This window comes from Vanessa tameamea, chromosome 18 (assembly GCF_037043105.1).
Source record: "Vanessa tameamea isolate UH-Manoa-2023 chromosome 18, ilVanTame1 primary haplotype, whole genome shotgun sequence".
NCBI classification, from domain to species: domain Eukaryota; kingdom Metazoa; phylum Arthropoda; class Insecta; order Lepidoptera; family Nymphalidae; genus Vanessa; species Vanessa tameamea.
The window spans coordinates 9,911,976-9,984,064 of record NC_087326.1 but is presented as its reverse complement, the minus strand read 5'-3'; the positions used below and the strand labels follow the sequence as shown (position 1 = coordinate 9,984,064).

Sequence of the window (72,089 nt, the reverse complement as noted above, 5' to 3'; positions counted from 1 at the left end):
TTATAAAGATGTGCAGAAATCATTCCATTCTCAGTACCTGTTCTACTGGCACTTGACCTGAACTTGCATAACTTACTGTAACGTAGACGTGCTAATCGTAACGCAACTACTATTAAAACTTTTTGGAATTGATTAAATGCTTTTATGTAATTAATATGTAATTTGTAATTTAATAAGATATTACAAAGTATGTAATTACATGTATGATTATTTGATCATTTATCTTTTTAATTTTTAATGTATTTAGTTTGTTAAAAGTGCCACTGTTGGTCATAAATGAAGGTTCTTCCAAGGTTTTAGTAGTAATTGGTACTTTTTTTTGCTTAGCATGACAAAGGATAAATATAATAAAATACTTGTCTACTAATCCACTGATAATAATAATAATAACAATCTATACCAATATAATAAGATGCGAAAGTAACTCTGTCTGTCTGTTGCTCTTTCACAACTGAAGCGAATTTGATGAAATGAAATGCAATTGGTATGAAGCAAGCTTGAACTTCAAGGACAAAATAGTCTATATTTTGTATGCCGAACACCTAACGACTAAATTCTAAAACACGAGCAAAGCCACGGACGATAACTCGTAATAATATATAATTATTTTATACAAAAGTCAACGAAAAATTAAAAATTGACAGTATACATTTTAACCTTAAAAATATATTACAATATAGTCTACATTTTGAAACAATAATCACTTTATGGTAATCACTATTTCGCTGATTTTCTTTCGCCGTTTACTTTCAAGCCACGTTGTCTTCTATGCCGAACCTGTGTTAGTTTTTTTATTAGCTTTTAATCAATAAGCAAGCGTAAATCTTCTTTGTTGAATAGACGGTGGTAGTACTTTGTGCATCGTCTGGGTAGGTTCCGCCCACTCATCAGATATTCAACCGCCAAGCAATATTTGGTATTGTTGTGTTCCGGATGCAAGGGTGAGTTAGATAGTGTAACTACAGGTACGAGGGACATAACATCGTAGTTCACGAGGTTGGTTTGGAGAAGTAGCTGATGGTTAATTTTTCTAACAGCACCGATGTCTATGAGCGGTGGTGACCAATTAAATTCAGGTTTTTTTTTTTTTTTATAGTAGATGTGGCAAACGAGCAGGAGGCTCACCTGATGGAAAGTGACTACCACCGCCCATGGACATCTGCAACGCCAGGGGGCTTGCAGGTGCGTTGCCGGCCTTTCAGGAAAGAGTACGCTCTTTTCTTGAAGGTTCCCAAGTCGTATCGGTTCGGAAAAACCGCCGGCGAAAACTGGTTCCACAGAGTGGTTGTGCGAGGTAGAAAGTGTCTTAAAACCGCGCTGTTGTGGATATATACCAATTAATATACCAATTTAGGTTAGTGGAATGTCTTTATAAATGTTAGTAGCATTTTCTCGCAATTCTGATCCTGTCCAACAACAATAATAATCTAAGTTGCTTCACCAGTCTCTCATAAAATGGTATGAATTTTTTCAATCATATAAAATATCACAAATATCGAATTTCATTTGATAAAAAAATATGATTAATATTAATTGAAAATATACCCTTATCAGTTCCCAGTTTATTTATGAGTTCAAGGGAAATCAATTAAGCAATTTACACTTATGTGCACTTATAGGTTATGAGATACATTGAAACGGATTTTCGATCATCGTAACATATTAACAATTAATCCAGTCCCTTCTATCAATTTTTTGCCATGACTTCCAATTGCAAGGTCTGTGCAACATACTGTGCAGGAGATATTGCACTCAAACTCCGCTGCTTCTGATAATTCTACACCAAGAATCTCAATTACTTTTTTATGGGTCGACCCGCAATTTATATCGACGATTCTGTGATCTGCCTTCTAAACTAACTACTATGAGAGCATAAACAATTAAAATATGACACAATTTACCCTTTTTAATGCTATTAAAAAAATCTACGCTAATTTTTCGCATATCATCTGCCTGAGGAAGTCTTCTCTCACGTTTGCTAAGATGTGACATCCAAGAACTTACTAGGATTTTTTAACAGAAAAATTGACCATCTGAGAGCCAGTTAGTGTATAAATCGCATCGACTATGCGTTGTTAGAATTATAGTTTAATTCAGTTACGTCCCTTGTAATGAAAATCAAGAATCTAAATTATTTATGTGATTATTTAAATAATCAAATTCGGATGTCCTCCTTAAAGTGCAACTGCGTGTAGTTTGCATATTTAAATATATATACATCATAAGTTTTGATGCGTTTTTAATACGGAACCGTAATATAAAATGATAGAAGTCTGAATTATATTTCATAACATTCTCGTGTTAGTTGTTCCCACGAACGTTAGGCGTCCATTAATATTTAACCGCATGTTATTAATATAACAACGCTTTACTTATTCATAATATTAATATTGGTAATATTCAAAATCATAATATGAACTAATTTCAGTTTCTTGATCAACTTTTAAACGAATCTGAGTGCTATGACGTCACAACACAGGAGATAACCATCTTGAGAATCAGTTATAAATTGTGTTTTAAATATTGTACTTTATTCATTATATTATAAGTACTAAGTGGTCTCTCTGTTCTGCCTAGTCTGTCTGTAACAGATTCTGATATATCTCTTAAGGAATCTCATAAAGGTACCTGTACCATTAAATATATCTGATAATATTTTATAAGGTAATTCATCAACAAATACTTTTTGAATGACCGCTCCTAACTACGGAACCTGCATTCCGAGATAATTGTCATATTTGGAAAAAAAATTATGCCTTCAAAAGATATGTATTCTATATTCGTATATTTTTACACTATAATCGTGAGCGTACAGTACTTTGCTATACTTTTAAATGACACGATCACAAATGCACGTGGCACAAAGAATTCGATCACTCGTCTCGCCCTTGATCACTACGAGATAGCGATCACCTTCGACGCGTCTTTAACCGTAATAGGGTACAAGTATGTTGAATTAAAGTGCACATTACGCCATTAAATATTTCCTTAATGTTAAACTTTATAATGTTGGTATTCAATTTTAAATTTCGAAGCCTGTAATTTAGAATAATAATTTTATTGGACTATTGATTATTTTTTAAATCGTCTTTTTTTGTTTCTATCTATCTTATATCTAATAATATAAATGTGAATGTGTGTTTGTTTGTTTGTTTGTTAAGCTTTTACGTCTTAACTATTCAACCGATCAAGAAATTTTGCGAATATGTTGTCAGGAGTATAGAAAAAAACTCTAAGAATCTATTTTTGGATATTTGTCATTTAATCGCGCTCGAATGGCTTGTCCTTTTTTGTTTAATGAAATTTATAAACGTTTTTCAATACATATAATAAAATCGTAGCTGTTCGAAATCTGTACATGGAAGATATTTGAGAAAAAATTGTACCGGCTATTAATATAAACATTCTTAACAATATACAGTTATAGCAGCAATGCTTAGTATGGCTATTTATCGTGTATTGTTTGAAAATTTTGGTTTTAATTTAATTTATATTAACCAATTTCTCAAATCAACACACAACGTCTAAAAGGCAAATGTCTGTTCTTTAATCGAGGAGGAGATTTGAAGCTTATACGCTACTGTCCTCAAATGATGATATTTTGTTGAATGACTTCGGATGCGGCGGTCAAACTCTAGGTTAGCCAACTACGCAGTACTACTAGTGCAAAAGTGTTTGCACAATCACAATTTAACGACCTCCGTGGTCGAGTAGTGTGTACACCGGTTTTCATGGGTACGCCACTCCGAGGTCCCGGGTTCGATTCCCGGCCGAATCGATGTAGAAAAAGTTCATTAGTTTTCTATGTTGTGGTACTGGGTGTTTGTGGTACCGTCATTACTTCTGATCTTCCATAACACAATTGCTTTAGCTACTTACATTGGGATCAGAGTAATATATGTGATGTTGTCCAATATAAATAATAAAATCTATTTCATCTCTCCAATAGTCCGATTGATCGGCAGATCTGACATGACTGGGAAGATGTTAGGCGCAGGACAAAAGTTGCCAACGTTTCGGAAAGTAGCTTATATTGAAAAGAACCGGCAAGAAGAACCTTCGAGAAAAGAGCGTACTCTTTCCTGAAAGGCCGGCAACGCACCTGCAAGCCCCCCGGTGTTGCAGATGTCCATGGGCGGTGGTAGTCACTTTCCATCAAGTGAGCCTCCTGCTCGTTTGCCACCTCTAACATAAAAAAAAAAAAAAAAAGAAACTCAGTAGTTACTCTTTTCCACGATTGTATTTACAGAGTATGTCAATAAAGTATAATTTAATTTATTTATATCCTGCCTAGAAATCGTAAAATACTAAGTCCACACCATTTTATCATAAAAATAATCTTGTATTGAGTAATCTGTCTTATCTATCAATGTTCTTACGACATCAGATTTGTAATAGGTCATGTTAAAAATAACTCAGTACTCTTATTAGAAGGATATATTAACTTTGCGAAGTCCGATAGTACTGTACGTCAGCTGTTTTCGCCGAGACTCCCAAATAACTGTTGATCTGTCCGACCTGTGGTTTAAACCCAAGTCCAAGGGTTTTATCTAGCCACTATACCAATCAGATGCTGGACACACTTGGCAGAATTTTGTGCGACACATACAGGCCTACTCGCGATATTTTGCTTGATAGCTGAGTACAAAATTAATTATAGATTTGAACCTACAATCTTCGTTTAAAACTTACCACTCGTTCACATGGGTTGAATTTTAATTTTAATTATTCTAATTTATGTTCTAGTGGTTCACTTTAGTTCCAATTTATTTTATTCTTAGTTGTTATAATGGAGTTTCAAAACATTAACGGACGTCTTTAGAAATAAATTTATATAAACTTTACAGTATTCCCTTTGAAGCGATCTCTTTAATTTAAGATGTTCCGTATAGACAAGAGAAGTGTACATTAAGCGTATATCTGATATTGCATTACAAATATTTACCTGCGATTTCGCTAGCAATATATTCTTAATTTGTATTTTTATATAACATATGAAATTATACTTGTCATGATGGGAGGGTTTGATGCTTATAGACATAAGAATATTATTTAACGAGTTTGCGGTCAAATACTATCATTAAGATTATTGCTGCATGGAAATAAAAATATGCAGGCACATCAAAAATATATATTATTAGTTAGTATAATTCTGTATGTTACAATTATATATGGCGCTGATTGAAAATATAATATTCCTGAATCGCACTGTCTAGATATAGTCCATTCATACGTAATACGAAAACCGGGGTTAAAACTATTAATACATAAGTACAGAATATGTAAATAATATAAATCAAATTATCATGTACATTATTATACAACGGCGTTAGCAGATAGACAGAGCAGAGATGGCCCAGTGGTTAGAACGCGTGCACCTTATCCGATGATTGCGGGTTCAAACCCAGCCTAGCACTACTGAATTTTCATGTGCTTAATTTGTGTTTATAATTCATCTCGTGCTTGGCGGTGAAGGAAAACATCGCGAGGAAACCTGCATGTGTCCAAATTCAATCTATCCACCAATCCGCATTGAAGCAGCATGGTGGAATATGCCCCAAACCTTCTCCTCAAAGGTAGAAGAGGCCTTAGCCCAGCATTGGGAAAATTTACAGGCTGTTAATATTAGCAGACATGGGAGGTTATTAATATTAAAACAAAAACCCGTCAAGCAGTTTTTACGTGCTCATAATTTATTAATATAAATTGATTTAATTAAATTCCGTACATATACCCACCAAGCCGCACTAAAGCACCACGGTGGCAACCTCTAAACCTTTACCTTTCGTAAACAGACGGATATTATTATATTCATCATATTATTGCATTCATTATTATTAGAATAAATATTTAACATACCTACGGACGGAGCCTCATCAAAATCTTATTATATATTGATGTAATATTCTAATATTGAGTGGCTCGCGGCGAGAAATGGGCAACTTCGAATTGAACTTAGATATAGCCTTAAGCATAAACATGAGTTACAACCGTGGCGGATCCGAATATGAATAAACACTAGTCGTTATATCTGGTGTTACTTAGAATTATTTTCATATAGTTTTTTTTATAGCACATTTTATAGGTTAACGAATAAATTTTCCACCTGATAGTAACTTTGTGAGCTAAGATGTCCCTTGTTACTGTAGTTGCACTGGTTCATAGGATTTTGAGCCTTATTGTCTAGCCACTAGATTAACGAGTCTAGCAATTGCAGTTAAGTGCTTTAAATTAAAACCCGTGTGACATTGCCCGTTGCAGATGTGTAAAAACACAAAAATATTTACCTTTATACTATTAGTAGAGAAAATCTATACTTAAAATATAAATGATTTACTAATAATGATTGCTAACTTTACATTGGCGTTATCTTACAAATATACAAAAGTAGTTAATATTGTGCATCACATATTACATATATGTAATTATATATAAGTATTATAATATATATATATAATGAATATACTATTAAAAGCTCATTAAATATATTTAGATTGTATTGATAAACATATAATAAAACGATAAGATTAAATATATTAACTAAATTATAATTGCGATGTGATTTTGTTTATTTGTGTTTTCCTTACGCTTTTACATTTTAAATATTAAACCGATTATTGTGATTTGCATACAATATGTTGTAAGAAAAAAATTCTGTTCTCCTACAAAGTTAAATACCTCAAGACAAGATGTACCTAATACCTGATTAGCTCTCAAACGTGTTCGAAGCTGTTGGTAGAGACTAGATGTATATAACATCAAATATATATTTTTTTGTTAAATGTAAAGTAATTCTGCAATAGTTTTCGAAACTATCTCAATGCATAGCTATCTGTGTGTGAACGTAGATACACTAACTCAGATACACACTTTTGACACACTCGTAGTCCGATAAGTCAACAGTCGCTCTCGTTGAAAGAGTTCAGGCGTTGGACTAACTTTACGTGATTTTTATTGCTTGACAGCGTATCGCTGACAACTTCCTATCTTCCATTTATTAATAATCTTTTGACAGAATAACAATTTTTTTTTGGACCAGAGTGTCAGTTCGAGATTTGGCAACATATAGCATAAGTTAGCCTCTAGATTAATTCGACAGATTTCGTTTTAATACTGATTTAATGTTTAGTTTTAAATAAACGATGATTTTTTTCTTTTATTTTAATCAATATGTTATTTATCTTATTGCTTGAAAAATTGAAGCACAGTATTAAAATACGGAAATTCAAGACATTTATAGGGAATTGTCTCGACAAAATGAAACGCGGCTTAAAATTTTACAAAGCGGATTAATCTTGGATATTTGACTGACAAAATATGAAGGTAAAATTAATTCCTATACAATAGCCCTGTGGTTACATTGCATGCATAAATATTTTACAACTTACTAAGAGACTTAATGCTTAGTATTTTAAATCTTAACAATAAATATAAATAGGAATTATATTTTTATAGTTACTTGCTCAAAGCTATGCGGCTTTATAATCTGTAGAGTATTTGACCGAGGATTATTATAAAAATACAATTATAGTTGAATACTTTTTATAACACCGATCTAGATGTGATACCTACTAAAATAAAAATATATACTGCAATATAAAATTCCATACTCAAGGTTTTGCAGGTTTTAAAGTCTAAATTTGCATACGCATTTATATATATGCATTTATATGATATCGATAATCTGTATAATTCAATATAAATTTTAAACAATAATTTCCTGTATTAATTACTAATACAATTTAAGTAACTATAAGTTCTTTTTTAATTCAAAAAATGAAGGTGAACCGGCGAATTGGCAACCTGAAATTGAACAGAGAGGCCATCTCTGTTCAAAGACAAATTCAATATTAAGAATTAATAAAAATATAATATTAATAGGTATTTCAACAATCTTACGGAGATATAATGCTTCTACCGCTATTGATAAAAAAAATTACCATTTCGGAAAGAAAATCAGTATTTTGGAGAACAGACGAATGAAATTTAGGACGTATATTTGATTAATTATTGGAATTTCGAATTCTAGGCACCGATTTACGGACGTGTCTATTGTATGCACTATAATATTAAGAGTAAGTACTGTTCAAACTGAAACACAAAGAGTTCATATTTGGGGTCACAGTTCAGTCCAACATTTAAATTACCTAAAATGCAACTATTAAAATAGTGATGTGGCAGATTTTCATCTGACAATAGCAGATTTTCAATTTGCAATCATCGCTGGGCTTTGTCACCTCGGTTCAGTATTTGGGGGTAGACTAACAGTACCTATACATTATATACCTTAAAGATTAATATTATTTTATTTATAATTACTGCACAACCCTTCGCATGTTATACGAGCTATCCTAGCCTACACCAGGCAACCAACGTGCCTGGAAGAGATCGCTATGTAGCGATAATGTCGCCAGAATTGTACGCCTCTTCAATTTAGGCTGTATCCATGTTGCATTTATTTTCTCTTTATGGTGTACAATAAAGTATAATGTTAAGTATACCGAGATGGCCCAGTGGTTAGAACGCGTGCATCTTAACCGATGATTTCGGGTTCAAACCCAGGCAGGCACCACTGAATTATCATGTACTTAATTTGTGTTTATAATTCATCTCGTGCTCGGCGGTGAAGGAAAACATCGTGAGGAAACCTGCATGTGTCTAATTTCAACGAAATTCTGCCACATGTGTATTCCACCAACCCGCATTGGAGCAGCGTGGTGGAATATGCTCCATACCTTCTCCTCAACGGGAGAGGAGGCCTTAGCCCAGCAGTGGGAAATTTACAGGCTGATTATGTTATTTATGTTTTTTATGTTAAGTATACAGAATTTGGGTTCATATAAAACCCTGACACTTATAAACCTGTGCTTAGAAGTGGGCGCGACAATAGTCCAAATGGTCAGGACTGCTTCAACTCCTTTCACATTTTTAAGCGGCTCAAATACCTTTGATCTATTGAGGAATTACATTGAACACCTAACACGTTCAGGAAATGTTCTTGTATATAATTGTTAACAAAATGTATTAATAACAATATTTAATTAATTCCATAGATCGCCATTGGTATTTCAAGTTAATATCACGATGTAAAGAGGTTATTTTCTTTTAGCAATCCAATTAAATTAGAAGGGGTAACAGGATTATCCCAAGCGCACCCTTCATCTTTCCAAAATGTGCTGAGCTACTGTAATCATCGGAACTGGTAATTACCTCTCCAGATAATTATGTGTTTCGTACAAATATGTTTCAATAATATTGGCCAATAAGTCAGAAACATTAATCACTCTTTTGGGATGGGAAGTATAAATAAAATTATTATTTATATCTTAACGACTGTCATACTCTTTGTGTCATATATGCAAAATGATTTTGCATATATCGTTGCGGGGGTACAGTTAAATACATAGGGTATTTCACATCTGACTGCCCATAAGCAAGCAGGTGATGCAGCGGCAACTACTATAAATATAATCATGACTATACTTTACTTAGAGCGGATAATAGTATCATATGCTTGATAAGGCTCTCAGTGATGACGTCAGTTCTTACACGAATAAATCTGACCAAAAAAGATATGATGCTCTCAGAAAACCCTTTTATATCCTGTTTGAAAAAAGAACACAGTCAATTGTGAGAATTCCTTTTTTATCAATTAATGTTTTTTTTTTTAATCTAGTCAGGTCAAAGACAGGAACATCATTGGTCAAAAAAACAAGACGATCGTTCGATCGATCACGGACTTGTAAGTTTTTTTTTTCAACCACATACATAATAATATGTACGAATTAATTGGAATTTCCTATAACGTTATCTTAATACATTATAATGTACGGATGACGTCACTCATTAAAATTTCTGTTTCCAAATACGAAAAAAATGTGTCTTATTTCAAGAATTATAGTAATTGTTATATGTATTCAGTACAAAAGATATACAAACACAAGATACCTAATAAACTGTTTGCAGTACCCTAATCACTTAAGTTTTTGTTAAAATAATTAACATCCTACTTATATTTTTTATTTTAATAACATAACATTATAATACTGAAATTATCGTTAGATTATGTCACGTAAATACAAGTACGGCGCGTGAGCAACGTCCGGGTTACTTTTTTAAGTCTATTATAATATAATTATCTTATATATTTTCATTTGTAATAAATACTTATACTAATAGATCATTTGTGAAGTCAAGAGCCCAGTTCCATACAATCTTAACCAATGATTACAGATTCAAATCCAAGTTTACATTAGTTTATTGTATATAAAGTTTTCTTATTCTTAATCTGCCTAACACAGGTTATTGAATTAGCCTAGCTAGGATAGCCTGTACCTGATCTATATTTCGTTTGATGACTATGTTATTATACTGAGATCTATATTGTCCTAGATCAACTAAGTAATTATTCATAAAGATGTTTTTTTTTTTTTATGGAATAATATATTATTATTTAAAACATCATGAAGGACACACGTGTTGGATGAAAATCTGTGACACGTATATCCAACGCGTATTGGAATAGCGTGATGGAATTACTACCAAACTGCTGCCTTAAAAAAATATATATCTTTGACCAGTAGTTAATAATTTAAAGACTGTTAATTGCATTTCTATATGAGATTAAATTGACATTCAATTGGATTTAAAAGTGCCTGAAAATCATCTCAGAGATTCCATTTTAAAGCTGCATTACAATCGCTTCAGTATCTAAGAAGCGTTTATGCTATATGCTATTCCAATGGAAGTTGGAATAAAGATAAACAAACCTTAGATTTATATATTTCATGGTATTTGCTAATAACTCAGCTATATTTTGAACTACTAAGAGTTTATGATTAATATATCTTTATTTATAATACAACCAAATTTAACACGCCAAAATTTCGATAACAGTTCGACGTTCAAAACGCCATTTATTCGCATACCCATAGATTAATCAACCAATGACGTCTCGTCAATTTGCTGTAAAATGTTGTTTATTTGGCTTTTATCCTTTTTTTTATGATATCGGTAGGCGGACGAGCAAATGGGCCACCTGATGGTAAGTGGTCGCCACCGCCCATAGACAATGGCGTTGTAAGAAATATTAACCATTCCTTACATCACCAATGCGCTACCAACCTTGGGAACTAAGATGTTATGTCCCTTGTGCCTGTAGTTACACTGGTTCACTTACCCTTCAAATCGGAACACAACAATACTGAGCACTGCTGTTTGGCGGTAGAATATCTGATGAGTGGTACCTACCCAGACGGGCTTGCACAAAGCCCTACCACCAAGTAAATCCTGTTATGATTGGAAAAGTATATATAAGTTACAATAACAAAAACAATTACTAATTCATAATGGTTTGTTATAAAGTATATTTTTCAACATAGTATATATGAATACAATTTTGCAGATATTAATACAATAACAAGAATTTCATTACAAATCACCGTCAATATAACCATTATATTTATAATAAACTAACCATTTTACTTACACGTAAAGTAATTCACGAATAACTATAAGTAGAAAAGCATAGAAAATATTTCAAAATATTTCACGATTCTCACGAATAAGAGACATACGAGATGAAAGCTCGCCGAGCGATTTTTGTAAACCGCTCACTTGCCTTGGAAATTAAAATGGTACCGAGGTGGTGACCGAAAAAGTTTTGTTTTGCCTTTAAATCTTCATGTCGCAATAAATATATTTTTTATGACAAATATTTTTTTTTCTCACAATTATAAAGTGGTTTAGTTGTTAAATAATATAGGAACGTATGAAATTTCGATGATTAATGAAAATAACTTTACTCAAGAACCAAATGACATAACATAGATTAATTGTTTGTATTATTAAAAGTAGTTTTTTTTAATATGCTCTGTACTAATATTATAAGTGCGAAAGTAATATTAACTGTATGTCTGTCTGTTGCTCATTTACGGCCAAATCACTGAACCGAAATTGATGGAATTTGGTAGATGCAAGCTCAAACCAAAAAGGGACATAGGATATATTTTTATACGTAATACCTGACGACCAACGACTATAATACGAGCAAAGCCGAGCGTCCACTATTGTTCTATGAAACTGTATGAAGTCTGAACTGAGTTCTTAAACAATTTGAAGACTTTATTTTATTTTCCTCAATTGAAATAAATATTAGTTCGAGAAATACTTCATTAGTATATGAGCGTGAATTCTGCACAACTATTTAACTAAAAAAAACTACTCGACCGATTTCAAAATATTCATAAATTTTCAACAATTATCAGCAATTTGACCTATCTCATCATATATGTTTGTCTTTACTAATATAAAGGAAAGGATTTATTATTCAAAAGTGTCATACAAACGCACTAAAATGAGGAAAATTGTGTCACAGAATAGGTACTAATATTTTTAATAGTTATTAAATAAACATTATATCTACGGCTTATATCAAGTTTTATTTACTAAATCTTTGATTGTTCAAATTATAATATTTTTATTTATGTATGTGTTAATGTTTGGTGCGGTTGAATATCGCGCCGTATGTTTTCACAGTGAGAATCCGTAATTACTGTCATCAGAATAATATAAACCGCGTCTCCGCTGTTTCTTAACGTGAACTACTGATTGTTATGAATTTATCTAAATTCACCTGGGAATGAATCAATGAGATTCTAAATCACCGGTATTATAAGTTAGGTAAATTTAAATGGAGTTCGAGACTGGTTTGTTAAGCACTATCCTGAGATTATTTACATATATATCTGGATAGACTGTCGCACTGTAAAAGATCATATGAGATAATAACTTAATTGTCTTGGTGTGCGTGAGAGCTACGTTTAACGCTCGCGAAACGTCATATTTCTTTAGTGTGTGCGTGTGTTCTATACTTTGACAATCTATCTAGACATACTATATAAAACCTATCCCAATTCCTCTATTACGAATTTATATCACATATTTTTTACAATGTCATATCGTAGATCAAGATATAATTGCAGCTTAAAATGAGACGGTATTCTAATCACTCGCTTATTGCAAATACGTCTGGTAATTGGACCATCTAATGCGCCACAAACCTTGGGAACTAAGATATTATGACCCTTGTACTAGTAGTTACACTGGCTCTCTCATCCTTCAAACTGGAACACAACACACACAAAAAATACTAAGTATTGCTGTTTGGTATTGAATGTGGTAAGGGGTAAGGGGTACCCAGACGCTCTGACACAGGTCACTAACATTAAAATTAATTTTGAAAACTTAACTTAGAAAAGTACGTTTCTATTTTTATATGTACACATTGCGACCCGCAATATAATCTTGGTATATCGACTGATAAACGTAATAATCAAAGTTATGAAAGAATAAAGATTCAAATATATAGTACTCATAAATAAAACTAGTTTTGCGAAAACGGTTTCAAACAAACGGTTAGACTTTTATTATCGATAAAATTTTAGTATCAATTTATTAACAATGATTTCGCTGTCGAAAATTCTAACTCGATACAAAGTCAAAATTTCACGTTACCAAATTCATACAATTATGAATAAGCAACAAGCTCAGGCGGTTCAGTGAATAGAATATGTGAACTTCAACCGAAGATTATGGGTTCAAATCTGGACAAGAAATCTTCATATGCTTAATTTGAGATACTTAATTACATGCTATGGAAAGTAAGGCATCTGTATTAAACTTGCTTGTGTCGCATAAAATTTTAAAATATGTGTATCCACAAACTCGCATCGTAGTAGCGTGGTAGAATAAACTCCAAGGCATCTTTGGAAAGAGAGGAGGCTTGGTATATTTAAAGACAGTTATATAGTTAGCCTATAAAATATACATATTCAACGAATGCTCAGCTAATGACAATTGTTAATAATAAGATAAAACACAGTAACATAAATATAAATTACATTAAATTATACGAGTCCGGCGCCACCAGCAGTACCTACGTTGACGGTAAGTCAGAAACCACGCAAGTGTAATATAACAACTTTACAGTGTTTTATCAATCAGCAACAATCCTGACCGCGTTTATAACAGAAACGTACATTAATTTTCATATATACGATTTGTTTTTTTTTTGAATAATTACTAAATAGCAACATTTTTGTACAAAACAGAATTGAACCCTGTATCCCTTGTGACTCATGAGTGACTAAGTCGTTTCATCTGTGAGACATTCAAGTTCAAGTTATGTTGAGCGTTCTCGCAGTTTTCGATATTACGATTTTGTAATATAAATATTATTTGTCTCATTTAAATAAATACTTATATGAGAATTAACCAACATTATATATGTAAATCTAATTGCAATATTATATTCATCGTATCATATCGTATTGATCGATGTTTTGCAATGCCTACTTAAGCTTATAGCGAAGCTTAAAACGAAACTTTCAAGTACAATCAAAAGTTTCATTGAAATAAATTTCAGTCATAATTACTGAATGTACATTTCACAATTATATCTCAAAAACTAATACTTTAAAATAATTAAACATTTTTAATATATACTAATTTAAAATCAAAAGCATTCAAATATAAGTTTAAAACTTTCGCTACCATAAATAAAGATTGAGTAAATTAAAACAAAAGAAAAAAAAAATGTATAAATATTTACACAACAATTAAATAAAGAACGCTAAATAAAAATTAGCAATAATTAAAATTTTTTACTACCAAAATGTGTAACATACGGCAGAATTCGTCCCTTACTCGCACAATCTATAAGGGAGACCTCACCGCCGTGATGCGTTATGTATGGCCGTGATACCATTTTCATCAAGCATTCTAAGCCAAGGAGGTATATAACCATCAGATCATCAAAGCAGAGCACAGTTCATCGCAAACCATCCAAGACGCATCATTGAAAATAATAATATTTCAATATGAAACTGGTGAGTTTAAGATAATATTAATTTCTTTGTAACGAGGTATATGCTCTATATGGATTCCCTTGTTCGAAGGTTGGGTGTCCGTTTTTCGCAATATTCCAAATATTTATTTTATTATATTATTATATGGGATTCTAATTTTTATTATGTTCCTGAGGGAATATAATAATTCGAATATTCTTATTACAATTTTTTAAAAGAATGCTTAAATTTTAATTCATAATTAACGTACAAAACCATAAGTAACAGTACCCCTCCCCCCCTTTAAAAATTATATCTTTAAATATCCTTAAATTATTTTACTATGTTATCCTTCGTAGCGATTCCTTGCATATCTGAGTTCTTCATATATTTTTATTAAAGGTTTTCATAAATATATATGTTTTCCATCGCCATTTTCACAGTAATTATTCTAGTTGTAATTACAAATTTTAGAGAGGATTTTTCTAATCGTCGTTAAAATTTCATTTGATTTTGGTTTGGCTTGTAGTTCTTACAAATTTACGAAGGCTTAAGTCAGAGCCTTAAATATAGTCAATATCTGTAAATTAAAAAAAAAACTTTGTTGACAATTAATTTCCTAAATATTGACTGTTCACGAAATTATTGTCTAGGATGTAATTCCTATTTTACGAAGTATGAACAATACAAATGCTTACGGGCCTAACATTTAAGTTTGTTGACATTTATGGACCTCGACCTTTCATAGAAAATGGCTTAGATTCGTTATATAACTTTTACCATAGATATAAAACGATAAATCTACAGTATAAACTCATTTTCTTTTATTGGTGTATATATTTTATTAAATATCCAACTTGTCCAATTTTAAAGATTAAATAAAAAATTCGTAACAGAAAGTATGTATGAAATTCAGCTCAAATTTGGTAAAAAATATTTTCTTAAATTGCAGTTAGTAGTTGCTGCTATCCTCGGTGCCTGCTCAGCAGCCCGCCTTGACAATGCCTACCTCCCTCCTAGAGGAGGCGCAGGTGCAGGATATGGTGCAGGATCTGGAGCGGGAGCTGGTGGTTTTGGTAGAGGCGGAGCAGGCGGTGCCGGATTTGGTGGTGCCGGTGCCGGAGCTTACGGCGGAGCTGGCGCCGGTGGTTTTGGAAATGGTGCTGGTTTCGGGGCTGGAGGAGCAGGCGCAGGAGCTGGTGCTGGCTCTTACCAAGGTGGTTTTGGAGGCAGGAGTAACTCAGCTGATGCTAACGCCCAAATTCTGAGATTGAACAACGAAGTCACAGCCGAAGGATTCTCCTATGATTTTGAAACTTCCAATGGTATCAGAGCTGATGCGTCTGGAGTTGCAACCAATGGTGTTCAATCTCAAGGTAGCTTCGCTTATAAGGGCGATGATGGCCAAGACTACAGCATCACTTACACAGCCGATGAGAACGGCTACCAGCCACGTGGTGCCCATCTGCCAACCCCTCCTCCCATCCCTGAGGCTATCTTGAAATCCCTGGAGCAGAACGCCCGTGATGAGGCTGCTGGCATCGTCGATGATGGTAAGTCCTTCAACATTTACAATATATTACCTTAAAGTCTTACGATCATTTAAAATGAAGATACTTTACAAGTGCATTAACTTTCCGCACCGCTTTACTTGCCAGAAATTTATACTTCAACGAGCCGACAAAAAGTAGCAATAGTATGAACATCCGTGATTTAAAACTTCTTACAAATATCGCCTCACCTAGAGTATTTGGCACCCAAAACAAAGTCGGAAAGCCACTTTCATGATAATTATATTTAAGAAATATTAAAGTCATAGATTTTTTGTTCTAAGGATCTTGTTAATAAGTTAGGTAATATTAATAGCGTTGTATGATAACGACTTTGTGTTCGATCATTATATAATTTATTAGGTCAATAATTATGAAATAAAACGTACATAGGTTTTTGCTTGGCCCACAAAAAGCGCTCACTTGTCTGATGATACAAAAAAATAAAACGAGCTGTCATTTTGGTACACATTAAACTCCTCGGTTTTTCTGTTGTATTATCTAAAAACACTAAGTCGACTACTGGTATAAAAAAGATCGGAGTAATTTCAACCAAATATGGTGAATAATCTCATAACCTTGCGTTGCCTGTTGCCTTTAGTAATTTGTAAAGTGACAATGATTTTTAATCAGATGAGACTAAATAATTCTTAATTATGTACGGAATCATTTTGGCATTTTGTTTAATCTCTAGTGTCTGAAATAAGAATTTTTTTACATGATGTTTCAAGTGCCATTACATTCTTGATGTATTTTATTTTATCGTTTATTGTGGAAAAAATTAGGAAACTGCTACAAGAGTCCAGAAATAATAAAACAAAAAAATGATTTTTTATTCATATTATGATGTGAATATATTTTTAAAATGTGTTTAAAAAATAAGGTCACCCTACTGATATAATATGTAATGGAAGACACTTCCAGTTGCAACAGTTCGCGTGATCGTTAGGAACCAATCTGGGGCAGATGGTGGTGCAGAGGTCGACCTTTAATTGTCATACCGCAACTGGTAATCATTATGACAGCTTTAGATATTCTAATTTAGCTTCGAAACATCTATGTAGAAACATTTAACGGTATCCATTTTCAATTTTTTTAGTCTATATATATTTTGTAACGGTCTGATATAAGTTTAAGTTAAAACTTAAAATTCTCCAAGATTAACTAGTTATGAATATCGTGAATATTACGTCAGTCATTCATATCACAAATCGTTCGAATGTTGGCGTCGTGACCACTATCCGTGTTCAAGGCGTGGCGAACAGCACCGATGTGCTCACATCCTTTAAAAAGGTTATCCCTTAAAGTGAAGGTATGGGAGCGTTAGCGGACGATCTATTTACCGATCTAAATAATATACAAAATCGTGACGTGAATGAGTGAGTTCCGAATATCACAGAATACGTTCATCGCAATTTTCTAATTATTTCTCAAACACATAAATAACGTTACGAAAATTCAGTTTCGGTAGAAATAATTAGACGTAAACAACACGAAACTGTTCGAGTTAAAATTTTATATCTATCATAACATTATACAAAGTATGACAGTTAAATGGCGTGCTTACTGGAGATGCGACGTTATTAGAAGTTATAATGTAACATTACTTCATCTTAAACGGGATCTCAGAGCTGACTAAACAACCATTACTTTCATATAACTATTTATGACGATCACGTTATTGGTGATTGAGCTTCGATTAAATCATATTGACTAATATGATGAAATATATCTAATATTGTTTGCAGTATTTCTTTAGATAAATATTTCGTCTATACCACATGAGCAGTAGAAATAGTAGCAACAATATTGTATTTCACAATGAATGCGTTTGAAAATTAAGGGCTGGTACAGTAATTCTAACTCTTGCATGAGAATTCGCATTATAACCGTTTGCGAAATAAGATGCACTGCCTTATTTTGTAACGCCATATTTACTTGATAGTTCTACAAAAGGAAAAACGAATGGCTTACGTGATGTACTATAATATTATTCATAAAATAAATGCGCTTAAAGTCATTTTCAAATGTAAGGAATATTAGTGGTCCAAATATTGACCCTGCGGTTTTCAGTTATAAATTTTATTTTGATATTATCGAGTTAATTCATCGTCACGAAATAATTGTAACTATTAATTCACAATTAAGCTGAAACGATTTCGACACGTCCGTTTATTTAACCCTAAGATGCAATCGTCTCGTGACAAAGTTGTTTAACGTAACAAGGAACGTATGGGAACCGTTAACAAAGACGATAAAGGGGTTATCTTGTGCGTCATGTGTTAAATCGTTCACTTAGAATATTTCTCACATTTGTTCAGAAATGATCATTGCGAGTTCAACTTTTTCTGAAGAAATATTCTTAATGACCAAATGGTTATTTGAAATATTGGATTTCAAATTGTTATCGATGTTTTACGATTTAAAACGAGGTTAATTTAACTATTAATGTGACGCTGTCTTTGTGTTAAAATTTGCGAATATCGTTACAAATATAAATACTATCAGAGGTGAAATAAGTTTTCGATTTTATTATATAAAATAAAAATAATTGCATTAAATTTTTTCAGTAGTAGGTCTCTTTTAAGGATATTTTTAGAGCTTATTCCACAATGTAAAATGAGAACATAGTGTACTTATTTTAGTCCATGATATTCAGTTGGTATGTATGCTCTCCATGGCTCATCTCGCCTTCTCTTTCCTAGACAATATTTAAGTCAATTCGACAATTTTTTTTACATCTTTTTCTAACATAATACAAATCTCTCATACATGTACTATGTTCACGTTATTATACAATCAATTCAAAATTTTAATCTCCTTTAATATAAACGTAGTCAAGCTTTGCGAGAATGTCTTATAATTTTTAACCGGGTCAAATCCTTTATGTAAGCTCCCATCCATAATAATCTCCCGCAATTGCATAATTAAGATTGTATAATATTTAATTGAAACATTACGCTGGGAAAGTTTTGTAACATTTTTTTTTTAAATCAATTAAATTCCGTACAGAACAATGAGATGGACCAATTGTTAACAATACGTAAACATCTACGGAAGATTACGGATTAAAACAAACACTACCAAAATTTCATTTGCTTATAATTTTTTTTTGTATTCGATGTAAATCTCCAATATAAAGATGCATACGTCCAACAAAAATCCACGACATTTGTGTGAAAACTGCGCCTGATACTCGCTAAACTTCATTTTATGCTACTAGTGTGCGTGTACTTAGTGACCAATACTCCTTTTTTTGTGACTAGTTCTCAGCTTTGACAGTCAGTAAATAGCTGATGTGTGATTGAATTTAAAAATAGTCTAAAATGTATTATCGAAGAGAAAAAATATTTTGCAAGATTTATAGTAGCAACGTATACCTGTAAAATCTACCTAATTTTATTGAGTAGTTTTATGATTACGCGTCGAAATAAGGAAGACGTTGCCCAGGTATTATTTCGACATATTTTAATGTAAATAACATTCGTGTCAACCGCAAGCTGGTAGGGTCAGATATTCCGTCTTTCATCGTTGTTTGTTAAACCTTTAAATATGTAAAATATTTAAGCTATTTAAGCTTATATTTATATATTTCAACAGTTGCAATGAAACGAATTCATTTTTATCGTTTTAGCATTCGTTTTAAAAAACATCGGTAATGAATACCATGTTAAGTTTCATGTCAAAGATCTTTGTAAAGTATTTATATTTGCCTATAGCTAAATGTTGAATAAGAAATATTATACAGTTCAGAAATACTTACATAATAGAAGAGCTTGGAGTTAAATTTGTTTTGAAATTGAATAGCTACAGATTTTCTTGTCGATCATTCTCGGTAGAAACTACATTGCGAACCGGAGATAGCTTAATATTAAAATACTTCATAAATTGACGTTTCAAAAATTCTTGAATAAAATATATTTTAACGGTATAAAACATAAGGTTGCTCTAGTTAAGTAAAAGGTGTGAATCTTGTAAAGGTCAGGTCAAAACTTGTAAGTCGGAATTGTTACCGATCAAAACCTTGAATCGCTTTCGGAAGAGACTGTCCCGTGAGGCCAGTAAACGGTCGGCTGAAGTTACATATTAACAACGATCAAATATTTAACGAGAGGGTTTGACATTTATTAATTAGCTATTATTATTATACTTTTTATAATCTGAGAGCTCGAGATTTCCTTCGGAATTTTTTAATCAAAACTAAGTAAAGTAAAGTTTAGGTTTACTAAATATAATATTACTGGTGGCATCACAATATACTTACAATATGATGTATAATTATAATAATATTGATTATGCAATCATTGTTTTCATATGATATGTAGGCTATGTACCTAATTATATTATATATGGTGCAGTACTTGTTGGTTTGTTTCCTATATTCATAATAAATACTAAATAAAACTGACAACGGTACGTATTGATGTATAGATGTGTGTCCTATAAGTATTAGCAAAGATTAGAAATCTTAATTTTTTATATTTTATTTCATTTCGGACACTAAATTAATAAATCGAATAGTTCTTCGTATTCAAAACTTATAATCTCATTTGAATTCCTGTAAACATTACTAATGTATGTAACATTAGCAGCCTGTAAACTTCCCACTGCTGGGCCAAGGCCTCCTCTCCCTTTGAGGAGAAGGTTTGGAGCATATTCCACCACGCTGCTCCAATACGGGTTGGTGGAATACACATGTGGCAGAATTTCGTTGATATTAGACACATGCAGGTTTCCACACGATGTTTTCCTTCACCGCCGAGTACGAAATGAATTATAAACCCAAATTAAGCACATGAAAATTCAGTGGTGCTTGCCTGGGTTTGAACCCGAGATCATCGGTTAAGATGCACGCGTTTTAACCATTGGGCCATCTCGGCTCTCTACATTTTAATATTAACAGTGTTTTGTATAAACTCGTTTATCGACAGTTTAGGGGCTCAACAGTAATAATCGTAGCAATTTAGAATACATGTGCGTGTCATACATTGTAAATGAAATATACGTTTTGTAATTTAAAATAATTTAAACTTGCTATCAACTAGTTAAAAGGTATATTTATAATAAGTAGGTGTCGTACATTAGTCGAAATTCGACCTTAATGCTTAGCAAATAAAAATGACACTTGAAATAATAGAAGTATAATATACACTGTTTAAACTTCAATTCTATATGACTTTTTTCTGAGCAGTTATTTTTCAATAATTAAAAATCAGACTGAGCTATTCTTCAGCTGACAAACTCAAGGAAATGTCACAAATATTAAAATTGGCAGTGTAGACGTAAACAATATATGTTTTATTCGATTAAATATATAATATATTCGTAACATATTATACAAAGATTGGAGCTTTCTGCGCTCCATATCGCAAAATATTTTACTCCTAATCCACGATGATTCCGTGTACCATACTTTTTACATATTAATATAAAGATTTTTACATATTAAGATATTTATATGAGAACTTAAAACAATTATGATTATAATTAATGTGATATTCGTTTGTTACTTATTAGGTTTAAATTATTCGTCGAATCGATTAGTAACCAAAAGTGATTTTAAATGTAATGCTTTCCTTTCTAGGCTCATACCGCGGCGAAGGCGCTGGCAACGGCGCTGGTTCTTACTCTGGTCAAGGAGGTTACTCATCCCCATCAAGCCAATATGGTGCTCCTTCTCGCGGCTTCGGTGGCGGTGCTGGTGGTTCCTCCGGTTTCGGTGGCTCTTCTGGTAGCTCAGGTTTCGGTGGCTCCACCGGTGGCTCAAGTTTCGGTGGCTCTTCCGCTTTCAACGGCGCTGCATCTCGCCAATACCTTGCTCCCAACGCTGGATCCAGAGGCTCTGGCAACGGCAACTTCAACTCCCAAACCGGATACCGTTACTAAATGAGGGACGAGGAAATATATTAGCTCAGTTTTTCTAATACGAATCAATATTTTTGTTAATATCTGAAAAACCATCGAATTTGCGCAATTGACAACGTGAATTATAACATCGTGTTTCGTGATGTTCGTAACAAAAACTTGGCTAGTAACTTTACGTGAAGATAAATTGTTATTTTATTTTTAGCGCCCTCTGTTGACAATGAAAAACAACGAATTATGCTGTGAACGGTTTATGTTATGCCCTGTATAAATGCTAGGCAGAATCAAAGAACTTGGCTTTGCACTGCCGTGCACCGACTCAATACTCAATCGTCTATTTACAGAGTCTTTCTTATATTTCATCTTCATTAATGATCTCAAATAACATTCTGCGTCCTTACATTTCACTCCTTGTTAAATAATTTTACAAATAAGTTCTAGATTTTAAAAGGCTACGTAAATGGACAGTTCTAGACGTAAGTTGAAAAAAATGTATAAAAAAAAGTAATAAACATTAGTTTATAACGATTGTAAATATGATACGTAATGAATTAAAGTTATAGAGCAAATTTATTTTATTTTATTTTACACACACAATAATTACACAAATTATAATTAAATTAAACTATGCACTATAAATAAAAACGAATTTAAATATAAAATCTATTTAAAAAACATTCGAGATTTAAAAATGCAATATCTCAGCTATGACATAATTATTTTTTTTTATATTTTGACGCAAAGAAAGAAACATTCATCCATAAATATAATATACATATATTAATATTTCTTTATCTTATAAAACTATGCCCTCCAGATAAAAAACCTTATACAAAAATACATAAGCATATATTGTGATAACACTGAGTCATATAATATCAAGCAGTTTTTTTTTTATTTAAACAATTTTTATTTAATGAGCTAGTGTAACTGCAAGGGACATAACACCTTAGTTTCTGAAGTTGCTGGCGCATCAGGTATGTAAGAAATGATTAAAGTTTCTTGTCAATGTCTATGGACAATGGTGACTACTTGAGGTATCCATATGAAAAAAAAAACGTAAATATAACGATCAGTTGAGTAATTTACATTTAAAAGCGTAACAAATTAACTCACTATCGCGTTTATAATATTAATTAGGATTATATTTACTAATACGTCTTCTATAATTCTATATTTGATAACAATTAAACTTCTAAAAATTAAAATCGGCATTTTTTTTTTCAAACGCTAAGTCTCTCTCATATTCTCAATAATAACTCGGAGTCTCGCAGGTCGAAGCTTATACACTCCCGTGCCTCGGAGAGCACGTACACTAACGTAGGCCTTGCGCCAGAACTTTTCCTATCTTATTATTCCTATTTACTATACTTACTTACATAGGTTAGGCAGTTTTTACATTACATTGTAAAAACTACTAAGAGCCGAGATGGCCTAGTGGTTAGAACGCGTGCATCTTAACCGATGATTTCGGGTTTAAACCCAGGCAAGCACCACTGAATTTCATGAATGATGAATGAATGATAAATGAATTTCAATTTAAATTAATAAAATTAATGAATTATAATTCATCTCGTACTCGGCGGTGAAGGAAAACATCGTGAGGAAACCTGCATGTGTCTAATTTCAACGAAATTCTGCCACATGTGTATTCGACCAAGCCGCATTGGAGCAGCGTAGTGGAATATGCTCAGACCTTCTCCTCAATGGGAGAGGAGGCCTTAGCCCAGCAGTGGGAAATTTACAGGTTAGGTAGAAGATAATACTATTAGCATAGTCTGCTAACTTCGCCTTTTATCCGATATATATTTGCATCGTTCCATAAATGATTATATAACAAATAAAATTCAAATCATCTCTTCAATATTCAGTTTCGTGGTAGTCAACGTTAGTCACATAACAGTCTAGATTAAGACAGATTACATTCTGTCTAATTTTGCTTCGTTATTACTGTAATTACGCTTATGCCCCAACCTTACAAGGAAGCCAGGTTATTAAGACCATGACCATTATATACAGGCTTAGGAAAAAACAATTGACGCAAGAAATTAGGTAATTTAGGCGCCAAGTTTTTAATATAATAGCCATTATTTATCGTAAAAAGTAAAGGATAAAAAATGGTTATTGCGGGTTATCCCTAAGAGATAGACACATACCATCGCGGACTTTTTTTAAGACCTTTTTAAGGTGTTCAATATTGTAGTATTAGTGTTTATTTTCGATATCACTTTAGAAATCTCTAAAATTATCAGTGTTTCTCTACTATATTGTGCATATATCATGAATCAATCTATCTATTAAAAAAAACCGCCTCAAAATCCGTTGTGTAATTTTAAAGATCTAAGCATACATAGGGACAGACAGCGGTAAGCGACTTTATTTTATACTATGATAAACATACCATCGCAGATTTTTTTGTAGACGTTTTTAAGGTGTACAAAACTGTAGTACTTTATTTTAATCTATCTTGTAGGGTTCAACCAGCGTTCGCAATGTAAGCGTAAAAAAATTGTTTATTTTCGACATTACATTAGAAACATCTAAAGTTATCAGTTTCTTTACTATGTTATGCGTGTTTCGTATTATAACACTCCTCTTGAATAACACTAGCTGTAAAAAAAATCGTATCAAAATCCGTTGCGTTATTTTAAAGATATAAGCATACATAGGGACAGACAGACAGCGCGAAGCGACTTTGTTTTACACTATTGTAGTGATATGGTTGGACTAATATAATTTGGACAACAATTTTTCGTTTAAACTGCTACACAGTATTTATGATATACATCTCTTTTCATAAATGATATTGTAGTCCTAGGCAATAATGGTTAGAAAGACCTTCAGGGAAAGTAGCCAGGTCGAACTATTGTGCAAGAGTGTGTGTGCAAAAACAAGTGCACTATTTATTTCCTTACTTTAACCAAGAGATGTATATAACTTTTTGTTACTTCTTACCCGGATTTGGAAGTCAAGACCTTGGAATCTATCTTATAATCTAGCGACAAAAACAGCCATAATTTCGTTACATCGTATTCTAGCACCAACCGTTGTTCGGACGGAAATTGATAATTACATTTTCTTTCTTGTGTGAAATGTTTGTGTTTTAATTTAATGATTATATATATATATATATATATATTTCCGCTTGTATTTGCAATCAGCCCTAGAGCTATGAGCAAATCTGTTCAGTGATGCTGTCATGCGAAGCGGCTTCCCATTGGAGGCACTACATCTGTTGCTCAGAGCTAATGCCGGTCTTCTAGCTAAAAGATATGATGACGTTTTAGTCGTTTCACATATTTGTCCATGGTGAGTTGGCGAGCGAGGTCGTTGGGATGACGGATTAATCGCTCTTTGTATTTAGTTGCCAAACTTCGAATTTCCTCTTTAATAGTTTTCATTTCAAGGAACTTCACTGTTGATGATGTACCATGGTACCCTTGCAATTGCTCTCAGGATCTTGTTCTGTTGGCGCTGAAGAATATTTATGTTGGATTCGCTTGCTCTGCCCCATAGTTGCAGACCATATGTTCAAATGGGCTATAAGATTACTTTATATATAAGCAGTTTGTTGTTCAAAGAGAGTTTTGAGTTCTTTCCTAACATCCAGTACAGTTTGTTACACTTCAGCTGAAGCTCCTGTTTCTTACATTTGATGTGGTGCCTCCAGGTTAGTCTGCGATCAATGTGTTAGCCAAGACATCTTACGTGGTCACTGTGGGCATAATACATTGGCCCAATTTAACAGGTGGGCAATCTCCTCCTCTAAGTGTAAATGTCACCTGTACTGACTTTGCAGCACTGGTCTTTATTTTCCATTTTTCGAGCCAACCGTTTACTTTGTTAAGGGCCTTCTGAAAGTTCTCTGATGCCAGTTTTGGGTCTTTGTTACTTATGGTGTTCTCTAAACCCGAATTGGTGTTCTGGTATCACTTTGCGCTCCAAGAGGCTTGGCATTATTCTGCGTAGTATCAAAGTAGGCAGCAGGCTCATTGGTCGATAGGATGTTTTTTCGGTCATTGGTTTTCCAGTCTTGTAAATCATGATGATTTCCGAAACTTTCCAAAATGATTATATATAAACTTGAAATTGAAGACAGTTCTGCAAAAAATAAGTGATATCTTCAGTTAGGGTTCACGTGTTCGAGCTAAATGGCCTCTTTCGTATATTTTATCACAATTATTATTAAATTCACAATTGATAAAATTTATAATAATTAACTAAATAAATAAATATTGGACAACATCACATACATAACTCTGATCCCAATGTAAGTAGCTAAAGCACTTGTGTTATGGAAAATCAGAAGTAACGACGGTACCACATACACCCAGACCCAAGACAACATAGAAAATTAATGAACTTTTTCTACATCGACTTGACCGGGAATCGAACCCGGGACCTCGGAGTGGCGTACTCATGAAAACCACTCGACCACGGAGGTCGTCATTGAAAACATTTTTTTTTTCTTCTCGGTGAAAATAAAAATCAAGTCAATTTCGTGTTTTACATGTTACAGGTAGGCGGACGGGCAAATGAGTAACCGGATGATGGGTGATGCACCGCCCAGATGCATTGGTGCTCTAAGAAATATAACCATTCATTACACCGCCAATACGTCACCAACATTTTGAGCAAAGATTATATTTCCCTTGTGCCTGTAGTTACACTGGCTCGGTCACCCTTTTTACTGAAAAACAATAAGTCTTTATTCGATATAAAAGCATCACACAAAAATATTAATTGTCAAGACAAAATCTACCTCAAAAATAATACATATTATGTAATATATTTGACAAATGTCTTAGCATCATTTGAATGGCCTAAATCGGACATAATATAATTTAAAATAACAACTAACAATGTTCATACAAATAATTATAGAATCTAAATAATTCTTCTCATAGCCATCATAGACGTAGTCAACGAGCCAATAGTATAACGGTAATGGTATCGAACACAAAAACGTGTAAATGAAAACTTAAGGTTAATTCATAACAGTATGATCGTGCTGTAATGAAAAACCTATCGCTTTTGGCAAATGGGATAACTGATTTTAAGGGTTTTTAACATCCATAGTCAATTGGCGATGTAACAATAATTATCCATTCCTTACATCAGGTGCATTCAATGTATGCTAAGTCAAGGTACGGACTAATTGCTTACTTCCAAATCCAGCCGTTTTAGTGTGATTGTGAAGCAAACATACGAAATGTCAAATTAGGATTGTTTTTTTTATGATACATGTAGGTAGACGAATGGGCAAATGGTAAGTAGTGATCACAGCCCGTAGACAATGACGCTGCAAGAAATATTTAACATTTCTTACATGGTCAATGCATCACCAACATAGAATATCTGATGAATGGGTGGTATTTACTCGTACAGGCTTGCACAAAGCTACTTTAAGTTTTTTGTCATTTCTACCAATATTGTTATTCTATGTCTGATGGTATGTGGTTAATGAAAATGATGGAGTCATTATTATTACAATCATATTAAATCATACATATTTGTAGCATAAAGTAGGAGTGGTCTGGTGTCTCAATTAATAATATCTTGAACTTATTATGACTGGACTGCATCCGCTTTGTCATCGTGTTAAATAAAACCAATATCACTTATTGAATGTTTGTTTTATAACAGGACTTTAGTACCTTTATATAGGAGATCTTTTATTTTTAACGAAGTTCTAAACGGAGAAAAGTTTTCAAAGTTTTATTTAAGACTAGCTGTGCCCGCGACGTCGAGCGCGTTTGAATTTAATAAAAAAGCGTGACTTTATTTACAAATAATTCTAAAATAAAAGTTACTCCTTATTACATCAGCTATCTGTCAGTGAAAGTACCGTCAAAATCGGTCCAGACGTTCCAAAGACTAGCCGGAACAAACAGACAGACAGACAAAAATTAAAAAAAATGTTATTGAGGTATATGTACCGTGTATACATACATTTGCCTTTAGTAAAACGCGGTTATTTTAATATTACAAACAGACATTCCAATTTTATTATATGTATAGATAATTTAAGATAATAAGGTCTATTCTTTTCGTGTACTAAATGATGTCTTACTTGGTACCAAGTTTTCACATATTTAACACCAAATAAACGCCTCAGTATTGTTGGGTTGCGGTTTGAAGGGTAAGTGAGACAGTCATAAGGCACATGTCATCTTAAGTTCCATGATTGGTGTATTTGCAATATAAGTAATGATTATTACTTACAGCGTTATAAATAAATCGTTTGATAGCCGCTTGTATTGGTTTTTATTTTTTTTATTAAATAGGTTTTGTTTCGACAATTGAAAGTATTGAAAATCGTCATTTGTTACATCTAAAATCATATTGAATATACAAAATATATTCCTACAAACAAATTGTTAAAAATAAAAATGATTAAGACTGATCATTCATATTGGTAATACCTTATACAGAACAATGTTATTTTTAAATTGATTCACTATTCCATGGGTAGACCGAGAATTTAAATATGTAAAAAATTATACATACGGCCGGAAAGAGTTCAGTCGCATGACCCAAGGTTTTACTTGCTTCCCGAGGCACGGGACTGTACACACTTCCAGACACAGACCACTTCAAGATTCCAGACTGTTAATTTTTTCACAGAAAAAATCAATAATTTTTTATCGACTCAACCCGAGCACAGACCTACACAAGCAGTTAAGTATCAAGATAAGTAGTGCACATGGCTTCGTAAGTACCCATAATCCGTTCTTATATCGTCAAGCTGGTTCAGTGGTTAGAACCGTGTCTTATAACATAAGGTCGCAAGTTTAAATCTAGGCATGCACTGTGAAGTGAGACACATTTAACAATCACAATGACCAGTAAACTTTCTGGTTCACTGACATGTCATTCAAAATCTACACTTAATTCTTACCATATTAGTAGAACATCTTACTACCCTTTCTCTAATACACACCAGCATTTAACATAAATCATAAAAATTAAAATCATTAAGTATAAAATATAATCAACAAAATTAAAAAATATATAATGTTATATGAAAATCGTAAAACCGTAACTGGTCATAAGATTCCAATAGGCATCACTACCATAAGCGTCAACAAGTTACATAAGCGGACTATCTATCTAGTTCAAATAGATCTGAAGGAAGATTCACCTGACCTCACGCATCTCGATGTACACGGCTTAGCGAGACTACCAAGTTTGGTATTAAAGGTAATGCTATAAATGGTATGAAAGATGAGCGCAGTAGAACATACATTTGTCCGCAGTTGTACGCACGACGTAGTACGATTTTATAAATATAATAATTTTTTTTTTCGGGCGTTACGAAATATCCTATGTGATTTTTGTCTTTTTTTTTTTAGAAAAACTGAGGATGTCTTTATACAAATTAAAAATTAGCTTTTCTCGTATAGTGTACAAATTAGTACAAGCGAATTTTATTGTTGCATGTATTTAAAATCGTCTTTTAGTTAATTTAATAAATAATAATAATAAAATGTTACAGTTTAAAGTATCGTCTACTTGTGGTAGAAATATTTATTTAATTACTATAAATTTTATCACAATAAAAAATAAATGTTATATATCCAATCTAAGGACGTATTATATAATATTTTTTAACAGAAACATGATTACTTATTTAATGAATATTCAAAGTACTTTTCTAAAATTAACAGAATTATTAAATTTGAGTAGAAATTAAATTTACTAACAATTATGAATATAATAATAAAAATATTCGTATTATTATAAATTTTTAAAATATTAAACCAAAGATAATTACAAAGTATTACAATTTTTTATCGTTCTATCTATTTACTTCTGTATATATTGTACCCCATTGTAGTTTATAGTTTGCCAACAGGTTACGTATATTTTGATAAATCATGGAAAAGTAAAAAGCTCAAAGCTCCTATTACAATGCGAATAAAGTTATTACCAGTGTTAGAGTTAATAAGCCTGCTAAGTCAATATAATTGGTAACAGCCTGTAAATGTCCCATTGCTGGGTTAAGGCCTCCTGTTATCTTTAGGGGAATATTTGGATATTACTCCACCATCACCACTACATTTATGGCAGAATTTAATTTTACGTATGCATTATTGCCTTCGACCTTAATCGCCAATCATAATTGAATAATAAAACAAATTCTACGTAGATGCCACAATATAATCAGATATTTTAAGGCGAAAAGTGAATACCTTGTGCATTACAATACTTGTTCCGATTTGCAGGATGAATGAGTCAGTGACTTACAAAATAATATGTTTCATTACAGACACAAATTATATAACATTTAAATTGTCAGTGGTTTTCTATGGGCAAAGGTGACTAAAACCATGAAGGCTATTTGTCAATAAAATAAAATGTTACTTATGTTATGTTACTTACTTGGTGGTTGTGCTTTGTGCAAGCCTGTCTAGGTAGGTACCACCCACTCATCAGATATTCTACCGCCAAATTACAGTACTTTGTACTGTTGTGTTCCGGTTAGAAGGGTGAGTGGCACAAGGGACGTAACATCTTAGTTCCCAAGGTTGGTGGCGCATAGGTGATGTAAGGAATGGTTAATATTTCATACAGTGCCTTTGTCTATGGGTCGTGATGACCACTTACCATCAGGTGGCCCATATGCTTGTCCGCCAACCAATGCCATAAAAAAAAATGTTTCATTAGAATTCAATGTAATTTTGACACAATATGTAGTCCTTTCAATGTAAACAATATATATTAAAGTTAGTTTACTTTTTTCCAAAAATAAATTTTCATATGAAAACATTTTTAAATCAAAAACGAATATAAAATTAGTTATCGTTTTATTTCAGATAATTGCGGTTAAGTGTGTGTAGTCCCTAGTTATGATGATATACCGAGTCGTCACGAACTCACATTAAGCTTCGAGAATCTGAGAAAATTATTCGCTGCTACTTTTAATTGAGTATAAATTATTTATAAGATAATATTATTTTTAATTATATAAATATAATTTTTAAAGAATTATACAATTTATCGGTTACTTTATAATTTATAGAATAATTATTGTATAATGAATGATAACAGTCTTTGGAATGATTTCGATTATTTTTAATAAAGAATAGTAGCTTTCAAACAATATTAAAGCTTCGGCTAAGAGCCGGGACGACAAGAGACCAAGGGGTCAGGATTTTGAACCTGCGAATTTTTACATCCCTACGCGTCCCATAAAACATTGATTACATTCAGTATATATATAAAATTATATTGACGGAATGTTTATTAATCAAAACGCTGATTAAAAAAAATATTTGAATTTGATTAGTAGTTTGGCTGGATGGTGTAACAAATGAGCAAACTCTTACATTTATTTACTGGTCTGCTTACCAATACAATAATACCATACATAGCTTTAGATAGCATTACCTAACCGAGTTTTTTGTCGGTTATGGTAGAATCTACTTTCCAAACCGGCAACTTTATATATATATTTATATATATCTCGAGAGCCGAGATGGCCCAGTGGTTAGAACGCGTGCATCTTAACCGATGATTTCGGGTTCAAACCCAGACAGGCACCACTGAATTTTCATGTGCTTAATTTGTGTTTATAATTCATCTCGTGCTCGGCGGTGAAGGAAAACATCGTGAGGAAACCTGCATGTGTCTAATTTACAGGCTGCTAATGTAAAAAATATATATATATATATATATATATATATGTATATCTTGTTAGTCAAAGGTGCTTCTCACCTCTCTTTAAGTAAAGTTTTATTTTTAATTTTAACGACATGATCATTATCATAAAAGATTTACTTGGTGGTACTTCTTTGTGGTAAGTACCACCCAGTTACCACATAATATATCGCCAAATATCAACAATTAGTATTGTTGTGTTTCGATTGCAGTGATTGAGTCAGTGTATCTACAGGCACAAGGGACATAACACCTTAGTTTCCTAGATGGGTTGGATACAAGGAATGGTTAATATTTCTTAAAGTGCTTATGTATATGGACATTAGTGATCATATTAAAACGACCAATCCAACAACAAACAATAAAATCTCGATGAAGTAATTAACAAAATGAACTATCAACCAATTTTATTTAATTACAACATAAAACGTATATATATTTTTGTAAGTAACAGATGTTTCGTCTTCCTCGAAGCTAAATTAAACCAGTTTTGAAACAATGAACCGTCACTAATAATTCATAGCCGTGATGAATCCGTTTGACTGCCTCGTTAGTCTGGTGGCTTGTGTGTAAGAAATAATTACTGACGCCGTGTTTCTGAGTTCAAATCATGACGGGTCGATAAAAATATACCGTTTTGTTTAAACAGAAATCTCTTGTATTCAGAAATATTACGATCCCCACGCACAGATAACTTTAATATTATAGTATGTTAGTTTATTTATAAAACGGTGAACGCAGCCAAGCAATGCTTTCGAGTGAAACATTTTTATTTGACTTTTAGGTGAAACTAGTAATCAGTGAAAACAATAAAGGTGTCTTGAAAATGCGTTAACTATGAGTAATTTCTCCTTTCGTATTGAACGAGTTTCACAGTAATAGGTAATGCGTCCGGTTCTAAGTTATTTTTTTATAATCGTTAACTTGGTGTAATTACATCGAAATAAATAAAAAATAAAATTTGATATTTTTGCTATATTTGTGCAAATTAAACATATTCAAAGAGGTTCTCTATATTTCAGATTATAAGACAAAAAGCAAATGGAGCACACATTGAACATTGAAGTGAAGCAACAAAGAAAATCAAACGCGACTGCAAATTCCCACTAGTGGGTAACTTATAATACGTAATTAACAATTTTCTAATCCGTCGATAATAATATTTTAAGCGATACTTTTGATGTATTGATAAAAAGACGTGTGCTAAATGTCAAATCTTTTACCTACCGAGACTATGTATTCGCGTTTGATTTTTTATTCCCCCCCTTATGAAGTTGTCTTAACCGTATTGTCTATTATGACGTCACATGAAATGTAAAGAAATTATGATTATCAAAAATTTAGAAAATTAATTTCAATAGAAGTAGTATTTTTCTATTAAATATAATACTATTAGAAATGTACTTATTCATAATTTAATAATATAAAATAATAAAACGATCAAATATAATACAATAATATCATTTATTATATATTTGAACACAAGCTTTATTTGAGTTAATTATTTGACTCTTCAGTAGTGATAGCCAGTTTCCTCGTCGAAAGGTTGCTGAGGAATGTTCTGGAAAGATGAAGTCTTAGGAGCCAAGTACTGACGGCTGGCAGCACCGAACTGTGGCTGAGAGCCAACGGATCCTTGAGAGCCAACGGATCCTTGAGAGCCAACGGATCCTTGAGATCCAAATGTAGATCTGAAACCTCCATTTGCAGATCCATGAGCAGAACCGGAGTTTGAACCAAAGCCGTTGCTACCGCTGGCGGAACCTTGGTTGTATTGTTGGCTGGCGAAATGTCCTGATGACGCTGAAAGTACAAAACGTTTTGTACAAAAGATTATAAAGTTACAGCCTGTCTCACTGCGGGACGAAAGCTTCGTCTGTAACAAATTGGAGATTAGATCCATGACATAGCTCAATGTTGGAAATGGTAGAATTAAAAACGACTCATACATGCAATTTCTTTTCTGTAGAGTAGAGGCAGCAGTAGAGCCTGAGCAAGCAATTTGTAACTTTCAATAAGCTTGCCCAGATTTACAGTTAAGGCTGAGTTATTTTGACTTTTCCTAATAGAAATATGTAATTTTTTTATTGTTATATTTATATCTCCACAGGAATGTTATCCGTGACTTGGTTGTATCTTTAAATATTTTTTTTAGTATACTAGCATGAGCCAAGCAGAATAGAGAAATAAGAGTCAATTATTTACTGTTAACTTTTCATGAAGCTACCCGTACAATATTACTTACGTTTGTTCAAAGAACCTCCAATTCCACTGAAACCGTTGGATCCAGCTCCAGATGGCCCATGGTTGGGGGGAAGGTATTGGTTAGATGTGGCACCATTAAAAGCACCATTTTTAGCAGCAGTTCCTCCATTAGTTCTAAATCCGTTTGATCCTTGAGATGTACCAAATCCACTGGAGCTGTGACCGTTAGCGCCAACGCCGTGAGAACTATGGCCATTAGCGCCGAATCCATTGGAGCTGACACCATTAGAACCAAATCCAGAAGATCCATGCCCATTCACACCGGAACTGGTGCTGGAGCTGTGACCGTTGGCAAAACCATTGTTGCTAGACCCGTGGCCAAATCCATTGCTTCCAGAACCGTGACCACTGGCGAAACCGTTACTGCCAGTACCGAAACCATTTTGTGAGCCGCCATTTGAGCCGAAGCCTTTAGCACCATTGGTACCGAAGCTACTATGAACGTTGTTGTTGTCAGGGGGTAAGTAGGAGCGCTCGAGGTGCTCCAGACGGCCTGCTGAGGCCACGGCAATCAAGGCAGCAACAACGAACTGTAAATGTTTAATATTTCATATTAAATATTATGCTAATTATTTCTTTTATTTTTTAATTAATTTGGTTTTCATTCAATTTTGTACATTTATTTTTAAGTAAACAACAGCCAGTGTATATCCCACTGGGAACGTTTGAATTCCAACCCGCTGCTCTGATGCATACAGATATACATGTGGCAGTTTTTCATCCGACACATGCATTTCCTTACAATGTTTTCCTTCATAGGACCACGAAATTAATTATTAGATACAAATTAAGTACAGAGAATTTAGTGTTGCCAGTTTCGAAATTACAATGTTTATTTCAAAACTACCCCAAATAAATAAATATTATTTGTCAGCCGTACCCATTACTCCGTATAAAAAATGTAATAAAATATAATATTTTTAACATAGTTATACAACGAGATCAGATTTTTAAATGATTAAATTAATTTACCAGTTTCATATTTAGGCCGGTGGATGTATTACCAAATGTGAAGCTCACGAAGAACTGTGTTACCGTGAGACCGACTGACCTATTATATACCATCTGACCAGATCCTAATCCTGAAGATCTCGCTCGTATACTGACGTAATATAGTTTACCAAACGTAATAAAACATCGCCATGATATGATTTGCATGGATGAGCAATTATCCGACGTATTTTTTCAAACAACCTTGCCTGTCAGAAATTTTCAAGGGTATGGGTTAATTAATTTCAGCTAATCGTAATGATCAATTATTCAATTATGAAAGCTGTCTTAAGCGTTATCTCACTGCTGGGTACGGATCTCGAACGTGCTTGTAATTTGATGTTCGTGAATAGAAGAACATTTGTTCTAATTATAAATTAGCTCGTTTGTTCAATTTTGCAAGCGTTTTTTTTGGTTAAATTGTAATAAACTGTTGATGATTGTAAACGTGAGTTCGCTAGACGCGAGTCACGTATGCGTTTTTTTTTTGTTGATTTATTTAATTAATATAACGTAACAAAAGAAAATATTTAAGTCTTATATCTTATAATTATTAAGACATTCTTCTCTGTTTAATTAGTATTTTTTGCTAAGATATATTTCAAGTTTTTAGGTTTAGTATAAATGGTTAAAATTATAGTTATAGTTTTATAGTGTTTTTTTATTTGGGTATAACAGACAGAGTGGCTTATAAAAATATAATTTCCACCATCCATTCTCACCCCGTGAACCGAATCAAAGTATAATCTACTAATTAAACACATGTTTTTCACTCAAGTGATTGTTTCTTTTTTTCAAATTATAATAAAATCACTTGAAATGTAAAATAACAGATCTTTATATTAAAAATTACCAGATCTAGATACTTTTTGAGGTCTTTTAAATATGATGTTAAAATGATATTTTTTGCATTTACTGACAAAATTCTGTTTTGTTTTTTATTTAACTTTATAAATTTTTGACTGGACTGGAAATATTTCAATTATCGTTGAAATTATTTTAGTATTATTTAATTGCACAACAGGCCCACGATTTGATATTCGATTTTCTTACAAAAGAAATCACCGCATATTGTAAAACAAATAATTTCCCATATATATAGCATTTCTCAAACTGTTAATAATTCAACCGAAGAACACGAAATGAATAAAATTTATTGTTAGTGGTGGTTAATCAAATTAGGTGCTTGTTTTGGTCGCCCTTTAGTTCAATATATTTTACTTACCCAATTGGGCCTAACCTTATTGTCAAAAGCTCATTCCTAACCTTCGTACGCCACTTTTAAAAGGAGCTTTTTAAGGTTTCATGAAACAAAGCCTATTTTGCATTTTATTTAATTAAAATATTTAAACAGTAGATATACTTTGTTTAAGCTTACAAATCATATTTGACTCTAATTGGCTTGAATTGAGGCCATATTTCCATGCCGAATAAACAAAGGTTAAATTTCTTAAATGCTTTCATTCTATGTTTTGACATTTTATTTATTTAAATTAACAGAAACAAAATATTATATTGAAAATATTACTATTATACCCGATAATCATAAAATTCATTCGTCAGCCCGTCTGATGGAAAGTGACTACCACCGCCCACGGGCAACCGGTGGAGCTTGCAGTTGCCGTTGTCGTTGTCACCCTTTAAGGAATGAGTAGGCTCTTTCCCTGAAGGTTCCCAAGTCGTATTTGTCGAAAAATCCGGCGATTTCAAGACAGCCTTTGAAAATTACACTGCTGTTAATTTCCGGACATTATTCAATTCTGACGAGATGTCTGGAGTTGCAATTCAGCGGCTAGGATTAATCCAAGCAATTCGTCTATATAAAATTACCTGCTAAGATTACCCAGGAGTTTGAGTCCCAGGATTGATTAAATCATCATTTCCCAATTTGCAGATCTACGAACTACTTAATTTTTATTTTTCATGGAATATGTAGACGGACGGGCAAATAGACGACCTGATGGTAAGTGGTCACCACCGCCCATAGATAATAACGCATAAATAATAACCATTCCTTACATTACATCATTGCGCCACCAACCATGGGAACTAAGATATTATGTCCCATGTGCTTGTAGTTACACTCACTCACCCTTCAAACCAGAACACAACAATACTAAGTACTGCTGTTTGGCGGTAGAATATCTGATGAGTGGGTGGTACCTAACCAGACGGGCTTGCACAAAGCCCTACCATCAAGTAAGTATAATATATTAAATATATCTTTTTTCATCGAATCCAAAAAAGAGTCATATAATTTACTAATCCTGGCTCCGTGGGCAGTAGAATAAGAGTCTACATAGAAATATTATTAGCCTATACCATCCACTAGAAGACAATAGCTGAAAAGCAACATCTGACATCGAATTGACGCAACACCATTGGTCGAGAGCTTGAATAGACTATGATATCCTTTACGGATTTAAAAAATGGCGTTTTAAAGGTCGACGAAGCTGTCATCGGAACTTTGGAAATAGGATGGAAGTGGATAACTATAATATAAGTAGTAAAGTGGAGTACTATTGTTTTAATAGCGGGATATTAAATATTAGCGACCCGCCCCGGCTTCGCTTGGGTGCAATGCTAATACTAAATATACTACATTAGACAATACAAACCGCTATGTCCCTGCGTTTTAAATATGTAACATCTTCGAAAATATTCATTTAAATTACATGCTGTAAAGGGCCACATTGATCTATATTAAATTCGCAATGTATTTAAGGTACTTAATCGGATAAGGATTGATGCTGTGTTGCTTTTGAAAAAAAATGTTATTGTGGGTTATCCATAAGAGATAGACATATACCATCGCTGACTTTTTTGAAGACCTTTATAAGGTGTACAGTACTATAGTACATTATTTTGATTTATCTCGTAGGGTTCAGCCAGCGTTCGTAATGTAAGCGCTAAAAAATGTGTTTATTTACGACATCACTTTAGAAAACCTCTGAAATGATCAGTGTTTCTCTAGTATATTGTGCATGTTTTATACATATAAACCTTCCTGTTGAATCAATTAATCTATTAAAAAAACTGCATCAAAATCTGTTGTGTAATTTTAAAGATCTAAGCATACACAAAGATAGACAGCGGTAAGCGACTTTGTTTTTTACTATGTAATGAAAACCTATACAATACTGGTGAGCTAAGAGCAAATTGCTTGGAATTGGATACTGCAAGGTGTGTCTATTTTTTTATTTCTACGATTGAAATAGGCATGTAAAATAATATTATAAGTTTTTAAATTAACATGGTTATTTTTATTACTAACATTATCTAAAACGGGATATAAACCATGTTTTTTATTTTTTTTCTTTTTTATTTGGTGGAGCTCGATATTTCGACATTATCTACGAATGTGCTCTCGTGAACAAGACATTCGTAGATAATGTCGAAATATCGAGCTCCACCAAATAAAAATAAAAAACATGGTAAATATCCCGTTTTAGATAATGTTAGTAATATTATAAGTATTTGAAACGGGATATTTACCATGTTTTTCATTTGGTGGAGCTCGATATTTCGACTTTATCTACGAATGTCTTTTTACGAGTCGAAGATAAAAATAACCATAAAATGGTTATGGTTATTTTTATTTAAAATCTTATATAAAATAATATGTATACATATCCTAATGTACATATAAATCTTATTCATACGATTTTCGTCATTTTCAATAAACTTCCTCATGGTTTTGAATTTATTTCTATTCAGACAGACAGATAGATAAACGAAGGGATTTTGTTTTGTAATATATAGTCATGACTTTCCGCAATAAACGTTCGTTAACGGTTGAGCTTAAAAAAACAATAATTATGCTTTTAACGTTTCACATTAAGCTTTAACTGATACATAAAGTTTATTGATTTTAAAAACTTCTTAAATGTAAAAAGTTATTTGTAGTTAAAAGTTAAAGATATTTTTTTATGTTATCCATATTTTTTTAAATTACGTTTAGGTAGCCAGTACGGTAAAAAGGTCACCTTAAGGTAAGTGATCACCACTGGTCATAGATACACTAAGAAATATTATTTTTTATCGCCAATGCGCCACTGACCTTGGGAACGAAGATGGAGGAGTAACATTGGCTCATTCAAACTGAAACACAACAATGCTATGTATTGATTGGCATATTGATTGACTGACATACATATTAAATCTTTGTACAGTCTTACAAAACCGGCCGTTAGCTGGCGCTGGATTAATATACAATTTCATGCCGTACGAATTTGACTATTTCTGCAAATTACAGGAAGTTTAACAGTCAGCTATTAGTAGAAATAAGCCCAAAGTCTCTACACATGATCGTAGCCCAGCCTAGGGTTATTTAAAGGCTGATTCACACAGTCGGGTGACAAGGCTATTGAAAGTAAATTGTTTTTACTGTTTATACGATTAATAATAATTATTATAATTTCCATTAATTTTTTATTGAAAAATAAAGTATTAAATTTAATATTAGAATCTTTTAAATTATCTACCAGTGTGTGTATAATTACTAACAAAAAGTATTAGTTAAAAATATAATAATATATAAAACCTCTTTGTTAGATACCTACATAGAGAAAGATATAATTAATTCGATACAACTCAATCAAGGTATAATTTGTTCAAGCAATAATAATCTCATAATTGGTTCCTCTCTTTTATTTATAAATATTTAATACTTATGTATATTTTTTATTTAAAAATATTTAATTACATTTATTCTTTTAATAGATTAAGATATTGTTAATCACGAATAGATTCATTATATCTATATTTTGTAGCTTATAAATATAATATATACCGTGTACATGAAACAATGTTGCGAGTAGTTAGAACATGTTAATTTAAATCGAAGTTTGTGGGTTTAATACTCAACACAATTGAGTTCTTATTTGCGTAATTCATGTTATTATTGTTCATTTCTTGTTCGTGAAGTGAAACATATCGATGAAAACTGCACAGGTTTTCACCAATACATATTGAACCAATGCGGTTAGAATAATCATCTCCTCCGGAAGAGAGAAGGGTTTCAAAAGTATGCTATGATGATATTATATATATGAAATTAGTGTTTCCATACCAACTAGAATACAATTATTTTATAACGTTTTTAATAAATTCGTAGCATTTATTTACTGTATCCAGTTTTGTGAATAAAATAAAAAAAATGAAAATAAAAACTTAGATTTTTTTCTATTCGATATGTTAATCTTGCAATTTAATTTTTAACTAGCTTTACTCATTGTTTTGTACATATTTCGTTTCTCTGACAGCGCTACGTATAATACTTTTACTAATTACATTATAAGGATAAAATAAAAGCTTTTATAACGTTAAAAAATTTGATCGTATATTAAACTATATTCCGGATACGAGCACAAATCGGATTAAAATCATATTTAAAATCAAACACGGAACTACTTAGTCAATTACTGACGTAACAAGCATCAACAGGGATTATTGAAATATTATTTCAATAATAATAATAATAATAACCCCATCGTCGTATCTCTACGTTGCCGACGTGATGGGGCTTGCGCGCTTCAATGATTCTTAGGGCTATACCGATAGAGCTACTCCTGTCGGATTGGCCTAAGATGAGAAGACAGACCAAGAGAGATACAACCCAAGCCAAGGTGGAACAGCATACGCCGAGGGCTCCATGGCTAAGGGGGGGCTTAGTCGTAAGTATGCGAACTTTAGAGACTAGGGGACCTCTAATTTAATTTACCCTTATCACAGTGAATGCGGGGCTCTGCTGTGATTGACCGTTAGGTCCCCAGCTACTCGTGGGAATAATATGATAACTAGGTCCAAAATAAATAAAAATATACAGGAAAATATGCCGTCGGTAGAAGAAGAGACCTCACAGATTTCTTACTCATCCTCCATATCTCTATTTCCATCAATACCATCTTCAGCGCCATTTTTGTGTGCGTCTTCGTCACACTCATCATCAAACGGTGCACAACTGGCGGATGTTGCGCAGGAGACAATATTTGTCAACGAACCCGTGCCCATCACCAGTAACTTTAAAAAACGTAAAAAATGGAGTCCAGAAATGAATAAGTTTATCCTGCGTACGTACCTTTATCTTACAAATTTAGAAACAGACACAAACTCATATCTTTCTTCATTACATATCAAATTTATAGACAAATATCCACATATGGAAGTAAGCAGACAGAGAATTGGCGACCAGCGTAGAGCTATTATACAAAAAAAACTATTAGCACAAGAAACAATAGATCAGATTTACGATGAAGTTAAAGCAGAATTACAAGTTATCCAAACCCAAGTACAACAAAACTCTACAAATCTTCAAACATCCAATAAGATACTATCAGGAAAACGCATGAAATGGACAAACGAATGGAATGAAGCAATTATTAAAATATATTTCAGAGTCACACATTTAGAGACCAATAAGACTGCTTATAGGACACGTTTACACGAAGAGTTTATAAATTTACACCCAGAGCTTGCACACATTACAGAGCAAAGATTAGCAGATCAAAGGAGAGCCATAATAAATAACAAATATATAAAAGAGGATAGATTAACTCTAATTAAACAACAAGTAGCTGATGAATTACGTTTTACACATACGCTAGCCGAAAACATAGATAATGAACAGGTACAAACAAGAGAACAAAGTAACATTGAAAACATCCATTCACCCAACTATACACTAAAATCCAACTTAGAAATCAACTTGCAATCTAGAAATATACAAAACACTACATTTACATGCACTAATTCTACTACAGCAACACCTATCGATGATGAAACTACAGGCGGGATCAACTTTATTAACGATATGGAACGACTCAACAGCACTCAATCTATACTCGATACTACCTTAGAAGTAAACCTTGAAATAGAGAATACATTCTTACGTGCTCAAGAACATTTTTGTAGTACCGAACCAACTAGCAGACCATACATCCCTAAACAAAAGACATCTAAAAAGTTTAGTCTTATTACAAAATACATAAATACAATGATACTAACAAAATTTGTTAACACTGATACTGATTTTAATACTCTACAAACAATAATTTACTCGGCAGCATGGACTGCAGCTAAATGTAATGGGGCCAGAATGTCATTCTCAACCCAAAGCAACCTAAACAGTAATCAAAATAAATCATTTAGAAAACCTAGTTGGCAAAGAAGATTAGAAAAAAAGATAGGGAAATTACGAGCCAACATAGGCAGATTAACACAATATATTAGGGGAAATAGAAACCGAAAAGTAGTAGCTGCAGTAGAAGTCATCAAAACACAATACCAAACACACGCACAACATGAAAACACAAACACACAAGTAGAACACTTCTTAGATACTTTGAAACAGAAACTCAATGCAACAGCAAGTAGGCTCAAGAGGTATTTGACATGTACAGCCCGTAAAGTACAAAACAATAAATTCACTAACAACGAAAAAAATTTCTATAGAAATTTAATATCGACGGGTAAAGATATTGACCAAAATCTAGAAATACCTCCTTTAGAAATATTTCGTGAATTCTGGGCTAACAGATGGGAAAACCCGGTACATCATAATGAACACACAGACTGGGTTAATGAAACGACTACACATATTCCAGAGATGCAGTTTGAACTCATACCAATAGATACATTCATAGAAGTCATTACACGAACACACAATTGGAAATCCGCAGGCTCAGACAATATTCATAACTATTGGTACAAGAAATTTACTAGCACACACTCATACTTACACAAGTATTTAAACATATTTATTCAATCGCCACATTTACTACCGAAATACATAACACAAGGAATCACATATTTAATACCTAAAGACAAATACGATACTACAAATCCAGATAAATACCGTCCAATTACTTGTTTGCAAACCATATATAAAATTCTATCAGCTTGCATAAGTGAAGAAGTACATAAACACTTAACTAAATACAATATTTTAGCCGAACAGCAAAAGGGGTGTCGAAAAAATAGTCAAGGTTGTAAAGAGCAACTTACTATTGACGCAATCATTTTAAATAGTGCCGCTAAAGCAAAAACAGACATTCATACTATGTTTATAGATTATCAAAAAGCATTCGATTCGGTTCCACATAGCTGGTTAATATATGTTTTAAAACTGTATAGAATAAACCCAAAATTAATATCCTTTCTTCAAAATTCCATGCAACACTGGCAAACTGTACTGAGAATAAAACAATCTTCCATGAAATCTTTAACTTCTGAACCAATCCGCATCCAACGTGGAATTTTTCAGGGGGACGCTCTTAGCCCCTTGTGGTTTTGCTTGGCCCTCAATCCTCTTTCACATTTATTGAATGAAACCAATGAAGGATTTACACTTTACAGTAATAATTCCCAGTATACCTTATCGCACCTCATGTACTTGGATGACATAAAACTTTATTCAACCGAAAAAAACACCTTGTTTAAGTTAGCAAAAATTACTGAACAGTTTTCAAAAGATATTCAAATGAAATTTGGAGTCGATAAGTGCAAAATTCTGTCAATTTCGAAAGGAAAATTTACTAACAACAACTACCTACTTGAAACCGGTGAACAAATTGAGCCAATGAATGAACAAGATACATACAAATACCTTGGTTTTAAACAATCTAGGCAAATTTTACAAACAACAATAAAACAAGAACTGCTTAAAAAATTCTCTCATCGACTAAATCTCGTATTAAAGACACATCTCAACTCTAAAAATACAATAAAAGCTATTAACACATATGCAATACCATTACTTACTTACTCTTTTGGAATAATACATTGGACAACAAGCGACATCAAAAAATTGCAACGCACAATAAACACATATTTAACTAAAAATAGGAAACATCATCCAAAATCTTGTATCCAGAGGCTCACATTACCTCGACAAGAAGGAGGAAGAGGATTGATAGACGTACAAAAATTACACAATAAGCAGATCCTATCACTCAGAGCATATTTCCATGTTAAATCCGAACACTCACCTTTACATAAACACGCAACAGAAATAGATAAAAAACTTACACCACTAAACTTACATGACAAAAACACTCAAGTAAATGAAAACCTCATAAGTATACAACAACAAATGTCGGCATGGGCCGGAAAAACACTACATGGAAGGCATCTAGCCGATTTGAACCAACCCTACGTCGACAAAGATAAGTCGAACGAATGGCTCAAACGAGGTGAACTGTTTCCTGAGACCGAAGGTTTTATGCTCGCTATTCAAGATCAAATAATAGCAACTCGTAATTATAGGAAGTACATCATGAAAGATCGCAATCAACCAACTGACTTATGCCGACATTGTAACACAGTCTCTGAAACTATTCAGCATATAACGGGGGCTTGCAAATCTCTCGCACAAACCGATTATAAGCATAGACATGATCAAGTGGCCGCAATCATACACCAACATTTAGCATTCAAATATAAACTTATAACAGAAATGAAACCATACTACAAATATAAACCACAAAGTGTATTAGACAACAGAAACCATAAAATCTACTGGGATAGAACAATAATAACTGACAAAACCATCCATTATAATAGGCCAGATATCACCATTCACGATAAAATCAATAGAGTTGTTTATCTGATTGACATAGCTGTTCCTAATTCACATAACATACAAACCACAATATCAGAAAAACTAAGTAAATATCAAGATCTTGCCATAGAAATTAAAACACAATGGAAAGCACAAATAGTACACATAGTCCCAATAGTCCTTTCATCGACAGGTATCGTACCAAAATCCCTGACAAAAAGTCTGAACACCTTACAGATGCCAACATATATACTCCACATGCTCCAGAAAGCCACAATTCTTAACACCTGCCGTATCACCCGAAAGTTTATAACATCTTCAACTACATCGTCCACGTTCTTAATATAAACACTCCATAACGCTTGGCTGTGGCCCGCGTTTTAGGTTTTAACCCCCTCGAAAGAGGAGAAACATTAAATGTTAAAAATAATAATAATACAACTTTCAGATTCCATAAACTTTAGATCACTGTCCGCAAACGAATCATACAAATACTTGGGTGTGTCGGAAGCGTTAAGCATCAATGTGACCGACATGAAACAATCACTGCAGGAGCGTTTCTTTGGTCGTCTGAAAAAAGTACTCAAAAGTCTTTTGTCGGGTGGCAATAAGGTTCGCGCCTTCAATGGTTAGGTCATGCCGGTCTTGATGTACTCTTTCGGCATACTCAAGTGGACTCAAAAAGAACTAGACGCCTTGGATAGGAGAGTCCGTGTCCTGCTGACTGCATATCGGATGCATCATCCTCGGTCTTCGGTGATGAGATTGTATATCCCACGGAGATGTGGTGGCCGTGGCTTTTTAAATGCCAAGACCCTACATAACCGTGAGGTATACAAACTCAGGGAGTATTTTCTCCACACTGACTTGGATATGCACCGAGATGTAGTTACAATGGACAAGGGGCTAACTCCGCTCTCCTTAGGCAAAGAGAACTGGCGCAAACCTGTAGTACTAAGTACTGAGAACCGCAAGGGGGTATGGAAGAGCAAGGAGTTACACGGACGCTTCTATCGGGCCCTTCATGGACCCGATGTGGACTTTATAGCATCCGTATCTTGGCTACGGTTCGGCAACCTATTTGGTGAAACCGAAGGGTTTGTCTGTGCAATTATGGACGAAGTTATCATGACGAACAATTACCGGAAGTATATTGTGAGGGATGGCACGGTGGACATATGTCGGGCGTGTCACACTCCGGGCGAATCCCTTAGACATATTATTTCCGGTTGTTCTCGTCTTGCTAACGGAGAGTATTTGCACAGACATAATCAAGTGGCCAAGATTATCCATCAACAACTTGCACTTCGATACGGTCTTGTGGTATCAGAGGTACCCTACTACAGGTATGTGCCCGACCCAGTTCTCGAGAATGGTTGTATCACACTGTACTGGGACCGATCTATAATCACTGACAGGACTGTTGTCGCCAACAAGCCTGATATAGTGGTGATAGATCGGTCAGAGCGCCGCACGATAATTGTTGACGTCACCATCCCTCATGACGAGAATCTCGTAAAGGCTGAGAAGGATAAACAAATAAAATATCTTGACTTAGCTCACGAGGTTGTCGACATGTGGGATGTGGATACAGCAGTTATTGTGCCGATAGTCGTTTCAGCGAATGGCCTAATGGCCAAGAGCCTCGACCAACACCTTAAGAGGCTCTCGTTAGGCAGCTGGGTCAAGGGCCTGATGCAGAAGGCAGTACTCCTCAGCACGGCGCGTATTGTGAGGAAGTTCCTCTCTCTGGGGCCCTGACCACTGGTGGCTTGGACCTTGTTCCCGCCACTGGTTGGCCTCTGTATTTTATATTTTTAAATATATTTTATATATTTTGTATTTTATATTTAAAAATATATTATGCATGAGTGTAAATAATAATAATCCCTGTGAAAGGTATTAACCTTTCATTGCTTACAGCTGGACTCAGAGATTAATTTGAATGACAATTAACTATTTTTACAAATTTTTTTTTTTTTTTTTATGTCATAGGTGGCAAATGAGCAGGAGGCTCACCTTGTGGAAAGTGACTACCACCGCCCATGGACATCTGCAACACCGGGGGGCTTGCAGGTGCGTTGCCGGCCTTTCAGGAAAGAGTACGCTCTTTTCTTGAAGGTTCCCAAGTCGTATCGGTTCGGAAAAACCGTCGGCGAAAGCTGGTTCCACAGAGTGGTTGTGCGAGGCAGAAAATGTCTTAAAAATCGCGCTGTTGTGGATTTATTAATAATAATATAATATATTATATATATAAAAATATATTAATATTTTTGAAACGATAACAGCATCAATCAGACTCGTAGTATTATTAACAAAGCTAATGTCTATGTCATTAAGTCCTAATGCAACCCTGGGTGGATACCATCTACTCTTTACGTACATCCACCACCAAATAGTAATACTTAAGTTTGTTGTGTTCCTGTTTAAATTGAGAGAGTAACCCAGTGTAATTATTGGCACAGGGGACGTAATTAAGATCTTAGATCTCAGATGTTGATGATACTTTGTTGAGGAATGGAGAGGAATGTTAATATTTCTTATATTGTCAATGTTTCTAGGCGGTGGTGACTACGAATCACCGGGAGGCCCATTTGGCAGTCTGACTGCCTTTGTCAATAGAGTTAGGTAATATTACCTTTTACAATTATTTTTTTTTTCGTGAATTTACTATTCCTAAATTGTACTTCTTGTATACAAGAGACATTAATTTTAACGCAAAGCGTAAAGTAAAACTTGAGCGCCTGATAAAATCTGCTACTTTTAAAAACTTTCAGACGGAATTTACTCATTGCCGCCTTTGAATCAATGGATTGTTTTTTTTTATTTTTTTTATTCCTTAAGGGATATATGTCATTATGGACGCATCACAGTCTTGGATTCAAAGTGTGAATCGATAAAAAAATTGAGATTTTACGAACATTATTCAATTTCACATATTATTGTGAACTGACTTTAGTGAATGATACAAAATTAACATTTTGTTGAGCATATCATATCATATAAACGTTATAACAATTATTTAGCTATTGTGTTCAATGTACTGAAACTTTAATTAAAATATTATAGGTAGAGCGGACTGTGACATACATTCAAAGAAATAACCACACGAGTTAATGTGGAATAAGACTTTTAAATCAAGAGATTCACCACTTTTTGTAGTTAAATTACTCCCTATCATTGGTGATGGTAAATTGTATTTGATGGTATTATTAATGAATAGATGACAATGAGGGACGTTCTGTGTATTCCCGAAGAAAAACTCACCACAATGGGAGTCAAACTATGATTCTGTAACGCGGTCATTTAGGCAGCTAAAAACTACACTAATTTGACACATAATTTAAAAAATAATAATAAGATTATTTGAGGCCCCTCAGTAAATATTTTTTTGTTATAACCTATAAGGCTGTAGGGGGGTAATCTTAGTTCAACATGGCGACGATATTTTTATATTTCAATGCCATTATGGTTGGTAATAGCCTGTAAATGTCCCACTACTGAGTTAAGGCTTTCCTTTTTATGGGAATGTTTGGAGGTTTTCTTTCACAGTCGAGCACGAGGTAAATAATTATAAACAAATTAAGCACATGAAAATTCAGTGGTGACAATCTTCGGTAGTGATTCCCGTGTCTCTACTGGACTATCTGTGCTCTTAACTAACGATTTTGACTGCAACTGCTCTGTGGTCACTTCAACAGGCTTCAGTGCTCACGTTCTGTGATTAAATATAAATTCATGGCACCGTTCATGGCATTTGGCAACGGGTACTCGTTACTCTGGACATCTTATATATTTTCTTAGTTTAATGTATACTGATATTTAGCATGTAGTTGGTACTTTTAGATTTCTTTGAGTGTCAAACGTGGATAGATTTATATTGAACTTGCAGTCGCCTGCGGCTTTGCTCGCGTTTTAGAGTTTGGCCGTCTGGTGTTTTGCATAAAAATAGCCGTCACCACAAGTGATACGTGGTCAACGCCATCCACAGCCAATGGCACTGTAAGAAATATTAACCATTCCTTACATCGCCAATGCACCACCAACCTTGGGAACTAAGATGTTATGTCCGTCGTGCCTGTAGTTATCCTTGTTCAATCATCCATCAAACCAGAACAACAATACTTAGTATTGCGATAGATCATCTGATGAGTGGTGGTACCCAGATAGGCTTACACAGAGTCCTACCGCCACCTATTTCCTTCCTTGGAGTTCAAGCTTGCAGTGGCTTGGCCATGAAATTGCAACAGACAGACAGAAAGATACTTTGGCATTTATAATATTAGTATAGATTGGTGAATGTATTTTTACTATAAGACTTTTTATTACGTCGTATGAAAAAGAGGCCATCATACATTATAATACGCTTTATTTATTTATTTTTTATAGAAAATATGTATATTATATTATTACATAATAAAATATATAAAAATGTAACTTAAAATTATATTATAAGATTCAATAATTACAATAAATCTACCCTTAACTACTAGAATACAATTTAAGACTTATAAACAACGTTCCAACTTTGAACTCGCATAAAAATTAAGGTTCGTCAGTCGTAAAACAGAATCAATTACTTCACTACCGCCATAATTATATTAATTGCGTAATTAAAAAAATATATGTATCGTCTCGTTCAATCGTCGTTTATTTCATGTTAAAATTATAAATAACGCCGGTACAAATCAATTAAATCGTGAATTGGTTTTTTCGCTATAAGGCTCCTTAGAGACGAGATACTTTATTCAAGTATTTACGAGAATCGTTGAATCGGTACTATTAATAATATATATAAAATTTAATGCTTACTATTATTAATAGTTTTGGTTAATAGATGAATATTTCAGGAACGTGTTGTGTTTAAATCAGATAGCGCTGTTTAAAGGAATTTCTTCGTATGTATATTGGTTTATTTATTGAATTTTATATAGTACCGTTCGATGTACATTCCAATTAGTGAACAATGGACCTAAATAATACAGATACAAAAAACAGTTAAATGACAGTTAAAATATAATCTAATTTTGACAAAATTTGGACATTTCGAAAATGTGCATTAATAATTAATATTATAGTATAAGGAGAATTAGTGTGACTATCCGAACGTCAATATATCAAGATGTCAGATTGGTTTTAAATTTATTCACTTTTGGCGGGAAGCAGTGCGAGTTACGATCAGGCGTATCATTGTTATAATGTTTTATAATAATATTCGTGAACCATTTATCGATAAAAGAAATATGTTATTGATTATTATTTATTAAAATTAATTTTGTTTTGTTAGCAATAATAGATGCGTTTGTAGCCAGCCTTACGCGTACATTTTATTCAATTTGACCTTTTCAACTGATTTGTGTGAAACGGATCTGGTTATAATATGTAAGTGATCACGAATTATTCAGGCAATTGGCCATTAATAGTTTTTTTCCATACTAACATATCATTAGCTTTAACCTAACTGAAGCTACTAAGTGCTTCTCATATTTATATTATAGTTTAGAATTCCAACAATTCAGACAGAAACGAGTCATTTTGAATAATAAGCACTCTCGAATGCCACTGATTGTCAAATTGTTAAACTTTTAAATATCGAAAGTTTAAAAAAAATAAATATTTTCAACATTCGGTTATTTCTGCCCATGAAGCCATTCTGCGTTCATAATAACCATTCTATTAGATCTTCAATATATCATGCGAACTGAGATGTTATATTGATCATTCCTGTAGTGGGATCGAAATGATGAACAACTATTGTACGTTACTAAAATTAATTTCATTATCAGCGCGTTACCTGGTACCCTGTAGTGGACTTGGAAAGTACCAATAGCTATTGGTGGTACTTTAGGTCATAAGACGTCTAAGCAACATTTTTTTTCAATTGACTGGCGTTGAAGCTGACCACGATATGTCTTAAGGTTAAGTTAAATATAAAGCCAAGTAAAATTGACATACAGAATTCCAAGCCATAGATAGTTGAATGTATTTTGCGTGCAAGTATGCAAAGATTTGATTTACGATTTTGCTTAAAAGAGACGATATTCCAAGATTGTGACTCATAAGGCAAGGAATTTAAATCCTAGGCAAGATTTCATGATTGAGTGAGTGATGGCATTGCAGGTAAGACTTTAAATGAAATAAATGAACAGATGACAGAATCAGATAAATGGTACCTACCAGCTATGTGTCTATTAACTAACGAAGGCGCGACCCTTCATTCTCAATTATCAGTGCATTAGTATGGGTGACGCTCATACTAATAAGATGTCTTAGTATGCGTAAGATTACCAATATAAAAATAGAGACAGCCAAAAAAAGCACATTAAATTATATTTGATAGTGCACGCCGATAATTTGACGTGGAGGGGAGAGCCTTTGTCAGTGAACAGATCTATAACATTCTGAGTTTTATTAATAAAATAAAAGTGTTTTGATACTTTTATTTAAAACAATTTTCTTAAAAGACAGTCGAAATGAAAGTTAATCATTGTTATTCTGCATCTGTGCAACAATGCGGTTCCATCGAAGTTGGATCGGAGTACAATCAGGATCGTATGGTAACCGATATAAATAAGTAGAATTGGTCCTCAGGTACGATTCAGCTGAAATTCATTTTTGTGAGGAATAGATGAAGTTAGACCGCAATTGAATTGGGAATTTCCGTTATAAGTTATTATAATTTGCTATGCTCTGCTCATGGCTCGTTGGATCTCTCTTCAGGGGAACTAGTTAAACTTAATTGAAGTAAAAGTTGTCAAAGTCAAATTTAGTAAAAATTTAACAACTTCAATTTACGGTTCCCACGGTTGTCAATTCTATTAACAAATAGCCAGTTTATCCTAATCGAATCAAAACGTGATCGTAGCCGTTCAGCCGTTTTCCTATTCTACTAACACAACGATCCAGTTGCGGTTCGGTCGAAGTTAAGTCGGAACATGATCGTATCATAAACGATATAAATAAGTTGAATTGGTCCTCAGTTACAATTAGACTAAGGTTTATTTTTGGGAGGAATAGTCGAAGTTCGATCAGTATAAATCGTGAAGCAAATTACATGAAAAAAAAATTACATATACTTAAAACAATATAAACCTCAAACACATTTCATTCCAGCTTTAAATATGACAACGCCACACTTAAATGACATTGTAATGTTACTCTCTGCATCTACAAAGAAGTTTCACTTAAATAATAATAACCTCCTTTTCGAGGTCGACAAAACATATCGTATAAAGAGATTCGACTAATTTTCTCCAAATGTAGCAGATTCTGGCTCATTACGAGAATGTTCGACATTGCGCCCTTCACATGACCTTGTCATTGTTATAAAGTCGTGAGCTTTGCATTGCATACATTAAATGATTTCCCAATTGTTTCTTGGTAATGAAATGTACGTTTATTATCAAGCACATCTGCGTCTTTGGTCTTGTGGTATACTAATGACGCTGCTGATCCCGAGGTCCTGGGCTCCAACTATTTTATGCGTTCCATGGAAAAAATATCAGTAACCTTTTTCTATTTTATTTTAGGAAATAAACAGTACTTATTCTACTATACGAGATAAACAATACTTATAGTACTTATAGCAGTACTTCATGCTGGAAAAAGAAATTTAAAAAAAATCTGAAGAAAAAATTAAGAAATACTCAACAGTCCCTGGTTCCTGCTCTCTTTCCAGTCATCTAGAAAGAGAGGGAATTTAAAGTGTACCTTATTTATTCTTCAGTTGACTCATCTCCGTTAATAATGGACGCCGTGATCAAAGTCGCCAAATATTTTATCACATATATTATTTTTTTTATCTCGCTGGAAAAACTCTACGCATATCCTCCACGTGGAAGTGAGGGGGGTCTCGCAGGTGCCCTGGACGCCGAATGCGCACCGGTACACTGAAATACCCACAAAAAACCACCGGTACCCTCTTCGGTGGGCATTACGGGATCGCTTTCACATGCTACCGTGACGTCATCTCACATGTATTCCTAACTTAATCTATTTCTTCACGTAATAGCTTACTTGAACAAGACTTAAACTTAAACTTGAATGTTGAACGTTTAATCCGGGAAATGTTTACACATAATATACAGTTCAATGAAAAATAAGAATCGTGTACTTCAAACTTTCGTGGCTGCTACGTATTTTTAAAATACTAATACTTCCAGTATGTTATCTCAGTCGTGGAAATCATTCATCATCATCATTCATTGAAAAATTGAGGAAAATATTTTTAATTGAAATTTGAGTTTCAAACATATATATTTTTTTTATTTATTACTCTTAAGCTCATCAACAACCAAAGAGAACAAGGTATATACTGAACTGTTTTTGTCTATTCATACATAGATATTTAGATTTTAATCGCGATAACATACATATGTTTTTGTTATTTACACGTGAACTATCATGATCCCAAAAAAAATTTAAACAATCAAACCTTCATACAATAAACTTATTTAAATACATAAATATATACATATAAATATATTCATAGGTGGCGACGGATCACGCTGTATTATTATTGTTATTATTTAGGAGGATGATTGATATAATTACAGCAGTATGCTCAAGAGCTGACTGGGTCCTCTACTGACCCTCCGATGTCGACTGCGTGCGTTTTATTCATCTACCTCAATTATATTTTTATTGACTTTATTACAACCATAATGCTGTGTATACATTTAGCTAAAACAAGTTTTTAATTCAACGATAAAGCTGCGACCACACTGTGCTAAATAATCAGACCACTCTGTTCGAAGTAGGTAATATATTCTTTAAATATATGTAGGGCAATGTTCAATGGAGCATACACTAATTTTAAAGAATTATATGATAAAACATACACTTGTTATTATTTTAAAGATTTATTAATTTTAGTTATATGTAATTCATTCAGTTGGTAGGCAAACATTCACTTTAATATTTAAGTTTTTTATAAGATTCTATGATATAAAAATGTATTCGACATCGTTTGATCGATCAAATTCAAATATGGCACACGTGTACACTGTACACATGTGGTATTTCACGTGGGTGATTTGTTTACTATAGACTTTGTTTGACTTGCCACTAGATGGCGCTGTATGACGCTACTAACTCTTAAAGCTCTCAACTTATCACCTTGCAATTTGGTGCACGTATATTTGTGTGCACGAAGAATATTTTACATCATTCATTTGTTTATATGGATCTATGAATTAGGAGGCCCCTAACTCCGCATTTAAATGTATTATAATACTTTTTTTTTTATTAGATAAATAAACTGAAGATATATTATCAAATTTATATATTTTAGCTGACCTACCACCTTTAGTTTTAGACACGCATAAAAGTACGTGAATAACTCTGTACGCGGTTTTCTTATTTCCTTTTATATTTTCATGCAGTGTAAACCTTGGGTGGAGGAAACCAGGTTACGTGAGTTTCCTACCCACTTAAACTACTGCAATAGTCGTCTACGGCATGGATCAGAGAGGCTGCGAGATTGTGTTGACATGACGCATCCTGTGACGTAGTGTAATTTATTCCGCCACAACTAAACTGTAATCGGACGCCCCATTTGTCACCAAACCTAACTGGAATAACATATAAATCCTGTGTATATTTATGTTATGCGGTAAGGCTTTGTACACGTCCCACTAAATACCACTAAATACCACCAAACATCATTACCGCTTGAATGAGTGTCGGATGAGTTAACTATTGTATTGATTTAAGGAATGGTGAATATTTCTTACAGCGACAAAATCAATGGTCACATATTTACCATCAGGTGTCACATTGTCCGTGCACGAAACAATTTAAAAAATATATATGAAAAAAAAAAATTAACCAGATGACCTTAACATAATAAGGTTTTATATATTTTTATATTATTGTAATATTCTTATATTTTTGCGTATACTTATAGAAAGTAATCGCATCTTCAAATATTCAAGGTATACGGGAGTCAAAATATCGCCATTGACAATCTCTTAACTGTTGAATTAAATATTTTTGTTACATATAAAAGCGCATCCCGGACTCAACACGGCACAGTACAACTCATCACATCGAAATATCGATTCAGTTCGAAAATAACACAAAATGAACGCAATGGTAAGATTTTTATAATATAATTTATATAATTTAGTTAATTAAAATTAGTATTTAATTGACTTCTTGGCTAACAAAGTAAAATCTTTCTTTACAAATATTAAAAATTAAAGTAAAAGTAACAGCCTGTAAATGTTTCACTACTGGGCTGAGGCCTCATCTCCCTTTGATATGAAGCTTTGGAGGTTATTCCACCATGCTGCTCCAATGCGGATTAGTGGATTTGGATCTTCACCGTAGAGCACGAGATGGATTATAACACATAAATTAAACACATGAAAATTAAATGGGCCTGCCTGAGTTTGAAAATGCAATCATCCGTTGGCGTGAACAAATAGCGTTTTTCAAAATTCTATCATTATGATACAAGAGTTCGTGCATTCTTAGGGTATAACCTGACTTATGATCCCATATAATAAAATAAAGCACCATTTAATCTGAAACGATTGAACAAAATTTCCAGTGGAATATTTATAGAGTTTTTAAATATACAAAAATTAACATTTAAAGTTTTCTAATGCCACACCTTATAAAACTAAATATTTAAACAATTAAAATGTATCATGTGTGTGTGTGTGGCAAAAATAGCCAGCTGAGTAAACTGGTATACAGCTAGTATATTTATTTGTATACTTATTATTATTATATAAACAATAAAAAATAAAACAAATGTGGAAAATTAAATTAAAAGCGAATTAATGACATCAGAGTTGATACCATTACTATTTTTAAATCTATTCCAATATTTAAATAACACATTATTGACTTCACGCGTTTTCAGTGGGTATATAGCTAAACAATGATTTGTCTCTTTTTAGCATATGTGATTCGAAAGAAGTCAGTATTGTTTTAATCAAAATAATTACAAAAAAGCCGAATTTGTTGTGATTAAAATATTTCTCTTATTTCAGATAATCTTTTTCACCATCTTGGCTTGGGCATCTGCTGCTCAACTACCATCAGCTACCTATTTACCTCAGAGTCCTGGAGCACATGGGTCCAATCAGTTCGGTCCGAGTGGACAGGACTCAGCCAATAATCGCCCTCAACAAGCTCAGGAGAAAAATTCTGCCATATTGAAATTGGATCAAGAAGTTGGAGATAATGGTCAGTAAAAGCAATGTTGAAATAGGTACTCACCTCAGAATACGATTTTGAATTGTCAGAAAGTGATTAGTGATATATGGCTTTATTAAAAGGCCGTATCATTGTCAGTCAATTTTCAAAATTTCATGACTGAGATACAAAGTGAGTTCTTACAGAATACTGCTGTTAGTATATTTTTTATAATGATAATTATATTTGTATATAAATATATCATTAGCACTTAGTTTTAGATTAAAACTTAAGTGTAAAATATTTGTTAGAATTATAGACTTAAAAAATATAACAAAAATTCTTCATTCAATACACAGGTTTCCATTACTCGTACGAAACATCCAATGGCATCCAAGCGGAGGAATCTGGTGACACAGTTCAGACAAGAGGTGCTTTTGCATACAAGGGTGACGACGGAAAGGTCTACTCTGTGACCTTCACAGCTGGAGAAGATGGCTACAGGCCCCAGGGTGATCACCTTCCAGTACCACCACCAACACCTGAAGAAATCCTATTGGCTTTGAAACAGAACGAGAAAGATGAGGCGGCTGGTATATTTGATGATGGTGATTATAATTTGTATTCTAAAGTTATATTATGTTATGTATTTCTCGCAGAGTACCACTTTCCTATTTTGCCCTCAAACAATAGTACTCAGTATTATTGTGGCGTACAGTAACAAAAGACATGACATCTTCATTACCAAGTTTCCTTTTTCGTCCATTTTTGGTGGCCCATGGCAAAAATAATGGTTAAGTATTTTTTACGGTGCCATTTTATGGATAATATTGACCTCTTACCAACAAGTGGTCCATTTGCCTGTCCACCTACCAAACCTGGGAATATATGTCCCTTGTGTATGCAGTTACACTTTTGGTCAAATAATTTTAGATAAAATATAATTTCCTTATGGATCGAGCCAAAGCTTAATCTTCTCAGTATGAAATTTATTTCCTTATTATTTTAACAGGTAAATACCGTCCCGATAGTGATGGTCAAGGCAATTTCGGAGGACGTCCTGGTCAGGGTTCTTCCAGCCAGGGCAATTCCAACACGGGATATTCCTATTAATCACAAGATTTTCTTTAAAATACTTTGATGAATAATACAATTTATATCAATGTGTATGTTATTTATTTTTGTGAAAATATTTATATAAATCCTTTAAATAAACGTGTATTGTCTTTTGTAACATTTTGCTTTATTTACAAATAAAATTTCGTTCATTACCACAGACAAGTGAGTATAGTTTAACTGAATACTTTTGAGCGCTTTTGAAAAAACAACTACTTTTACATTCGAAGTGTGACACGTGAATCGATATAAAAATAATAATAATCGTAAACAGTTTTTTTAATTAATATTTGCTTGCCCGAGTTTTAACGGCCGTTATCGGTTAAGAATAACGTGTTCTAACAAAAATACTTTAGACATTTTAAATATATCAGTTTTTCGAATCACAATGAGATAATAAAGTTCAAATTTTAAAATGTTAAATGAAATTTCATGCGTACTACTAATTGACTTCTTTTTTGATAATAGACAATTGTTTTTACAATACTAGGTCTCGCCCGCGGCCACGTTTCAGGGGTTAGTCAACAGATGCTGTGCACCAAGTTCCTTCCTTGGAGCTTGTTTTACACCAAACTTCATCAAATTCGGTTCATTACATACTAAAAGACAGACAGAGTTACTTTTGCATTTATAATTTTTAAATCAAATCAAATCAAATTATTCTATATTCAAGTAGACTCATAAAAGCACTTTTAAATCATGTTGCAGCGTTGAATTAAATGTAGAGGCACCGCCGGTTGAGAAAGTAGATTCTACCAAGAAACACCGGCGAGAAACTCAATAGATAGTCTTTTCCACCATTTTAATTACATTATGTAAAAAGTACAATTACATTTTTATACATACTGTCTAGAAATTTTAATTCAAACAATAAATTTAACGTTTCTTTAAAAAAATATATCATTGTGAGCACACATAATATTGTTGTAAATATATTATGAAGCAACTGTAAGTATATACACATTATAAAAAACATCCCAAAGGCAGTCTTGAGTTCCAAGATCGTATGTAGATCGTGTAGCTATTTTATTTAATATGAATACAAGTTAAATATCTGTAGCGCTACCCCAAAGTAAAATGCTGTAACACATATTACTATGAAGGGAATCCAAGTATACTAACCGAGGAATATGAACATCGATTAACTGTCTTACTTTTCTAACCGCATATGCTGCGGATCTGCGTCCTTGACAGTCGTATTAAAGTCGCAAGTCTATGATAAATAAAGATTCTATTGAAGTTTTGAGTTTCAGATGATTCATAGAAATACTGTATAGGTTACAGTTAGGTGTGTTCAAAGTGAACTTTAAATTTTGCTTTCTTAAGTTATAAGATATCATCAGCAAACAATACAATATCACAAATACCTTTAAGATAAAGAGTAAGATCATAATATACACATACAATAATAATAGAAAAGGACTCAAAATTGATCCTTGTGGAATTCTTGGTGCAGACCCAGGAGAACTAATTTCATTAATAGACACATGTGGAATTATTTTATTCAAGTATGAGGCAATAAGATTCAAAAGCATTTGCACATGCATTAGCAAGATTACAAACTAATTTTAAGGTTTTTGAAAAGTGCTTCACATGCTCCACAAAGGTCTCATTAAATAATTCATATAATTGATTTCTACTGTTAAAAATGCCGACAATAGCCCAATCACTAAACTTTAATTTTACATTTCTATGATATGTTTTTATATATTCTTATTTTTGACAGTTTTAGATGAGATAGTGATGAGATCAGAAATATAACATATATATGAAACGATGGAATGCGTAAATCAAATTAGAATTAAAAAAAAAATTAACTTATTTTTCTGAAAAGAGTTATACCAGCTAAAGAGACCCCAACCAATAGCCAAAAAGACCCCAACCAAAAGGACCCCCTTTTGTAACAATAACTTAACAATGAACAATAAGGATTTTCGTAATCGATATTTGTAGCAGTTACTGCCTGTTATTCGCGTCCCTACCGTCCGACCGATGTAACATTGTACAAGCGTCTATTATTTTCAGTGTTTCCATTTAAATTTTACTTTGAATCAATAATGTATAATAGAAAATGTCTTAAAATTTTCGGATAACGTTTGAATCTTTAGGAACTTTTGTATTATATCTATTATTTTAAATATTTTTACAATTTTTAATATCATTAAATTAAGAAAATAATATCTTCGTTATTGCGATATAAAGTTATGTCGATCAGACAAATTTACATCTGTCAAAAAGATCAAGCTAACTAGTACAGATATAATATACGGGTATATAATTTTATGGGAATAAGTTACTATTATATATTGTCTTCCACGGAAAATGTTTTAACACATTAGACAGAGTATAAACTGTTTATAATTGACACTTTATATATTTTACTTCTACGTGTATAGACAAAATATATTGTTAACACACGTATGAGTCTTGTATATGGCTTGTTGTTCTTGTTAGTTAACAATATTTATGTGTTGAAATAAGTAATTTAAATAAGGTTACCCATCTTTAACTTATCATAGTTTCTTTTAACAAGTCAACGTTGAACAACACAGACAATGAGGAATTTCTTTTTTATACTAATAGTTTTAAGTAGATTCTTCATAGTAATCTCAAATAAACGAACGTATCCTATTATTATAGATGAGTATTTAAGTGTCGAATACGATGACTGAAATACTATTCAGAGTTAACATTTATTTTTATTGATAATTTTTTTTGAAGTATAATTTGCTAGCTCACTCACACGTCCGTCATGATATTCAGTAAGAAGAGCACTATTGAGGCTTGAGAAGCAAATTCTTATTAAGCGTTTAGAAAATGGACTTATAAAGAAACTCTATTTTGAATTTTTTTTCCGAACCGGTGGTAGCTTCAAATTTAATTTAATCGTATAAAATTACAATTCAAAAGTGCTCGTAAGAACCGACTTGTATAAAGCATATTTTCATTCCGATTTTGAGTTAATAAAGTCATAATTGAATGTTGCATATGGTCGTAAATAATAGCTCTACAGAGTTGCATTGCACAAAGAATTAAAAAAAAAAAAAATTATTTATATATAAAAAAAATTTTTATTCATAGAATAAATAAAAACTAATTTTCCATCATCTGGATTATAACTACAGAAGTACAGATTATTATCACATTATTTTGTATTGATCGTATGCTAACGTTGTTATCTAATGCCTAGTTTACACTTAGATAGCCGTAAAGGATGATACGATCTGACGTCGATCATGAGCCGGCCTTATTAGAGTCTACGATATCCAATATCAAAACTTATATTGAGCATGTCTTGCCCTAATTAACGTCCACTTACGAAAAAGATTAAAAGAATTATAAAAGAAATTATACGAATAATTAAACCACATATTTTATCACAATTAAACAGTGGAATAAAAGCAAAGAGTTCATAGAATATCTTCTACTGAATTTCATATTGAAAAATATTCCATAAACCTTTGTTTAATGAAAGAAGATTTAGAATGTAGAACTTAGACAGTTGAAGGAATTAGCCTCTTAATTTTAGCCCTTTTAGAGCAAGTATTTAAAGTATTAATAAGTTCAGATTTCTAGATATCTAAATGTAAACTAGGCTTATAGGAGGTCTCGTTTAAATTTAGTACTTGTAGGGTTTGCGGAAACCGGTTGAGGCCTGAGCACGCGCATAATTCTGCTGAGGAACGAAAGCAGCGGCGGAAGCAGCACCACCATATTTGCCGGGGTTGTATTGACCTGAAAATGAAAACAAAAATTTTAAATGTCAAGTCGATTGACCAATTATATTTGACATCGAACCATTTTTTTAATAATTATAATGTATAGTCATATATGTATGTTTAATAATTGTTATTAGCATATTATATGAATTTAATTAGCCGAGACGGCCCAGTGGTTAGAACACGTGCATGTTAACCGATGATTTCGGGTTCAAACCCAGGTAAGTACCACTGAATTTTCATGTGCTTAATTTGTATTTATAATTCATCTCGTGCTCGGCGATGAAGGAAAACATCGTGAGGAAACCTGCATGTGTCTAATTTTAACGAAATTCTACCACATGTGTATTCCACCAACCCGCATTTAAGCAGCGTGGTGGAATATGCTCCAAACCTTCTCATCAAAAGGAGAGGAGGCCTTAGCCCAGCAGTGGGAAATTTACAGGCTGTTAATATAATTAATGTAATGAATTTAATTGTCTCATTGGTTTACGATTTTATTGAATGCATTTATACATGTGCTATACACTAAACATTATTTTGTGATTAATCGCCTTACCATTTGGAAGAGCAATTTGCTATTTATATTTTGTTAACGAATAATTTTAAAACAATAGTTATAGAACAATAATAAGTCATAAATCTCTAAATCAAAAGAATAAATCATGTTTAAAAAATACATCGTAAAATTCTATTAAAATCTCACGATAGGCAATTATTGAAATAAACTCTCAAATGAATTGTTATTTGCAATTCTCTCACGAACCAATATGAATCTTATTTATACAGAGCTAAGGTTATTTCAATTGGAAAATAATTTTGGAAACTAATATTCCCAAGAGTTTGCATAAGTAAATATCATTAATGTTTTGAAAATAGTTGTATTTAAAGTGCATACGATTCGGTTAAGCTGTTCCCAGACTTATGTAATCCAGGAAAGGTCACGTTACGCCTAGTCAGCGTAGGTTTTGATTGCGTCGCCAAGACTATATATTATTCTAGGTTTATGTAATATTTCCTATTTATTGTTTAAGGAATCTCTTAATCCCTAATCTTAATGCACTTTCGGATTTAGTTGAAATCCATAGCTTGCATCTTTTTATTCATGAGGTATGATCGTCCAATCTTTAAGTTCTGTTTTATTAAGATGACATGTAGGTATGCCCAAATCTTCATAAATTACATAATTTCAAAAGTCTTCTAAATCAATCACAATCAAGAGTTTGAAAGGCAGTAAATAGTGCGCTCAAATATTATCTTTTTCTTTAATTTTAACTACAAGATTGCAAAAATGCATGCACGTTAAAATTCTCGATGCATGTCTTCCTTTACATTGTTAAGATAAAATTAATAATTTAAACATTACTCCATTCCATGCGTCTTGTGAATCCATTGTTATCAAGCGATGTAATTACTTTAAACGCTACAACACAACCTGCATTGGTGTATAAAAATTGCCAAATACGTAAAATTCTCGACGTTCTAATTGTAGAAATAGACACATCTTTCAGTATTGATGTTTCGTAATTTCGTATTCACTATGCATAATTATTTTTGACTAACTTTTGACATTTAAATAAAGAAAATGTTCAAATTTGAAACTAATTTTTATCGTTAACTTATATGGAACTAGGATAGCTATTAATTTGAAGTACACTCACCGTCGTCAATGATACCAGCGGCTTCATCACGAGCGTTTTGTTCAAGAGCTTTCAAGATGGCTTCGGGTGTAGGGGGAGGAGTGGGTAAGTGTTCACCGAGGGCTTGGACACCAGCTTGACCAGCAGTGTAGCTCACAGAGTAGACTCGACCGTCATCACCGGTGAACTGGAAGCCACCTTGAGCTTCAATTCCATCGACCTGTAATTCGAAAGAAGTTTTGATTATGGAATTGTTATATGTACTATGAAATTATTACTTTATCACATAAAATTAGTAGGATGACGGGAAAACGGGCCACCTGATGGTAAGTGGTCACCACTGTCCATAGACATTGGCGCCGTAATTTTTTTTAACCATTCCTTACAATGCCAACGCGCCCAACTTTAGGAACTAAGATGTTATGTCCCTTGTGTCTGTGGTAACACTGGCTCAATCACGTTTCAAGCCGAAATACAACAATACTAGTAATCACTGCTTGTTGGTATATGTGATGAGTGGGTGGTACCTTCCCAGACGGGCTTACTACCAATAAATCTTAAACCTATTTATTGAGGTTAAAGTTCTCTTTCGTGCGGGCAATTCTAAATTAGTCATAGTTAATATTTATGGCGATGATCCTCAAAAGAATTTAAAGATTGATATGGTAAGGAACGGCTTAAGAATTTTTAATCAGCTGCCTATATTTGGTTGAAATATTGATGAATAATTTAGAAAACAGATATATTTTGGTAAATTCAACGTTGACGAATAAACTATTACCATAAATTAACCTTGAACACACTTTACGAACAGGTGATGTGTAAATTGATTTTATTCTATCATCCAGATGACATCTCTTTCGTAACATTGATGTAACATTTGTATGTCAAATTATGGGTATTTCCCCATTGCTGTATCGTTTTGAACGTGTTAGAGAAATTTTGCAGCCACTTAAAAGGCATCTTGGAGAAGAATATATATTTTTTAGCTTGTATTATATTATATACAATTTATTATTAAGCAATGATTTTTCAATACATTCGTTATAAAAAAAAATTGGGTATCACTCTTTAACATAGAGTTAGAATTTTTCATGACATCGAAACAGGTTCCGTTATATGTAAAGTTGATTCACTATATCGATGTTACTGATGATAAAATAAATCTAAAAATGTTAAAGTTTTGCGCAACGTCGACATTTTGGATGCAAGTCGGATGGCCGATGCCCTTTCGACCGGTGATTGTATCAAACGTGTGTATTACGAATGGGATCGGCTTAAATTCCAGATAATGTATGGAGGTCAAAGGTATTACCAGTGCATAAATTAGTGTTGCATCACTTTTAATGTGATCAAGTGAATTTAGTTTTAGTAATTGCGTCTAGTAGACAACTATGGTTTTGATTAAAGATTTATTACTTTTATGACATTTAAATTATTTATGATGTTCGTAGTTCATAATTTTGTAGCTCACTTCGATGATTAAATTAATTCAGTTATATTATTCATAAATAGCTAATTAATTGCATCGACTGATAGATTTTCGTATCGATTTTTTTATGCTAATTGGAACATGATGAAAATTAATTATAAAATTTCGGGAATCTAATATTATATAATTCGTTTAAGAAGCCACTTGAAGCTTTTAAAATATTAATCCAATACAAAGTATTGTTTTATACAAATTTAAAAATATTCCTATCACAATTTTTCAAAGAAGTAGGTTTCATTTTCTTAGAAGATAATAATAATAATATCATACCTCACGTCCTTGTTCCTCAGCCTTGATACCGTTCTCGGTCTCATAATTGTATCTGTAAGAGTCTTCCTTCACATCAGATTCGTAGGCTAAGATACGTGCGTTCTTCTCGTAGGCAGCCTGGGGACGGTTGGACTGTTCTGGGTATGGGGAGTATGCGGCGCTGGCGATGCCGAAGAGGGCAATGGCGATGATGTACTGAAGAAATAAGAAATTTTAAATTTAGTCCATTGTTATAAATATGCTATAATTAAAAAGCTTGGGATATTACATAATATGATTATTGGAGAAGTAATTGCGTATGTCGCATACTTAATGAATTCTCGATACGAATATTTAATAATGATAAATTGTAATGTTGTTGATATCATAATAGTGAAAGACAAACGATAATCGAATGAGGATCGAAATCAGAAACCTAATAATGAAGAACATTTGCGACTCCAATATACAAAATTGGACATATAAAATCTATACTAATATTATGACTGCGAAATTACAGTACAAGACGATTTTCTTTCGCCTAACATCTGACGGACAAATTCCTAAAAAGCGAGCAAATCCGCGGACGACAACTAATCTCTAATAAACTAAAACGAATTAATTCAAAAGAACACCGTAAGAACAGTGATTATATCCGGTGTCGAAATATTCACATTATTGACTTGTCTTGTAACTTGTATTGTAATTTAATGTTTTCGACTAAAACATAATTATTAAGAAGATAAAAATTTGCTACTGTTCTCACAATCAATCCTTCACACGTATATTTATCTCAAACGCAATACTCATTGTCTTGACATTACCATCGCTTACAACCCTGAACAGAGCGGTTCACATGAAGAGAAATTTGTTACGAGGTATTTTAAATCTTATCTTCCCAACCATAAGGCGTCTTTTGGTTGGCATTTTTGACCAAAATAGAGACGTTTGGTTCTCGAATTTAGCGAAGATTAGGAAATAAATAGACATTCAAATTAAACTTCCCACTATACGTTTGATAGTGAAATAATCAGTTTTTTCAGGTTTAATTTAAAAATTCAATTTGAAAAGATCGTTAAGTTAATTACCGAAACTAAAGAAACTGTCTAATCATATTCTAAGGGTACTTTGACATAGAAATATACAAAACATTGATAATATTTCATCAAAAATTAATGATCATCAAAAAAGCTAGTATCACACCATAAATACTAGTATAAGTAAAAGAAATATCTAATCTAAACTAACTTAGACATAATGATAGGATTTCCTTCAAAATTTTAAAATGTGGGCGAGAAAAATTGGCAAATTCGAGGTTGAATATTAAATTAAATATTTAAAAAAAAAAAATAGTTACAGTAATTTCAATAATAAGTATTTAATGTAGCAGCATACCAGAAACAAAAAAATGTTCATAAGATAATTACTATGTTATCGATCTATAAGGGGTCTATAATTTATTGGGAAAACTTAAGTTTAGTTTTTTTTGTATTTAAGAGCAATATTAAATACATAGTAAATTAATTTTAACGATAAAATAATAAAACATAATTTAACAAATCAATACAATGACCTAGCGCAAAATGGAGTGATTAGAAAAACTAAATTGCAAATAAATAAATAAAAATATATAACATAACTATGAATATTGTTATATTCGTTGGCAACATTTGATGTAAAAGTATCTTTAAAGTAATCATACTTTAAATCAACTTAAAATGTATCAATTTCAATGATCAACCTACCAGATGCTATATTTACATACTGATACGTATTGATCAATCGTTTTTTTTTTAAATTAGACTATAAATTATCATAAGATTTTGAAACATCATTTATCAATGTCAAAAATCGAATTTAAATTTAGAATTTTAATATCGATTAAACAATACAAAAAAAAATCACTGAATATTATTTCGGATGGCATATTAAAAATTGTCGTATGACATAAATTGATTTAAAAAAAAGTTAAGATTAAAATCGATGTATCGTAATGTACTCACCAGCTGCATGTTTATGATATATGTTAGATCAGGTCGGAGGTGATCACACAAGTGACGATTCTAACGTCTATTCGTTTATATATACTCGATGCGGTGGTTACAAAATTCATTCAACATTATAATGTAACTTTTCTCTGTATATAGTTGAACTTTAGATTTTTTTTGCGTAAGTTTTTTTTTTGGAATCCTCAGTTTGTTAGCCAACTATTTCGAAGACTTCTGATTTTTTATAAATAATTAATTTTTATAATAAGAATTCTTATTTGATTTGTACTGTGAACTATATTGTTACGGATATGACAGAATAATTCCTAGATGTCAAGGATGTTGATGCATTCTTCAGCGCTTTAAAAAAGGAGGTTCCATATCGGGTCGTACTTACGATGCCTTTGCTATTTACATTAAAAAATATATATATATTTTTAGCGGGAAGTCATGTCATTTTTTATTTAACAATTAATTATTTACTAACCTTAAAGTTATAATATTTTTAATTGTAATATTTAATTATAGAATAACTCGTCTTATAAGCAAAATGATTAATTATTTACAGTTTAATTCAATAAAATTTAAATATTAATGTCTCTAGCGTCAAGGTTTTTATATAATAGTTAACCATTAACAAAAAAAATATCTTATTTTATATTGTTTTATTATTAATAAAGAAAAATGTTATTACTTGTGATTGCAATCTTATATTAAGTATATTATATGTTTGGGTCGGAGCGAAATAGTGAATCTTAGCCGAATATATTCGGTCTTTTTTTTTTTATATATGTAGGCGGTGTATTTAATACCTGATGGTGGCATTGTAACAAATACTAGTCATATATAATTATTATTGTTATGTTATTTGTTAATTGGTAATAGTACGGTTTATTTATATAAGTTGTATGTATAATTCTCGATATCAATTAATAACATTTTTCTTTATTGATTAAGTTACGCAATGAATGTAAAACAATACAGTAATGTAAAATAATGTTATAACGATGTTCCCGGTTCCAGCGTATCCAGAAAAGACGCTTAACTTTCCCGCCAATGTTTTCTTTTTTTTTTTTATAATGTTGCCCGCTTCAAAAATCGTAGCAACAAAACTTGGTAAAATCAAATTACGGAAGAAATTAAGATGTCGCGCCGTTGCGCCTGTATACAGGCACGGACAGGAATCGTTAAATGTACTATGGAATTATTTGGTATAAAGATTAAATTTACATAAAATTGGTAGATTTACGGGCAAATACGCCACCTGATGGTAGGTGGTCACAACTGACCATAGACATTGGCGTTTAGAAATTTTAACCATTGCTTGCATCGTCAAAGCGCTACCTACCTTCAGAACTCACTCTCCCTTCAATCCGGAACACAACAATGTTAAGTAATGCTGTTTAGAGGTAGAATATATGGTGAACTAACCTAACCTACCCAGACCAGGCTTGTACAGAGCCCTACCATCAATTCGGATAATCGCTTCGGTTTCATATGCTTAAATATGATTTCTTAATATAAGGAATTCTGTAATATATGTATCCACCAATCTACATTGGAGTAGAATGGTGAAGTAAGCTTCAAACCTTCTTATGAAAAGAGCATGCTTTGCAAAGATTTAATGGGATGTTTCGAAGCGCTTCGATACGCATCTAATCACTGGGCCACCGCGGCTCATCTAAACGGCGGTAACTTTAATATTAATTTTATTCCGTATAATGTAAAATTTTTACAACATAAAAAATTTTCAAATGATAATTTGTGGGATAATCATTTATAAATTAAAATTCGAGAAATAATTCAACAATATTTTGTTTTTAACCGTTGTATGTTTTATTTAAATGGGTCCAAACAAGAAGTAAATAACCGCCTGTTTTTTGAAGTCAGTTGATAATTATATTCAACATGCTTTTAAACATATTTACAAGTGCCTCTTGAGAATTGACTTGCTTTTTAATGGTCAAGTATGAATATGTTCGACCTTGACATTGTATAAAGCATGTCTTGTTGCATCCACGACGTCAATTATTCAACATTAGTCGTTATGTTACATGTACATGTAATTAAACTAGCTTAATTACAATTCAAATTTGGAACGCAAGAAAGTTTTTTTCTTAATTTCGAAAGTAACTTAAATTAATTATTAGATAATATAAAAGTTACATTTTGCAACTCTTACACACATTGACTATTGGTATTGGAATTAAAAAAAAAAAAAACATTAATAGGTCATTACAAAAAAAGGTTGTAGTTCGTATTCGTGCATTTCCATATAAGAGCGTGGCATTTGTTGAATTATTTTATTTTGTATGAGAAGAAGAACAAGTAGGTATTGAGTTCCATGACAGTTCTTCAGAATTTATATTAGATAATTCCAGTTCATTACGATATTCGATTTAATTCTGTAACATGACGGCTTAAAAATGCTTCGAGAGTCTTCTTGGTGGTAGGGTTTTGTACCGTCTGGGTAGCTACCACCAACTCATTAGTTAATCTACCGCCAGCAGTACCTAGTGTTGTTGTGTTCCGATTTGAACGGTGAGTGAGCCAGTGTAACTACAGGCACAAGGGACATAACATCTTAGTTCCCAAGGTTGTTTGTCGGTGGTGATCACTTACTATCAGGTGGCCCCTTTGCTCGTCCGTCTGACATCATAAAAAAGTCCACCTAATATCATAAAAAATATTTATATTTTTTTTTTATAAAATGTTTTTAGGCGGACAGGCAAATGGGCCACCTCATGTGAACAGACCCAATGGCATTAGTGCCATTACTTAATTATATTACACAGACGTGAGTACAAGCAAAAAGTGGCTCAATTCGCTCAGTTTCATTATGACAATCACACAGAATGGCGAAATTTATACGATCGGAAATAGTTCAGGGTTTCAGGTGCCGTACCGGTCAGAACCGTAAGCATTAACAATTTCTGGACTCCGGATTTCTCTTGAGAATATCTCAACAAAAAAGTCCATGAATTTTTTAATGTCTAGGGAAATGAGGCAATTAAAAAAAACCATGAACATTACGTAAAGATATTAATACGGACCGGTTACATTGACTTATAAACTAGAACATTTTTAAAAAATTTGAATTTTTATAATTACTCTTAATTGATAATTTTCTTTAAGTACGTATTTAATATATTAATTATCGTGATAAAATTAATAACAAGATAGATAAAAATCGGTATGGCTTTTTAATCGCCCGTCACTTAGAATTCTATTTTTTTTTAATTTAATTTTATCGAAATCTTAATTTTATATAAAAGAGGCGTAACCTTTACTTATTTTTTTTTAATATTGGAACAGTTAAGAAATACCTAATAATCGGAGCAAAAAGTCTGTAATCAAGTTAATATTTTTATTAATATGTTCATCAAACAGTACCAATCATGAAATCTAAGTGGTTATGTCTCTCGTTCCTGTGAGGACAATGGCTTCCTCGCCCGTTAATCTGAACAAAGCAAAGATATTTGCCTGTAGATTTACTGATCAGCTTGCATTTATATATATAACTAGTTGTCCGTCCCGATTTCGTCCGGATATAATTCACACAAAGTTACTTCATTCACATACGCCGCTTGAAATTAAAATTCCAAAAAATCAAATCCTTCCTTAGTAAGCGTCTACGTCGCTAAAGAAGTAACTATGCTCATACAGTTCGGATCCATAGTTTCGGAGATCTCGTGATTAGTTTATCAGTGGCATTATATTTAATAATAGTTTTATTACGAGCCTTTAAAAAAAAAAGATCATTAATAAAGTCTCTAAATCCTATAATATTCAAAAAGTGTAACATCTCTTATACAAAAAAAACAATCAAAGAAAATTTACATTTAAATTTTTCCAATCAAAATTATAATAATTAAGCCATCACTCAATTCTCAATATCTGGTTTCAGTCATTCGATAATCTGAGTGTTTAACCGCAAGAGGTCAAACTGTATTGAGAAATTACACGCCTTGGGACACTAATTTATATTTAAAGTATCGTATTATGCCATGTTTGAACAAGAACCATGGCTGAATTTGCCCTTGACTCGAATTATAATCAAATTTTCCAGTGACTAACCTAGTCATGTTAGAAATCATTCTTCTAACCTCTGATTATCATCCTATCTGATTATGGGAATATATTATAGGAGTACAGGAGGACATCATTACACATTTCACAAAGATAGGAAACTCAGAACAAGAACACATACAGTACCAATCGCTTTGATTTTTAAACATTTGTCATCAAAGCCAATCGACGTTTTGAACGGTTCGCGCAAAACTCAGGAGCAGTTCTCGCTGATAGTGTATATAGTAATTCTTATTCTTATAAATAACCTACTTCCGGCATGGCCTAGAATGAAATAGATTTATATATTCATCCAGAATGTACGAAAGGATCATCCGATTTTTATTTTATTTTCAAAATTTAAGATACTGTGATTTGTCAGGGTGTTCATAAATAAACATATATTTTTTTCTAAATCAATGACATTTTTATTTATATAATATAAAAATAACGTATTACTCTAGTATTTCTTTTTTATGTTTTGTTTCGTGTGTCTGTCTTGTTCTTTTCTTTTGTTTATGAGAGAGATGGCGTAAAATAATCGACGTATTTTTTGTAATACGATAGTATAAGATTCCAGATACGAACTGCTACAGAGAATTTCATGCGAGTAAAATACAGTATAATATTGACTTGAACCCGGTACCTACTGATCTGCAATACCAGGCAACCAGTGAACAAATGGGATATCTATATGCTGCATAATATAATACAATAACCGATCTTAACGGTTGTATATATATGACGAAAAATTATCCATTACCTAAAAACCTTATGCGTAGATGTCGACATCTGAAGTCTATGGCAGACTGCAAGAGACGGTATCTTGTCTATGTATACTTATATTATAAATTTGAAAGTAGCTCTGTCTGCCTGTCTGTTGCTCGCTCATGGCGAAACCACCAAATCGAATTAGATGAAACTTGGTATGAAGGCAGCTTGAACTCCAAGTGATAACATCTGACGACCAACCCTTAAACACTTAAAACGGGCAAAACTGCGGGCGAAAACTAGTTGTGTAATATAGTTAAGACACTTGTGACTTCTATTTTTACTGTGCATAAACCAACAAATATATTTAACGTTTATGTTCAACCATCACTGATGTTTTGTTTTTTATATTCTGCAAATGTTTTGAGATAAAGAGCAAGTAATAGTCGAAGAGGTCAGAATCGAACCTATGCCTTTCGAATAACAAACCGGTCTCACAGATCTGCTTAACTTAAGTAATACGTAGCAATAGGTCCGAATCATAATTACATTTAATATAAGACTTAGCTTAAATGATAATATTAAATTAATTATGAGATTCGACGAAGACTTGGTGATAGTTTGCCTTTTCTCAATATAGTTTTGCACATTACAGAAATTAATAAATAGATATATTTTATACCATCGCGGAGTTCTAGCTTGGTTAGGCAGGCAGACTGAGCTGTACGAATTCTCAAACATCCTTTAAGTCATCAATACACCACCAACGTTCGAAACCTTTGAACCTTGCAGTTACACAGGCTGCCTCATCCTTCAAACCAGAAGACAACAGTAAGTATTACTAGTGGTCGGGCTCCTACTCAGAAAGGCTTACGAAAAGTCCTGTCGCACATAAAATATTCTACTAATATTAAGACTTGCAAACAGTTTAACGGAACAGTACTATTGGCTAACTCTAAATAAAATGTTTATATATAAACACACAGACATAGATGATTATTATTATATACGGAACCAAATGAGTAATATGTATTTAATTATGTATATGTATGTCTGTAATAATTTCATCAGTAAACAATTAATTGATGTAATTGCAAGCTTTTAACCTTTACCTGACCAAGTTGACCTAATCTTTTAGTGGATCAAATATTGTGCATAAGTATTATCATACTTCCACAGTACGGATGAAACACGAAATTTCTTCTCACTTTAATGCTGAT

At 32.8% G+C, this 72,089-nt stretch overlaps 4 protein-coding genes across 5 annotated transcripts; 2 read left to right on the top strand and 2 right to left on the bottom strand.

The window, feature by feature from the left end:
• Nucleotides 1-14,744: 14,744 nt before the first annotated feature.
• On the top strand, nt 14,745-22,326 carry LOC113398551 (pupal cuticle protein 36-like). Of its 2 annotated transcripts, none has more exons than XM_026637335.2 (3): nt 14,745-14,888; nt 15,799-16,399; nt 21,981-22,326. In XM_026637335.2, the coding sequence occupies exons 1-3, from the start codon at nt 14,880-14,882 to the stop codon at nt 22,280-22,282; spliced, it is 912 nt and encodes a 303-aa protein (XP_026493120.2). In that variant the 5' UTR covers nt 14,745-14,879; the 3' UTR covers nt 22,283-22,326. The 2 variants fall into 2 exon arrangements, with proteins under 2 accessions (XP_026493120.2, XP_064073826.1); XM_064217756.1 differs by having other exon boundaries at nt 14,745-14,892; nt 15,806-16,399.
• Nucleotides 22,327-33,369: 11,043 nt separating this feature from the next.
• Nucleotides 33,370-35,278, bottom strand: LOC113398543 (uncharacterized). Its single transcript, XM_026637325.2, has 3 exons — nt 35,162-35,278; nt 34,170-34,719; nt 33,370-33,727 (listed from the first exon to the last, which is right to left on the bottom strand). Exons 1-3 carry the CDS (start codon nt 35,252-35,254, stop codon nt 33,438-33,440), a joined length of 933 nt encoding a protein of 310 aa, XP_026493110.2. The 5' UTR covers nt 35,255-35,278; the 3' UTR covers nt 33,370-33,437.
• A 14,360-nt stretch (nt 35,279-49,638) lies between these two features.
• Nucleotides 49,639-56,999, top strand: LOC113398948 (pupal cuticle protein 27-like). Its single transcript, XM_064217784.1, has 5 exons — nt 49,639-49,648; nt 52,580-52,596; nt 55,742-55,937; nt 56,246-56,527; nt 56,899-56,999. Exons 1-5 carry the CDS (start codon nt 49,639-49,641, stop codon nt 56,997-56,999), a joined length of 606 nt encoding a protein of 201 aa, XP_064073854.1.
• A 3,064-nt stretch (nt 57,000-60,063) lies between these two features.
• Nucleotides 60,064-66,206, bottom strand: LOC113398601 (cuticle protein 3-like). The gene is made up of 4 exons (XM_026637414.2): nt 66,106-66,206; nt 64,124-64,318; nt 62,383-62,581; nt 60,064-60,737 (listed from the first exon to the last, which is right to left on the bottom strand). The coding sequence occupies exons 1-4, from the start codon at nt 66,112-66,114 to the stop codon at nt 60,622-60,624; spliced, it is 519 nt and encodes a 172-aa protein (XP_026493199.2). The 5' UTR covers nt 66,115-66,206; the 3' UTR covers nt 60,064-60,621.
• Between the last annotated feature and the right edge of the window lie 5,883 nt (nt 66,207-72,089).

Excerpts from the sequence above, each read along its gene's own strand:
- LOC113398551 (XM_026637335.2), top strand. Across the intron at positions 16,400-21,980 it reads TGCTGGCATCGTCGATGATG|GCTCATACCGCGGCGAAGGC; the intron begins GTAAGTCCTTCA and ends TTTCCTTTCTAG.
- LOC113398543 (XM_026637325.2), bottom strand. The coding sequence starts at position 35,254 with ATGGTATATAATAGGTCAGTCGGTCTCACGGTAACACAGTTCTTCGTG. Across the intron at positions 34,720-35,161 it reads CCGGCCTAAATATGAAACTG|TTCGTTGTTGCTGCCTTGAT; the intron begins GTAAATTAATTT and ends AAACATTTACAG. Across the intron at positions 33,728-34,169 it reads TGGAGGTTCTTTGAACAAAC|CGTCATCAGGACATTTCGCC; the intron begins GTAAGTAATATT and ends TTGTACTTTCAG.
- LOC113398948 (XM_064217784.1), top strand. Across the intron at positions 55,938-56,245 it reads TCAAGAAGTTGGAGATAATG|GTTTCCATTACTCGTACGAA; the intron begins GTCAGTAAAAGC and ends TTCAATACACAG. Across the intron at positions 56,528-56,898 it reads GTATTCTAAAGTTATATTAT|GTAAATACCGTCCCGATAGT; the intron begins GTTATGTATTTC and ends TTATTTTAACAG.
- LOC113398601 (XM_026637414.2), bottom strand. Across the intron at positions 62,582-64,123 it reads CTGAGGAACAAGGACGTGAG|GTCGATGGAATTGAAGCTCA; the intron begins GTATGATATTAT and ends TTCGAATTACAG. Across the intron at positions 60,738-62,382 it reads CGCTGGTATCATTGACGACG|GTCAATACAACCCCGGCAAA; the intron begins GTGAGTGTACTT and ends TTTCATTTTCAG.